The sequence below is a fragment of the Coregonus lavaretus genome (assembly GCF_964263955.1).
Source record: "Coregonus lavaretus genome assembly, chromosome: 18".
Lineage (NCBI taxonomy): Eukaryota > Metazoa > Chordata > Actinopteri > Salmoniformes > Salmonidae > Coregonus > Coregonus lavaretus.
In genome coordinates, this window is record NC_140005.1 from 11,140,044 (window position 1) to 11,205,656 (window position 65,613).

Below are 65,613 nucleotides of genomic sequence, written 5' to 3' on the forward strand. Positions count from 1 at the left end.
AGGGGTATTCAACTCTTACACTACCAGGGCCGGAGCCTGCTGGTTTTCTGTTTTACCTGATAATGAATTTCACCCACCTGTTGTCCCAGGTCTAAATCAGTCCCTGATTAGTGGGGTACAATGAAAAAAACCCAGTGGAACTGGTTTCGAGGTCCAGAGTTGAATTTGATGGTGGTAGAGCATACTTATAGGATATGTTTCTTCATTTGTAACATTGTGTGATTTCAGAGCTGGCACCACAGGTCCAAGATGTGGTGGGGTGGGGGAGGGGAGGCGGTATTTCAATAAACAGTCAGGATACATCATCTCACATTTCATAGTTCCCTGCAATATGTGTTGTGCAGACAGGGGGGTTCCTGGGGCCCAGAGTTTTTCCTGATCTGGTAGGCTAACCCAGTGGTTCTCAAACCTCTCCAGTCAATACTTTTGGATTGATAAGGTCTAGGTAGCCTAGCCACCCTAAGTTTGAATATAAACCAAATTTGATCACATTCACATTTTCTCTTAACACAAATAAATAGGCCGATTTTAGGCTATAAATACATCGTTTGGGCTATGAATACATGACGTTCCCGCTTTGTTTACCCTGGCCAGAGGCAATCAGAGCGCACCTGCAGCTTTGGTTGTTCTCAGTAGGCTACAGTTGATCAGACTGAAGCACAGATTAATTGTGCACGAGTTGACAAATCATTAGGCAAATCAGTCTAAACAACAGTACTTTGTCCCTATATTCAACGCTTGTCAATATTCTTTATTAAACCGAATCAAAAGTGTTGGGGCAAATGCCAGCTTGTTTGCTGGCAGCCTTGCTGTGCTGACCTCTGCAACATGGATAGATGGTAATCGCCACATAATGCTACTTATTTAAAAAACTATCTCTAAATGTTAAGTTAGTATCTCGACATTTTGGCTTAGTATATCGAAATGTTTAGATAGTAGCTATCGACGTAAAAATAAATCGTGGCGGGAAAGGCCTTCCATACAAAACCTTGATCATCTGCCACTACTGTAAAGGCAAGCCCGTGCATGGGTGTCTAAGAAACCCCATCGATGAGACAAAACTCGCGGCGTGAACGGGTCGTCACTAGTTACCACTGCCACAAAGTCATAAACCCCGCCTATTTCTACAATTTATCTTCTTAAAATGTTATTTTAAACCTAAAAGTAACCACACTACTAATCGGATGCCTAACCCTAACTTTAAATTAAGACCAAAAAGCAAAAATATGTTTTCATTAATGTTCACGATAGGCAATTTTGTGACTTTGTAGCTGTGGTAACTAATGGAAACCGCATGAACGTGGCAGCCATTTTACATCCTCAAGAGTGAATGAGTGGAGCCGGACCAGTGCCGGGAGTTTTACACTTTTTCCTCTTTTAATTCTCACATTTTCCTTCCGAAATAATCAACACCATACAAGTTGGTGATCCATCGGCAGGTATGATGAATACTACTAACTGGTCACGTGATCATAGTACAATGTATAGCTAAAGTGTGTGAGCTTGTGGTGTTTCAAACAATGTGGAAACTGGTGGTTGGGACGGGTTCTCCAGACCGGCTTTTTGAAAATGGACTCTCCCTATGTGGCGGCACGTTGACAAACCACGAAGCTAGCTAGTTAGCATACTACAAGAAGGCCTGTGTTCAACCAAAGATACTGGTAACATCAACCTATGAAATTCGAGCCAAATTATGTCAACCAGCAAGCTACATATGAGCTATCATTGTTTTAATGATGATGTCGCTAGTTAGCGAATTTAGCCAAGTGAGCTAATTCTGACAGATCAGGAATGACACATGTTCATTGTCACGGGCTAGCTAGCTAACCCAGCCAGCTAAGGAGCGATCAGCAGCGCGTGAACGTGTAAACTTCAAGAGTATTGCCTTTTGCCAGAGTTTTGACGCAACTCGTGAACTAACGTAGTTATTTAGCTAACCAACGCTTGTTAATAAAACATGTATCATTCCGTTAACGTAGCACACTGGCATGCACAGCTAGTAAGGTTTGTTATTGCGACTTGACAGTGGGATGACTATAATTACCTAACGAGTAACGCATGCTATTATTTGGCTAACGTTGAGTAGTTGGGCTATATATATGGATAACGCAGCTAGCTAGATGACGTTGGCTAACGTTAGGCCACAACACTAACTATGAGTATGTGGTTGATATAGGTAAGTAGTTAGCAACTCAGCTTTCATATCTAACTAATCAATTAAGCTAACTTGCTATGTTGGTTTTCAAGTTTTGCTTGAATTGGCTATTTTCGGTAGTTAGCAAACGTTCACGTTAGTTGGCTGCAATGAAGACTTGACGAAATGAAATAATGGGAGTTCAATTTGACTGCTACATTTACGCTCGCTAAGTTGGCTTACTAGTTAATACAGTATCACTGTCTTGAGACAACGTATCAAACGTTTGTTATAACCATTGTTAGATGTAGGAGTTAGTCGACCACGTAGTTTGCTCCTGTACACATGCTTACTGACCGGCTTGCTAGCTACCGGAAACTGGTGGTAGTTACTCTCTGCCGAAGGAACACGTGTATCAACTATCTAGTTAGTTGGTGCTGAAGTCAGCAATCAGTAGGCTAATTTATAATTTAGCAGTCAGGCCAAGCCCTTTGTACATGTTAGCTAGCGTGTTGTGCAAAGGTGTTCTTCCAACCCAGACAAAGGCGGGAAATGTGTAATCGCGTGTACACATTTTACCATGTAGCCTAGCTAACTGTCCTCACAAGTTGCACATGTATACGAAATGTTAAGGTATGCAGTTATCATTAAAACGCATTGGTATTTATAAGTGTCAGCATTATCAAAATTGATACAGACATGCAAATTCAAATATTGTAATTAAAATGTGACATGATTAAACTGTAAGGGACCACATGGACCCACGTGTGTGCCTGTTGCACATGACACCCCCCAAAAGCTCTCAACAGCCTTGCACTTGATCCAGCATTAATTTGGCTCATTGCATTTGCACAGATTTCTGGAGACATGGCCACAGAACATATTAATGGAAATGGTCCAGAAGAACCAATGGATACCACTGCTGCAGTTACCCATTCTGAAAACTTCCAGACTTTATTAGAAGCTGGTTTACCACAGAAAGTTGCTGAAAAACTAGATGAAATTTACATAGCAGGTAAGGCACATTGAATATCCAGCATATTTGTACACACAATTTTAATTTTTGCTATTGCATGTGCTGTCATGTATTACATTACCTTTGAATGTGGGAATTGGGATCATCAAGCAACTTTTTGTGGTTTCCTACCAAAATGGGTACTGCAGTGTTATGGGGGGGGAAATAGAGAATTCAGACACCACCAATATTGGTGTGAAATAAATGTAATGTCTACATTTCCATTGTCTTAGAGGTACATCTGGGCTGAGACCACTGGCGACAGGGCCAGTGTTGTGTTCTTAAGAATTCAAGTGTAGCAGCACAGATGAGCGGAGAGTTAGGCCGCAGTTCAGCGGAGGTCTCTCTGTACAGTCTCAGGCAGAGAATGCAGCCAGATGGGCACATGCAGGAACAATGGCAGCAGCTGTCGGTGGCTGGGACAGGTGATGGGTCTTCCAAGAGCAGAATGTGGACAAGCTCATTAGGAGCACACCGTGCAGAGGACTGCCATATCAAGTTACATCACATCTGTTGTGATTAGTTCTGCAAAGGTTGAAGAAGGTGCTGTTACTCAATGCACTTTGTCAATTTTAAAATATTGGTCTCAGAGACGTTTTCTCTTATCTGAAGTATGATTGCAGTATTCCAATTTCAGAGATCCCCCAATGAAGTTATCGCCACAAAAATAAGAGAACTTTGATACCTCAACATGCGTTGTGGCTTGATCCGTTTGAGAAGATATCATCCTGTAGTTCTGTTCCTGCTAATAACAGATGTTTTCTCGTGTCCCTCCTAGTAACGGATGTTTTCTGGTGACCCTCCTCAGGTTTAGTATCTCACAGTGACTTAGATGATAGAGCGATCGAGGCTCTGAAAGAGTTCAACGAAGAAGGTGCTCTGCAAGTTCTGTTGCAGTTCAAGGACAGCGACCTCTCACATGTCCAGGTATGTATGGAGGGGGCGGTGTAGTAGAAGTTGGGTCAACGGCATGATTAGTATGACTAAAATGTAAATGATTAGACCGCATTGTGTGATGTGTCTTTAAATGAAATGCTACCATTTCACCCTCTAAAGCAGTGTTTCCCAACCCTGGTTCTTGAGTATCCCCAACGGTACACATTATTATTGTAACCCTGAAGTAGCACACCTCATTCAACTTGTCAGCTAATCATCAAGCCCTCAATGAGTTGAATGAGATGTTTGTACAGGGCTACAACAAAAATGTGTATTGTTGGGGGTACTGGAGGACCAGGGTTGGGAAGCACTGCTCTAAAGTATATGTATTGATTTCATTTTTTTCTTACTCAACAGAACAAAAGTGCCTTTCTTTGTGGAGTTATGAAGACATACAGACAGAGGGAGAAACAGGGGACCAAAGTCTCAGACTCCAACAAAGGACCAGATGAGGCCAAAATCAAAGTACGGCTTTAACAAACATTCTTGATATAAGTGATCGTAGAGATTTATAAAAGTATCATGCTTTTATAATGTGCAGTTGTTCTCTGGAAGGTGTTTGACCTGAATTGTTATTTAAATGAACAGGCCCTACTGGAGAGAACTGGCTACACGCTTGACGTGACAACAGGTCAGCGGAAGTATGGAGGCCCCCCTCCGGAGTCGGCTCACTCAGGGGCGCAGCCCACGATCGGTACAGAGGTATGTCTCTACAATAATTCAATGGTGTGTTTGATTAGTGTGTAATAGTTTTCCTCAGTGCGTGATGGTGTTTCTGCATTCTGTGTCCAAATGATGAAATCATGTACTTTTTCCTAGAGTGACTTCGGTTACACTGATGGTTTACCGCTAAGATCTGACTGGACACGCGTTAATTCTGTATTTTGGAGATTTATTTTGTAACAATGTTCCTTTCACACCAAGATAACCTCCATTTTGCTTTCATCTTAGATTTTTGTTGGCAAGATCCCCAGAGATCTATTTGAGGATGAGCTGGTCCCTCTGTTTGAGAAAGCTGGGCCCATTTGGGACCTGCGTCTGATGATGGACCCCCTCAGTGGCCTCAACAGAGGTTACGCCTTTGTCACTTTCTGCACTAAAGAGGCGGCGCAGGAGGCTGTCAAGCTGGTATGTACCACTTGTGGTAAACTTCTCTCCTGACAGAACAATAGGAATGGATAATTTAGCCTGCCTAACCATGACATGTCATGAACTCTGTTACCCGCTCCCCTCTCTCCACAGTGTAACAACAATGAAATTAGACCCGGCAAACACATTGGCGTGTGCATCTCCGTGGCCAATAATAGACTGTTCGTTGGTTCCATCCCCAAGAGTAAAACAAAAGATCAGATTGTGGAAGAGTTTGCTAAAGTCACAGGTAAGGTTGAACGATCCTCTGGGACAAATTGACATTTTGATGGGCCAGTCATATTCTGTCTTGACAGAGATTTATGTTCTGTCTTTGCAAAAGTGATCGTTTCCTTGGCTTGGCAGTAATTTTGACAACAGTGTGTAAACGTTGCTGTACTATTACTGAATGCAATAGTGCAGGGCTGCCCAATCCTGGTGCTGGAGGGCTGAAACACTTCTGTTTTTCGTCTCTACCTGGTAGTTAATTGCACTCACCTGGTGTCCCAGGTCTGAATCTGTCCCTGATTAGAAGGACAGGATGAAAAACAGTGTTTCGGCCCTCCCAGACCAGGATTGGCAACCCTGCACTACTAGTGTTCGATTGCATTTAGTCTGAGTTAAGGCTTATGTAAGGTATGCTTTTGTCATTTAATAGTTAATTCCCAATGTGAGGGTTCAGTGTCCAAATGATGAAATACATAAATTCTATCCTGGAGTAACTCTGGTTACGCTGATAGTTTACCGCTAAGATCTGACTGGACACTTAACTGGGCACAAATCAATGGTCTCTGGAGACTGATGTCCAAAGAGAAACAGCTGTGTCAAATAAAGGAGACACTAAATGTTTTGAGTAAACCGAAGGGAACATTCCTTGATTGCATAAAATCTTGAATGTGAAATATTCTGTTCTGGTGCCAACTATGTTATCTGCATTTCAGTAAGGTACTCAAGAGTTCCATTCTTTTTAACTTCACGTTGCATATGGATCTAGAGCGAGCTGTCTAGTGCACTGCTCACTGTTCAGCCAGGATACCCTTTATGCCGTTCTCCTTCTGCCCCTCTTTCAACAGAGGGTCTTAACGATGTCATACTGTACCATCAGCCAGATGACAAGAAAAAGAACAGAGGCTTTTGCTTCTTGGAATACGAAGACCACAAAACTGCGGCTCAGGCCCGCCGCAGGCTGATGAGTGGCAAGGTCAAGGTGTGGGGGAACGTGGTGACGGTGGAGTGGGCCGACCCCATAGAAGATCCTGATCCTGAAGTCATGGCCAAGGTATGGGGAGCAAAGTTAACGGGACTCATTTTGCATGTGAATAAATTGTGATTTGGTCTTTGTTCTGTCTATCCATAAACTTGTAGAATAACACTGATTTGTTCACCAGGGAGTAAGAATAGAGGTAATCACCAGTGTCTGAGGGAGCCAGAAACAGAGATTTGTGGGATTGATAACCCGCCACTACTTTTCCCCTCCCAGGTGAAAGTGCTGTTTGTCCGGAACCTTGCAAGTACTGTAACGGAGGAAATACTTGAAAAGGCCTTCAGTCAGTTTGGCAAGTTGGAGCGGGTGAAGAAGCTGAAAGACTATGCCTTTATCCACTTTGAGGAGAGAGACGGAGCAGTCAAGGTACAGGCTGGAATCTTTATATTTCTCTAACGAGAGTATCACAAAATTGTGGTAACAATGGTCAATTTTTGTGTAGTTATTAAACTTGCCTCTTTTGACAGGCCTTGGCCGACCTGAATGGGAAAGACCTGGAGGGAGAGCACATTGAAATAGTCTTTGCCAAGCCACCTGATCAGAAGAGGAAAGAACGCAAAGCACAGAGGCAAGCGGCTAAAACACAAATGTAAGCAGACAATTGATATGCAGTTATTTGAGACCTTCATTATAGTTGCATTGTTGGGTGGCCTTTCATCATTGAGTTCTCTTGAATGATTGAACAGAGAAGTTAAAAACATGATATAACTAGAGCAAATTATCACGTGTCCTGTATGGTTACTAAACAAGTGCATATCCTCTGGCCTACCCATTATCCCCAGGTATGATGATTACTATTACTACGGCCCACCCCAGATGCCACCTCCAACAAGAGGCAGAGGACGAGGCGGTGGCCGTGGAGGCTATTCCTACCCCCCTGACTACTACGGCTATGAGGATTACTACGATTACTATGGCTACGACTACCACAACTACCGGGGCGGCTATGAGGATCCCTACTACGGCTATGAGGACTTCCAATCTCCCGGCCGAGGACGAGCCAGAGGCGGAGCCCGTGGTGGTGCCCTATCCTCCCGGGGCCGTGGAGCGGTCACGCCCAGGGGCAGACTAGGGGGTTTCTCCCAGCGAGGAGGAAGTGGCCCTGGATCAAGCAGAGGTGTGTAGGGGACCAAAGGGGCACTGGGTGAATAGGAACTAGCTGTGTAAGCAATGGTCAAAGCAAATGTCAGCTATACATTAAATGCAAACATATACTATTTGGACAGGTCTTTTCCCCCTTACTTGAATAACCTTTTTAAACAAATATTATTATTTTTAACCTGCATTTATGGCTACCTTATTTGACATAAATTGACCCAAGTCCTGCATCCACCTTTTTAATAATATAAAGGCCCTAGAAAGTAAGGAATCGGTCATACAGATGGCCCCATTTTATTTTTACTTTTGAAAGCTGGGCTGATGTCCCTCATACATTGAACTGGTAATTTTTTTATGTAAGCAAATGTATTTAGCTTTGTGTCCAAATGATGAAATACATATATTCTATCCTGGAGTAACCCTGGTTACGCTGATAGTTTACCGCTAAGATCTGACTGGACATTTTAGGTTATTATATACATGACTTTATACTTCCATAAATATGTGTCCAGTGATGGGAAAGTATGCTTATTCTCAACATTTGAAATGACAACTGCCTTTTAGCCTCAAGTCCTTGACCGGTGTCACCTTTCAGAGCACCAACTCTGAAAGGTCTGCTCCTCTGCAGATTTAGATTAGCATATATGTAGATTTAGATCTGCATATATGATATTAGGATCACCCTAAACTAGTTTTGTATCATGTTACATGATTGAATGTCATTAGTGATGTTTATATTCTGTCTCTGTTGCTGTTTTTGTTTTTGAATTCCATTCTAATTCTGTCTCTGTTGCTTGGCCAACAGGGAAAAGGGCTCGAGGCCGGTCCTGACCTGTCACTATGAAGACTGACCTACTGTGTTGGGTTACACCGGAAGCGGCAACGGATACAGATGGAAAAGTCAGCGAAATGGTCCAATATTCCAGCCTTACAGAAGCATCTCCCCCAAACTGCCACCTAAACAATCACCAGATTATTTAGATAAACTCGTCACCCCTGTATGCCCCCCCCCCTCCCCCTTACACCCAGTGTATTCCCCCCCCCCCAATGCCATTTTAGATAATTATTGAAGAATTTGCACTTTTTAAGTTTGTTAGTTTGAAGTGGCTCAAAGGAGCTTGATGCTATTGTATATTTTTGTGCTAATCGCAATTTTTATTGTCGGAATATCCATGTTAATCTTAATCGTTTGATTTGGATGTTTGAAGAGAACATCTGCAGGTTTTGGGTGTAACCACCAGGCATGGATAAGTCAGGCATTCCAGGAAAGTGGTTCTTTTCAGAACTTGTCTTTAAAGGGTTGGTTAACTACCTCAGTACAGAGGATTAAACTACCCTGCCTGTACTGTAAATAGGGAAACTATATTGATGAAAGCAGGGCTTGTTTCCTACAAAATATGCACAAGAGCAGCAGAACAACCGAAAGTACTTAATGTAATATAGTAATTTTGTTGCATTTCTGACACTGCAAACAGTCAAACTGGCCATGCAAAATAATCGCATATGATGAGTCTGAACAAGCCCTGCTTTTATCCTATTTTCAACTGAATTAGCCACCTTGCTTCTTCAGATTATTGTAGTGACTGGTTGTATAGTTTGGAAAATGTTACTTTTGTAAAGGCTTGAACATCAACAAAGGCATCAACTGCCTTTGAAAAAGCCCTGCAGTGTCCCTTTGCCACATCAATGGATTTTTTAAAAGAATGGAACATAATTATGTTCAGTACCACCCCTCCCCCCCTTAGTGTAAAAGAAATGTCCCAATCATGTGAAATCTTGAATGGTCCCTCTAACTCTAAGCCAGCTACTATTTAGTCAAGCCTCTTGATTGAAATGAGTTGCCATAATGCCCAGCCAGCGAGCATGTGTGCCTGTAGCTGTTTCGAGGGGGGGGAGGGATCGTGGTCTTAGTGGTTAAAGGGATACTAAAGCTATGATTTGTATTCCATGTATAGCAAAAAGGATACCGAACTATTCATCCGGTTTTGTACACAGTTTACTCCCTCTCAATAAAATCATTACAACCACCTTTTGAAAAGATGTTAGCCGTTTTAAACCATTGTTGGTGGCCAACAACGTTTTTTGCATTCCTGCAAATAAATTGTTTTATACTGTAAAATGGAGGTGAGTGTAACTTATTTTTGTAATAAAGTTTTTGATTTCTATCTGTCTTACTCTCTGTATGACTTCCTGTTGAACCATCTCACAAAGTTATGCACTGATTATAGCATTGAATTGTAACATGATATCCTTTCTGATTCACACCACACACAGTAAGCACTACTTTCTCAATCCCAGGGAGTCTTCAACCAGAGGTGCATGTGTACTGTCCTGTGATTTCAATTGAATCATAACGTTCATCAGTACTTGGCATTGACTCACATTGCTTTTGTCGTCAGCCTGCTACAACATGAAATGAGCATTGTAGAGATATGATTTTCTTTTGGAATACTGTGTCTTCATCGTTATGATGGCAGGGCAGGTGATATCTACATATAGGCTATAAAAAATAAAATAACAGGCAACAATGTTGCATGATCCCATAATGAACCGGATGTGACAAGCCTGACGAAGACAGACCGTCCCGTTATGTCAATGATGAAAACATGCAGGTTGGGTGTATGATTGATATTCATAAATATAAAGACAGTGAATGCATGGGAAGCCATTGTCGATGCAACCAAGTCTTCATTAAGACATTTAAGCATGTTAACCCCCGCGAGGCTGCCGGCCCAGACGGCATCCCTAGCTGCGTCCTCAGAGCATGTGCAGACCAGCTGGCTAGTGTGTTTACGGGACATATTCAATCTCCCTTTCCCAGTCTGCTGTTCCCACATGCTTCAGGATGACCACCATTGTTCCACACTGCCCTATCCCATCTGGACAAGAGGAATACCTATGTAAGAATGCTGTTAATTGACTATAGCTCAGCATTCAACACCATAGTACCCTCCAAGCTCATCATTAAGCTCGAGGCCCTGGGTCTGAACCCCGCCCTGTGCAACTGGGTCCTGGACTTCCTGACGGGCCGCCCCCAGGTGGTGAAGGTAGGAAACAACATCTCCACTTCGGTGATCCTCAACACTGGGGCCCCACAAGGGTGCGTGCTCAGCCCCCTCCTGTACTCCCTGTTCACCCATGACTGCGTTGCCAAGCACGCCTCCAACTCAATCATCAAGTTTGCAGACGACACAACAGTAGTAGGCTTGATTACCAACAATGACGAGATCGCCTACAGGGAGGAGGTGAGGGCTCTGTGAGTGTGGTGCCAGGAAAATAACCTCTCACTTAACGTCAACAAAACAAAGGAGATGATCGTGGACTTCAGGAAACAGCAGAGGGTGCACCCCCCTATCCACATCGACAGGACCGCAGTGGAGAAGGTGGAAAGCTACAAGTTCCTTGGCGTACACATCACTGACAAACTGAAATGGTATATATTCTTAAATTCCATTCCTTACTAGATTTGTGTGTATTGGGTATATGTTGTGAAATTGTTAGATATTACTTATTAGATATTACTGCACTGTCGGAGCTAGAAGCACAAGCATTTCGCTACACACGCAATAACATCTGCTAAACACCTGTATGTGACAAATATTTTGATTTGATTTATTTCTGCTAAGGGACAGATTTAAATGTAATATAGGGGGAGGGGTGTCTTTTTTTGGGGTGGCAAAGGGGAGGGTTGTCTTTTTTTTGGGTGGCAGGGGGGAGGGTCGTGCGTTTTCCCCCTGGTTTAAATTTCACTCCTCTGCTCATATTTTCCCTTTAAACAATGGCTTCACTTACTTTTGATATTACCCTAATAAAGTTTAGAAACGTTTGTGAAGGTTTGGTGTGGTGTGGCTGTTTTTAAGCTCTCCAACTGACTCCGACAGTTGAACTTGAGGTGAGGAAGACTGTTGCAGGCCTGACAGAGTTAGTCCTATAATCTAACAATATATAATGCTTATCTTTATACAAAATATTCGGATCAAAAGTTAACGAATTACCCTCCTTCTGTATGTCTATATCTGACAAGAAATGCATGTCGGTGTTGTAGCATGCCACTGGCGTATCTATATCTCTCTGGGGTTAGGCCTAAGCTTCTCTTCCTTATATATATATATATATTAAAATATTAATATCATACAGTGGACACCTAAGCCTGATACATTTAGTGCTTAAATCTCTGACCGCTGAACTGTGAGGTGGACAATTATTGTTTTAGGAAAATAGCCTAAACCCCCCCCCTCCCCCCCCCAAAAAAATAGGCTATAAAGTTTTGCATATGCTACACATTGAAACACAAGAAAAAGCGTTTTTGTAATTTGTTATAGGCTGTTTTTAAGGACACGTAAATGTGGCTCATTTGGCCAACATCCCGCGTTTATTGATGGTGCTGGCTGTGCCAGGTTGGATCTGTATGCATATGGATGTCCGTAGAATTTCTCAAATGTCCGGTAAATTAAAATCTTCCCTGTCATGTTGTCTGGTGCCAAATTTTCCTAAAGGAAACTCTGAAATGGCATATCGTTTTAGAATATTCACATGAAAATCTGTCGCCATTTGGATGGAAACCTAGACACCCTAAAGACTGGCAAGTGCGCTAGTCCAGTGTCACTTTGATTATGCCTGCACATCATGGTTCACCAGCAGCCCCAAACATCTAAAGAATAAGCTACCAGCCAAACAAGGTTGGAAGAATTGTACTTAAACTCCCCCCTCGTACTCATCTGGAGGTTGAGCATTTTTTCCTCTATCTCTGTAATGTGTCTGTATCTATGTAATTGTATACTGAACAAAAATATAAATGCAACATGTAAAGTGTTGGTCCTATGTTTCATGAGCTGAAATAAAAGATCCCAGAAATGTTCCATATGCACAAAAAACGTATTTGTAAAAAATTGTTGTGCACAAATTTGTTTACATCCTTGTTAGTGAGCATTTTCTCCTTTGCCAAGATAATCCATCCACCTGCAACAGGTGTGGCATATCGAGAAGTTGATTAAACAGGACGATCATTACATCGATGCACCTTGTGCAGTTTTGTCACACAACACAATGCCACAGATGTCTCAAGTTTTGAGGGAGCATGCAATTGGCATGCTGACTAGAGGAATGTCCACCAGAGCTGTTGCCAGATAATTGAATGTTCATTTCTCTACCATAAGCTGCCTCCAAAGTCGTTTTAGAGAATTTGGTAGTACGTCCAACCGGCCTCACAACCGCAGACCACGTGTAACCACGCCAGCCCAGGACCTCCACATCATCCGGCTTCTTCACCTGTGGAATCGTCTGAGACCAGCCACCCGGACAGCTGATGAAACTGAGGAGTTTTCTGTCTGTAATAAAGCCCTTTTGTGGGGGAAAAAACTCATTCTGATTGGCTGGGCCTGCCTCCCCAGTGGGTGGGCCTATGCCCTCCCAGTCCCACCCATGGCTGCGCCCCTGCCCAGTCATGTGAAATCCATAGATTAGGACCTAATGAATTAATTTCAATTGACTGATTTCCTTATGTGAACTGTAATTCAGTAAAATTGTTGAAATTGTTGCATGTTGCGTTTATATTTTTGTTCAGTATATATGTTTTAAAAAATAGGGACCACAATGGAAATAAGTCCCCAACTTTATTGTGCAATCTCAGTCACAGATTTCTTTTTTTTGTGTATATATTTTTTTAAACTGACAAATAATCAATCAATCCATGCTGTGCAGCGGCCAATTGATGAATGGAAAGAGACATCTGTTACAAAACACCAAAAAGTTGAATGACATTCAGAGATTGTCAAGCCAAGCCTTCGATACTGGGTAAACCTATAACGTAGGGAGGGATGTATTTTCTGTTTGTCGAGATTGACATAGTCTATTTATTGTGGTGTTGAAAACGCAAACCATAATATTGAAGTGCCCAAAGTTGGTATGCTTTGTTTATTGGTTGTGTAGTGCACTGGCACAGAAACCTGTTAGTGGAAAACTTCTTGCATATATTTTATATAATTATAGATATCGTATCAAAATATTGAAAATCTGATTTCCCTCTAGCTGATCATTGTCTGCAGCCGGCTCTGATCATAGTGTAATACAACAGGCAGGGAGAGTGAGCTTGTGGCATCAACTGTGCCACAAAAGCAAAGTGGCAAAGTCGATGTCCACGTTTATAAACACAGGGTCGCTAGACGTATTGTTATTTGTGGTCATAAACATTATGTTTAGTTAATTCTATGAGGGGAAGGGTGTTCAATTTATTTTACATTACAAGGGGAGGGTCATGTGAAAATATTTTGTACGTTGGAGAGGGGCGGTGCATTTTTTAAAATGACACCTTGAGTTGGATCAGCCCCTCTCCAAGTGAATTTTGATCTGTCCCTAATATTAATCAGACAGGCATGAGCCCTGCAGACGTCAAAGAGCGTGCGCATATTCCATGATCGTGCTGCGTTTGTCTCCCTGTGTAAACAGGGGACAGACACACTCTTTCCACGCCACTTCGATACAAAGTGATTTTCGTAGCAGGTTGGGAGAGCATTTTTGCTAACTCTTTCCCTAACCTTAACCTCCAAACCTGCTAAGTTAAGTCTCCTAACCTGCAACGAAAAAGTCACTTCGGTATCGAAGCGGTGTGAAAATAAATCAAATCAAAGCAAATGTTATTGGTCACATACACATATTTAGCAGATGTTATTGCTGGTGTAGCGAAATGCTTGTGTTCCTAGCTCCAACAGTGCAGTACTATCGAACAATTCACAACAATACACAAATCTAAAAGAATGGAATTAAGAAATATATAAATATTAGGACGAGCAATATCGGAGTGGCATTGACTAAAATACAGTAGAATAGAATACAGTATATACATATGAGATGAGTAAAGCAGTATGTAAATATTATTAAAGTGACTAGTGTTCCATTATTAAAGTGGCCAGTGATTCCATGTCTATGTACAGTTGAAGTCGGAAGTTTACATACACTTAGGTTGGAGTCATTAAAACTCGATTTTCAACCACTCCACAAATGTATTGTTAACAACCTATAGTTTTGGCAAGTCGGTTAGGACATCTACTTTGTGCATGACACAAGTAATTTTTCTAACAATTGTTTACAGACAGATTATTTCACTTATTATTCACTGTATCACAATTCCAGTGGGTCAGAAGTTGACATACACTAAGTTGACTGTGCCTTTAAACAGCTTGGAAAATTCCAGAAAATGATGTCATGAATTTAGAAGCTTCTGGTAGGCTAATTGACATCATTTGAGTCAATTGGAGGTGTAACTGTGGATGTATTTCAAGGCCTACCTTTAAACTCAGTGTCTCTTTGCTTGAAATCATGGGAAAATCAAAATAAATCAGCCAAGACCTCAGAAAAAACAATTGTAGACCTCCACATGTCTGGTTCACCCTTGGGAGCAATTTCCAAACGCCTGAAGGTCCCACGTTCATCTGTACAAACAATAGTACGCAAGTACACTGCTCAAAAAAATAAAGGGAACACTTAAACAACATAATGTAACTCCAAGTCAATCACACTTCTGTGAAATCAAACTGTCCACTTAGGAAGCAACACTGATTGACAATACATTTCACATGCTGTTGTGCAAATGGAATAGACAACAGGTGGAAATTATAGGCAATTAGCAAGACACCCCCAATAAAGGACTGGTTTTGCAGGTGGTGACCACAGACCACTTCTCAGTTCCTATGCTTCCTGGCTGATGTTTTGGTCACTTTTGAATGCTGGCAGTGCTTTCACTCTAGTGGTAGCATGAGACGGAGTCTACAACCCACACAAGTGGCTCAGGTAGTGCAGCTCATCCAGGATGGCACATCAATGCGAGCTGTGGCAAGAAGGTTTGCTGTGTCTGTCAGCGTAGTGTCCAGAGCATGGAGGCGCTACCAGGAGACAGGCCAGTACATCAGGAGACGTGGAGGAGGCCGTAGGAGGGCAACAACCCAGCAGCAGGACTGCTACCTCCGCCTTTGTGCAAGGAGGAGCAGGAGGAGCACTGCCAGAGCCCTGCAAAATGACCTCCAGCAGGCCACAAATGTGCATGTGTCTGCTCAAACGGTCAGAAACAGACTCCATGAGGGTGGTATGAGGGCCCGACGTCCACAGGTGGGGGTTGTGCTTACAGCCCAACACAGTGCAGGACGTTTGGCATTTGCCAGAGAACACCAAGATTGGCAAATTCGCCACTGGTGCCCTGTGCTCTTCACAGATGAAAGCAGGTTCACACTGAGCACATGTGACAGACGTGACAGAGTCTGGAGACGCCGTGGAGAACATTCTGCTGCCTGCAACATCCTCCAGCATGACCGGTTTGGCGGTGGGTCAGTCATGGTGTGGGGTGGCATTTCTTTGGGGGGCCGCACAGCCCTCCATGTGCTCGCCAGAGGTAACCTGACTGCCATTAGGTACCGAGATGAGATCCTCAGACCCCTTGTGAGACCATATGCTGGTGCGGTTGGCCCTGGGTTCCTCCTAATGCAAGACAATGCTAGACCTCATGTGGCTGGAGTGTGTCAGCAGTTCCTGCAAGAGGAAGGCATTGATGCTATGGACTGGCCCGCCCGTTCCCCAGACCTGAATCCAATTGAGCACATCTGGGACATCATGTCTCGCTCCATCCACCAACGCCACGTTGCACCACAGACTGTCCAGGAGTTGACAGATGCTTTAGTCCAGGTCTGGGTGGAGATTCCTCAGGAGACCATCCGCCACCTCATCAGGAGCATGCCCAGGCGTTGTAGGGAGGTCATACAGGCACGTGGAGGCCACACACACTACTGAGCCTCATTTTGACTTGTTTTAAGGTCATTACATCAAAGTTGGATCAGCCTGTAGTGTGGTTTTCCACTTTAATTTTGAGGGTGACTCCAAATCCAGACCTCCATGGGTTGATACATTTGATTTCCATTGATAATTTTTGTGTGATTTTGTTGTCAGCACATTCAACTATGTAAAGAAAAAAGTATTTAATAAGATTATTTCATTCATTCCGATCTAGGATGTGTTATTTTAGTGTTCCCTTAATTTTTTTGAGCAGTGTATAAACACTATGGGACCATGCAGCCGTCATACCGCTCAGGAAGGAGACGCGTTCTGTCTCTGAGAGATGAACGTACTTTGGTTGCGAAAAGTGCAAATCAATCCCAGAACAACAGCAAAGGACCTTGTGAAGATGCTGGAGGAAACAGGTACAACATTATCTACAGTGGGGGAAAAAAAGTATTTAGTCAGCCACCAATTGTGCAAGTTCTCCCACTTAAAAAGATGAGAGAGGCCTGTAATTTTCATCATAGGTACATATCAACTATGACAGACAAAATGAGAAAAAAAAATCCAGAAAATCACATTGTAGGATTTTTTATGAATTTATTTGCAAATGATGGTGGAAAATAAGTATTTGGTCACCTACAAACAAGCAAGATTTCTGGCTCTCACAGACCTGTAACTTCTTCTTTAAGAGGCTCCTCTGTCCTCCACTCGTTACCTGTATTAATGGCACCTGTTTGAACTTGTTATCAGTATAAAAGACACCTGTCCACAACCTCAAACAGTCACACTCCAAACTCCACTATAGCCAAGACCAAAGAGCTGTCAAAGGACACCAGAAACAAAATTGTAGACCTGCACCAGGCTGGGAAGACTGAATCTGCAATAGGTAAGCAGCTTGGTTTGAAGAAATCAACTGTGGGAGCAATTATTAGGAAATGGAAGACATACAAGACCACTGATAATCTCCCTCGATCTGGGGCTCCACGCAAGATCTCACCCCGTGGGGTCAAAATGATCACAAGAACGGTGAGCAAAAATCCCAGAACCACATGGGGGGACCTAGTGAATGACCTGCAGAGAGCTGGGACCAAAGTAACAAAGCCTACCATCAGTAACACACTACGCCGCCAGGGACTAAAATCCTGCAGTGCCAGACGTGTCCCCCTGCTTAAGCCAGTACATGTCCAGGCCCGTCTGAAGTTTGCTAGAGTGCATTTGGATAATCCAGAAGAGGATTGGGAGAATGTCATATGGTCAGATGAAACCAAAATAGAACTTTTTGGTAAAAACTCAACTCGTCGTGTTTGGAGGACAAAGAATGCTGAGTTGCATCCAAAGAACACCATACATACTGTGAAGAATGGTGGCGGAAACATCATGCTTTGGGGCTGTTTTTCTGCAAAGGGACCAGGACGACTGATCCGTGTAAAGGAAAGAATGAATGGGGCCATGTATCGTGAGATTTTGAGTGAAAACCTCCTTCCATCAGCAAGGGCATTGAAGATGAAACGTGGCTGGGTCTTTCAGCATGACAATGATCCCAAACACACCGCCCGGGCAACGAAGGAGTGGCTTCGTAAGAAGCATTTCAAGGTCCTGGAGTGGCCTAGCCAGTCTCCAGATCACAACCCCATAGAAAATCTTTGGAGGGAGTTGAAAGTCCGTGTTGCCCAGCGACAGCCCCAAAACATCACTGCTCTAGAGGAGATCTGCATGGAGGAATGGGCCAAAATACCAGCAACAGTGTGTGAAAACCTTGTGAAGACTTACAGAAAACGTTTGACCTGTGTCATTGCCAACAAAGGGTATATAACAAAGTATTGAGAAACTTTTGTTATTGACCAAATACTTATTTTCCACCATAATTTGCAAATAAATTCATTAAAATTCCTACAATGTGATTTTCTGGATTTTTTTTCCTCATTTTGTCTGTCATAGTTGACGTGTACCTATGATGAAAATTACAGGCCTCTCTCATCTTTTTAAGTGGGAGAACTTGCACAATTGGTGGCTGACTAAATACTTTTTCCCCCCACTGTATATCCACAGTAGAACGAGTCCTATATCGACATAACCTGAAAGGCCGCTCAGCAAGGAAGAAGCCACTGCTCCAAAACCGCCATAAAAAGACAGATTACGGTTCGCAACTGCACATGGGGACAAAGATCATACTTTTTGGAGAAATGTCCTCTGGTCTGATGAAACAAAAATAGAACTGTTTGGCCATAATGACCATTGTTATGTTTGGAGGAAAAAGGGGGTTGTTTGCAAGCCGAAGAACACCATCCCAACCGTGAAGCACAGGGGTGGCAGCATCATGATGTGGGGGTGCTTTGCTGCAGGAGGGACTGGTGCACTTCACAAAATAGATGGCATCATGAGGAAGGAAAATTATTTGGATATATTGAAGCAACATCTCAAGACATCAGTCACGAAGTTAAAGCTTGATGGCAAATGGGTCTTCCAAATGGACAATGACCCCAAGCATACTTCCAAAATTGTGGCAAAATGGCTTAAGGACAACAAAGTCAAGGTATTGGAGTGGCCATCACAAAGCCCTGACCTCAATCCTATAGAACATTTGTGGGCAGAACTGAAAAAGCGTGTGCGAGCAAGGAGGCCTACAACCTGACTCAGTTACACCAGATCTGTCAGGAGGAATGGGCCAAAATTCACCCAACTTATTGTGGGAAGCTTGTGGAAGGCTACCCAAAATACAATTATTCTGACATTTCACATTCTTAAAATAAAGTGGTGATCCTAACTGACCTAAGACAGGGAATATTTACAAGGATTAAATGTCAGGAATTGTGAAAAATTGAATTTAAATGTATTTGGCTAAGGTGTATGTAAACTTCCGACTTCAACTGTATATAGGGCAGCAGCCTCTAAGGTGCAGGGTTGAGTAGCCGGGTGGTAGCCAGCTAGTGATGGCTATTTAACAGTCTGCTGGCCTTGAGATAGAAGCTATTTTTCAGTCTCTCGGTCCCAGCTTTGATGCACCTGTACTGACCTTGCCTTCTGGATGATAGCGGGGTGAACAGGCAGTGGCTCGGGTGGTTGATGTCCTTGATGATCTTTTGGCCTTCCTGTGACATCGGGTGGTGTAGGTGTCCTGGAGGGCAGGCAGTGTGCCCCCAGTGATGCGTTGGGCAGACTGCACCACCCTCTGGAGAGCCCTGCTGTGATACAGCCCGACAGGATGCTCTCAATTGTGCATCTATAAAAGTTTGTGAGGGTCTCAGGGGCCAAGCCAAATTTCTTCAGCCTCCTGAGGTTGAAGAGGCGCCGTTACGCCTTCACCACACTGTCTATGTGGGTGGACCATTTCAGATTGTCAGTGATGTGTACGCCGAGGAACTTGAAGCTTTCCACCCTCTCCACTGCGGTCCAGTCGATGTGGATAGGGGTGTGCTCCTTCTGCTGTTTCCTGAAGTCCACGATCAGCTATAGTGTTTCCCTGAGGGGATGTTGACATTTGGCTATCATGATAAGTAGGTATTCCTCCATCAACTAGCTTGACTCATCCTGCAGCTTTAATTGTGGTAAGTATAGACAACAAATTATCAATTTGCACCTTTATCCTGCTTAACCTTGGGCTGCAACCTGATCTCAGAGCATTTCTTATTATTCTGTATGTAAATCCGAGACACTCCATTTAGTATGATATGTTATGTTTCGTATGGTATGCATTAATTTGTGGATGTCCGTCAACCATTTCGTATCATATGTTATTACAATTCATATTATATGTTACTAATTTGCAAAACATATTATATGTTATGAATTCTAGCTAGGTGGCTAAAGTTAGCTAGCTGGCTAACGTTAGCTAGGCTAAGGGGTTAGGGGTTAAGGGTTAAGGTTATGTTTAGGAGTTAGGTTAAAAATGAAGGTTAGGGTTAGGGGAAGGGTTAACTAACATGCTAAGTAGTTGCAAAGTAGATAAAATGTAGTAAGTAGAAGTGTGAGTGTGGTTTTCTATTTGTCTTTACAGCAGAACCAGCAGTAGTTTCCCTTGGGTCATAGCTGTGCAGTCTGCGGGAAAATATAGTGTAAAAGGCACAGGTGAGACCACTGCTACAAAAGTACTGTGTGAATGAATGTTTATTAGGATGTTGGTCATATTATATTTCTGTGAGTTTGAGAATGAAGAATGTACTGTTCCTACTCTTAGGCCTCTGTGAGTTTACGGTTCATTTGAATAGATTCTCACAATACAGTAATACATAAATAAAGATTCCCCAGTCTTATGTTTTACTGCCTCCCAATGGCCAAATAGTATACTGGCGCACTTCATGTCCCACATGAGCACTTTTAGTAATTTGGCTATATGTGACAACAGGGTGGACTAATGGTTTTATCAATATTTAACAGACTAATTAAAAAAACAGAAAGTAGAGTTAATTGGCATTATTTATCTAAATTATTATCTATTGACAGAACAACGTGACTATTGGAGAACTATCAACCATGGCTGGACTTGAGAAAGTTCCCTCAAGTGGATGCCTCTCTTTCAGAGGTATGGGACATTGAAAAAAATCTCCTTTCTTTTGTGCATTCTTAAAAGTGCTTCTATCATTCTAAGATGTAATATGTTTTTGCTCTGTTTCAATGTTCTGGAACTGGTTCTTGAAAACGTTGCGTATCCCTGGTACAGAGGCGAGTTAAACAAGGCTTCTGTTTGCAGCGAATGAACATATTGCCAGAGTAACAGTTTCAGTTGAACGATTTGAATGAACATTCCAACATGTTAAGGTGAAACGTCAAACAGCTACTTTTTGTAAGGATTACTGTGGCTTTTTAGCGACAATATTCAAACTGAAAAACGACTTTAGCTATTCCTACAAAATATAGTAGAAAGTCTACATGGCCACTTTATTATTTTTTAGCGGCAGTTTAGACCTGAAACAGACACTTAGGGTGTGTTCGTAAATTCACTCTGGCTATCTATTCCGATATCAGATGACTCAAGTCTGAGTGTGCAAGAGTGCAGAATAACTGATGAATTTACGAACATCAACACCCGTTGAATATGACCGGTGTCAGTAAACTTCGGCAAAAAAAAGTAATGAAATTGTTGCCAGCAGCACAGTTACAGTCACCAATGCATTAGATAACATGAAAACAGCCTAACCAGCTCTGCTAGGGAGAGAAAATGGTCAGAGTGAGGTGTTCTCATTTAACATGGTCAGAGTGAGGTGTTCTCTCATTTATGTCTGGAAGTAGCTAGCAAGCTAGCTAACTTTAGCCAGTTAACTTGGTTGCCGTTGTGAGGTCAGAACGCTCGGATCAACCCTACTCCTCCGCTAGAGGGTCCAGTGTGCATTCTGAACGCTCAGCGAACGAAACGCTCTGAATTTACGAACGGACAATCTGACAACGCTGTGAATTTCCGACCCCTCTGAATGTTATGTGACACTCCATAGTGAATTTACGAACACACCGTTATTTTGGCGCAGACTATCTTCTTCTCTGCACTTGAGACAGTTCGCTAACGTTAGCGACTAACACAAAACAAATGGAATATGTTAGCTAACGTTAGCGAACTATTTACCTTGTTGAACACCTCAGGTGTGTTACTGTATTCCTCGCAAATAGTGCTTCATGTTGCATTAAATACCTGTTGTGACATATGTATGTGCAGACATATGACCTGGTTGTTTTCTGCTGTGAAGGGATATTACAGATGAGGCGTTTGTGGATGAGCTGAGTGACACTGCGTTTCGGTTGCCGCTGTGCTTGTATGCCGAACTCAAAAGATAAAATAGGCTTTAGACTATTCTAGTCATCAGATCTTTGAAACCTTCATATTATTTAATATGTAAAATGTTTCATTGACACATCAGAGATCATTTATATTATGATTCATATAGAAAAATGTTGTTTTCAGTCTTGATTCGATTTGCTGTTTCTCCCAGGACATAAACAAGCCAAAATTGACATAGATGTTCAATTGTAAATCAATGCTCATTCCCATTTTAGGACACCGTGAACCGTTTGCTTCTCATATTCAACTCTCCTCCAGAGGCCGCTATGGAACCAAGCTCAACCTTGGTTCCCTTCCTGCACAAGTACTGTGACGTTTGCAACAAGAAGCCCTCTGTAAGTAGCCTAGTAACTTTCCCTCTTCTCCCTTATACTGCCCTTCCCTACAACTCATTTCCTCCTAGGTCTGATAACCCTCTCTCTCTCCCACTCAAGTGCTGAAGCTAGAGCTGAAGAAGATCAGGGAGCAGCAGGACATGCTCTTCTGCTTCATGAACTTCCTCACGCAGGAGGGGGCGGTGCATGTGCTTCAGTTCTGCCTCACTATGGGTAAGCAGGCTTTGGCCATTCACCATTATCCCAGATAAAGATACAATACAGACCGACAACTATGTCCTGTCCCAGAAACAACCCCCCTAGCCTCTATTCTTCCGTGTTTGGAAATCTGGAGGAAATGGATAAGTGTAAGTAATATGGCAGAAGCTCTCCAAAGTCAAATTGGAAGGCTTAAGATCTGCAATCACAGAAAGGGAAGGGGTTGTTTCTGGACCAGGTCCAGGTCTTGATTCCACTCCCCTCTGCCCTTCATTACACAGGAAATAAGGCAATGAGTCCACCTAGCCCTCTAATAGGCTAATTAAAGATGTATTTATTTCACACTGTATACACATTCCTTAATTAGCTATTACACTGGTTGTAGTTCCTCCCTCTCATTCACTACTCTTGTCTTCCTCTGTCTGTGGTGACTTACTTATCACCAAGTGACACTTATGGAAATGTAAATTGGTGTCAAGTGGCACTGCGAGCACGTCTGCGAAGTTGAATGGTTTACATGGTGCAAGAAGTCTGCTAGAGCAGCCTGTCTGCTGCTGGTGAAACCATGTTTATTTAAACTGTTATGCAACTGCTAGCAAAAAACAAGGGGTTTTGAAGTCCAGGTACTCATATGAACAGTTTTTTCTAAGCAGAATGTTCATTATTACAAATGGCAGCTTGGTTAAGTCATGCTGATATGATGTGTTTCTCTCCCCAGTTGCTGAGGGCCTCATGCCGGGGTGGTGAAGCTGCAGACCATGCGCTGCCTGTTCTTGTTCGAGGCCTTCGAGCACTTCCTGTTCCTGCTGGACAACGTCTTCACCCCCATGTTCTGCCACAGCGATGAGGTCAGGACACACACACCCTAGCACACAGCTGATTAAAATAATAAAAGTTTGATGATGAGTTGGTTAGTGCTAGGGCAAAAACCAAAACGTGCAGCCAGGGGTGGCCTCCGGGCCGAGTTTGGGAAACCCTGTTCTAGACCACCACCATGGAGGGAGAGGACGACATGGTGGGGTGTACAGTGTGTGGCCCTGGGTGGCAGTGTGGAGCCAAGATTAGTTAGGAAGGCACACTGTTGATGTACTGGCCTATACATTTGCTTATTCAATACCATGATTTGTTTCTTTCTTTGTACAAAGATTAATGGGGAAAATATTAAGAAATATCCATTCAAAGAGCCCTGAGCCTAACTCCTTTCAAGATCATTAGTGAACGTACAAAGTTGTCAAAGTTACTGGGTTTGCTGTTATTCATCTCAAGTAGGAATATCATTTAAGGGTATCTGCTAAGAAAATATGTAATGTTGAACTAGTGTAAAAATGGTTCATGATCATGTGTGATTCACTTGGAGAGACCACTGCCCTGCTTCCTCTGACTATGTATCATCATCATCATCATTCCCACAGCATTGCACAGCAGACTTGAATCTCAGTATGTTCCTCTTCTTCTTCTTCTTCTTCTCCCAGAGTCTTCCGTAGCTGACCCACTAGATACTTCCCACTCTGTATTTTACCCCTACTAGAGCTGCTGTCAGTGAATACATATCCTATGTTTGATCCTGTACTAGATTTCCTTTGTTTATTACAGTACTTCCTGTATATGTCACTCAATCACAGTGGACCTTTGCAGTGTGTTTCCCCTTTTACCTTCCTGCAGTTCTGTGCCGTTCCACACAAGCCTGGGCCTGTATTCACAAGAGTGTCGGAGTAGGCATGCTGATATAGGATCAGATTGTAATGATTAAGATTAAATGGAGAGGGTGAACCTGATCCTAGATCAGCACTCCTACTCTCGAGATCCTTTGTGAATACGGGCCCAGATTTCATTCTCTGTCAGATGGAAGAGGCCATGATAGTTCTGAAAGATTACTCCCCCATGGAGGCCGTCAGTAATCACCCCCCCCCCCCCCCAACCTCTCAGCCTGGACCCCTACATAGACTTGTACGACGACGACATCAACAGGGAGAGGATCCCGTGTTCTGTATCGACTATGTGGTCTACAGGTGAAACCAGGCCCAGGGGCTTTACGAAGATGCTTTTAATGTCTTAACCAAATGTTGTTTTGTTTTTATGATGTGAAGCACATTGTTACTTGTATAGTTATACAAATAAAGTTATTATTATTAAGTATTACCTATAGGCTGCTCTGGGATCAGTGTGATTTACAGGTGAAACCAGGCCCAGGGGCTTAAGTATTACCTATAGCAGGGATGGGCAACTGGCGGCCGCGTCCCCCCTTTTGTAGGCCCAATCAAAGTTGCCCATCCCTGACCTACAGTATACAGTGGGGAAAAAAAGTATTTAGCCAGCCACCAATTGTGCAAGTTCTCCCACTTAAAAAGATGAGAGAGGCCTGTAATTTTCATCATAGGTACACGTCAACTATGACAGACAAATTGAGAAAAAAAATCCAGAAAATCACATTGTAGGATTTTTTATTAATTTATTTGCAAATTATGGTGGAAAATAAGTATTTGGTCACCTACAAACAAGCAAGATTTCTGGCTCTCACAGACCTGTAACTTTTTCTTTAAGAGGCTCCTCTGTCCTCCACTCGTTACCTGTATTAATGGCACCTGTTTGAACTTGTTATCAGTATAAAAGACACCTGTCCACAACCTCAAACAGTCACACTCCAAACTCCACTATGGCCAAGACCAAAGAGCTGTCAAAGGACACCAGAAACAAAATTGTAGGTAAGCAGCAATAGGTAAGCAGCTTGGTTTGAAGAAATCAACTGTGGGAGCAATTATTAGGAAATGGAAGACATACAAGACCACTGATAATCTCCCTCGATCTGGGGCTCCACGCAAGATCTCACCCCGTGGGGTCAAAATGATCACAAGAATGGTGAGCAAAAATCCCAGAACCACACGGGGGGACCTAGTGAATGACCTGCAGAGAGCTGGGACCAAAGTAACAAAGCCTACCATCAGTAACACACTACGCCGCCAGGGACTCAAATCCTGCAGTGACAGACGTGTCTCCCTGCTTAAGCCAGTACATGTCCAGGCCCATCTGAAGTTTGCTAAAATGCATTTGGATGATCCAGAAGAGGATTGGGAGAATGTCAGATGAAACCAAAATATAACTTTTTGGTAAAAACTCAACTCGTCGTGTTTGGAGGACAAAGAATGCTGAGTTGCATCCAAAGAACACCATACCTACTGTGAAGCATGGGGGTGGAAACATCATGCTTTGGAGCTGTTTTTCTGCAAAGGGACCAGGATGACTGATCCGTGTAAAGGAAAAAATGAATGGGGCCATGTATCGTGAGATTTTGAGTGAAAACCTCCTTCCATCAGCAAGGGCATTGAAGATGAAACGTGGCTGGGTCTTTCAGCATGACAATGATCCCAAACACACCGCCCGGGCAACGAAGGAGTGGCTTCGTAAGAAGCATTTCAAGGTCCTGGAGTGGCCTAGCCAGTCTCCAGATCTCAACCCCATAGAAAATCTTTGGAGGGAGTTGAAAGTCTGTGTTGCCCAGCGACAGCCCCAAAACATCACTGCTCTAGAGGAGATCTGCATGGAGGAATGGGCCAAAATACCAGCAACAGTGTGTGAAAACCTTGTGAAGACTTACAGAAAACGTTTGACCTGTGTCATTGCCAACAAAGGGTATATAACAAAGTATTGAGAAACTTTTGTTATTGACCAAATACTTATTTTCCACCATAAATTGCAAATAAATTCATTAAAAATCCTACAATGTGATTTTTCTGGATTTTTTTTTCTCATTTTGTCTGTCATAGTTGACGTGTACCTATGATGAAAATTACAGGCCTCTCTCATCTTTTTAAGTGGGAGAACTTGCACAATTGGTGGCTGACTAAATACTTTTTTTCCCCACTGTAGGCTGCTCTGGGATCAGTGTGGTCTGCAGGTGAAACCAATACTACTAATACTGTATATGATGGTCTAAAATGCTTTTTTGAATAGGTTCAAATCTACAATAGGTAAACAAAGCTGTTCTTCACTCCATTAGTGCTGGATGAAATTCGTCTTCGTGATCTATTATCATGCTGCCAGTCGCTGACTGAGCTAAACGTCACATAATGACAATGCTTTGCTTCTCTTATCAGTGTTCTGTCAGGCTTTATTTCCATCAAATGGTTCAGATACCATATGCAGTGCCTTCAGAAAGCATTCACACTCATTTACTTTTTCCACATTTTGTTGTGTTACAGCCTGAATTTAAAATGGTTTACATTGAGATGTTTTGTCACTGGCCTACACACAATACCCCATAACGTCAAAGTGGAATTATGTAAAAAAAATGTTTTACTAATTCATTAAAAAGGAAAAACCGAAATGTCTTGTGTCAATAAGTATTCAATAAGTATTTAACCCCTTTGTTATGGCAAGCCTAAATAAGTTCAGGAGTAAAAATGTGCTTAAAAAGTCACATTAAGTTGCATGGACTGTGCAACTTAATGTTTAACAGGATTTTTTAATTACTGTCTCATCTCTGTACCTCAAACATACAGTTATCTCCAATTCAGATTCAACCACAAAGACCAGGCAGGTTTTCCAATGGCTCGCAAAGAAGTGCAGCTATTGGTAGATAAAACATTATACATTTGTTTTTTATGGCACTGAATATCCCTTTGAGCATGGTGAAGTTATTAATTACACTTTGGATGGTGTATCAATACACCCAGTCACTACAAAGATACAGGCGTCCTTCCTACCTTAGTTGCCGGAGAGGAAGAAACCGCTCAGGGATTTAACTGAGGCTAATGGTGACTTTAAAACAGTTACAGAGTTTAACCTCATGGTCATACCATGGATCATTTAGCTATTTGATTTTGAATTTTAGGACACCTTTACAGACGTTTTCGTGAGAAGACCGATTTTCGGGATGTCTCATGGTCTGAGAAGCACCGCTCTCACCATAGTTAACAGAACTGCGGGAAAACAGTGGCGACAGGCAGGGTCGAAGGACACTACGGGTGTGTACTAGCTATAACTAGCTACCGTTGTCGCCCCCGGCCTCTTCTTCTTCTGTGTGGTTTATCGGTGGTTGGCATCCAATATTATGGTGCATTACCGCCACCTACTGTACTGGAGCACCCCTGCCTCCCGCCTATGTTCTGGAGTCATAGTAAAAAAAAAAATGTACCAATAGAAGTATAAGGTACAGCAGATGCAGGAATGCCCACATGCAGTAACACCCCGAGTTGCGGGCTGCAGTTGCTTCTACTTCTCGCCAAGACAGGCCTTTCGCAATATTTCAAATACAATTGCGGGAAAACAAAGGTTGGAAAGCAAATGGCTCCTGCTGAAAAGGGAAGACTCTAATCTGTCTGTAGAGGCTACCAAAATATTCGATCAACTTTCAAATAGGTCTATTGAGCGAACAGCATTGTTTTATAAAGTAAAACAAGAGAGAGATAGGCTTTTGGCACCAGTGCACTGGGAATCGCCGGTGAGTGAGCTGCACATCATTGGGTGAGTCAGTGAAACTGGAAAGCTTTTCTAGGATTAATTTCCTCCTCATATTGTACAATATGTGTGTTTGCACACACCAAGACCTAGGCAATTGATGGATTCAAAACAAGGTCGTTTTTATTGATCTCAGTTTGTCAGCATCAAAGTAGCCAGTCATTTCGATCATTTGTGCGGTATAAAAAAATATTATGCTAAAGTCTCCAGTGATTTAAAATGACGTAGCATTGCATGAAGTACGTTTATAAAAGGCAACATTTTTCCCAGACCCTAGGCTACAAAAAGATTTCCCCATGTGTGCAACTTCTACAAGCACCTCTACTCTACTGCTGTATGCCACTACGCAAATGCGATGATATGCATGCAATACTTTATTATAGCGTTTTTTCTTTTTATGCGTTCTGGTACCTCAGAGCCCCCCAGCTCTTAGAGATTTACCCAGAAAGACTCACAGCTGTAATCGCTGCCTAATATGTTTCTACAAAGTATTTACTCAGGAGTGTGAATACTTATGTAAATTAGATATTTCTGTATTATATTTTCAATAAATTAGCAAAATGTTCTAAAAACATGTTTTCACTTTGTCATTAAGGGGTATTGTGTGTCAATGGGGGGAAAATATATATTTAATCCATTTTGAATTCAGGCTGTAACAAAGCAAAATGTGGAAAAAGTCATTTGGTATTAATACTTTCTGAAAGCACTGTATGCTTCCCACTTATATCAACACAGATACACGAGGGATGATTTTGCAGAGATATTCAGAGTATATACTGTATGTCCACTTTTAAATGTAATAGTGATGTATTTTTCCCCTTCCTATTTGGCAGTTGGTCATGAGACCGAGCACTGGTCTGTGTACAGAAGATATCAGGAATTTTTCCATGGTAAGTATTATGCTTTTGTGATTTCTTCATGTTTCAGTTCCTGTAACCACTCACCATCCATTGTATTTTGATAGCCAGAACATAAGAGAACATTAATCTCGTACATTGGCCAAATGGTTCTTCTCACAAATAGTAACAATTAATAATTCCACCCATGAGAGTTGGTGTTGTGTTCATTTCTAAGAATAGCTATAACCATATTTTCACATTGTTTGATTAATTGTCTGAGATCCTCCTCATCTAGGAAATGTTGTTTATTTGCTCCTCTGTCACAACAGGCCAGAAGCCCAGCTCCCTTACAAAATAATCCTCAACCCCAAGAACTATGTAGCTACACCCTAAGCCCTGTGTAGCTCAGTTGGTAGAGCATGGCGTTTGCAACACCAGGGTTGTGGGTTCGTTTCCCACGGGTGGCCAGTATGAAAAAATGTATGCACTCACTAACCGTAAGTCGCTCTGGATAAGAGCGTCTGATAAATGACTAAAATGTAAAATGTAAAAAATTTAACTATGAGCTCCTGACCTCCAAGCGGGAGGAGTTCCAGGAGTACCTCCAGGTAGTCATTATGGAGTAAACAAGCTCTGGGGTGAAGTTTCCCTTAGGTACAGATCTAGGATCAGCTTCCCTCCCCCAATCATAACCTTAACCATTAGTAAGGAAAATGCTAAACTGACCCAAGATCAGCTTCTAGGGGCAACTTCACCCTACACAAGTAAAACAACAGAGGTCTTACTTCAGAAATAGCTTTGTGGTCTGTCACCATATGAATACGTGGCTGCAGTAAGTGTAGAGGTTAGAGAGGCGGATTAGTAACCAAAGGGTTGATGGTTCAAATCCTAGGGCTGGTGGGGTCAGAATCTACCACTGAACCCCAAATATAGGGTTACTGTGGTTTACCCTGCATTGCTTCCAGTCTCTCAAGTGTGTGTGCTGTCTCAAGGGGGTTGGGAGCCAAAGACACATTTCCATTGTTCTAAATAAATAACAAAAAGCTGTTCTGTCAGCCCTCTATGAATCTGTAAACAAAGTAAATATTGTTGGCTATCAGTCTATCTTCCAGAAACTGCTCCAGCACCCTGAGCTGAGCAACAGTCAGCTGCTGGCAGACTTCCCATCTCCTCGGGGTCTGGCCTCTCAGTTCGTGGACAAGATGCTGCCTGATGTCAATCTAGGTATGCAACACTGGCCAAGTAGCCTGGTCCCAGATCTGTTTGTGCTGTTCTATGTTAATAACATCTCACACAACCTGCTCTCCTGTTGAAGTCATTTGCGTTTTACATTGTTTATTTTCCCACATGGAAAATCATCAACTGAGTGCCCAGCAAACTGAGAAAATAAGTATGTCATGCTTTTTTGACTTGGGTGGGGAAAGAATGTTGTGGGGGCATCATGGTAAAATAATTCCTGCCACAGGCGGCCGGTGGCACCTTAATTGGGGAGGACGGGCTCATAGTAATGGCTGGAACAGAATTAATGGAATGGTATCGAACACATCAAACACATGGTTTCCATACGTTTGATACCATTCCATTTACTCCATTCCAGCCAATATTATGATCTGTCTGATCTCAGCAGCCTCCTGTGAATTCCGGGATAGTCCTTTAGGAATGTAAGCCCAACATGCCTGTGGAATCCACATATAACTCATGTCAGCTATGTTATTATTGTATGCCAGTTGAAATAAATGGGATCAGCAGGGATCCATTGTCTCCAATGTAACATAACTAATGTAACTGTTTCAGTTCAAACTATCTCAGTTTGAGAGTGCAGTTTATGTGGTACACCACCCCGTTCACGAAAATGGATTGCTCCTACAGACACGCACGACAGTGTCTAGGGTTTACCAAGAATGGTGCGACAAACTAAAATCATCCAGTCAGCGACAGTCCTGTTGGTGAAAACAGCTCGTTGATGAGAGAAATCGAAGGAAAATGGCAAGAATTGTGCAAGCTAACAGGTGGGCCACAAACAGACAAATAACGGCGAATTACAACAGTGGTGCGCAGAACGACATCTCGGAACACACAACTCATCGATCCTTGTCACTGATGGGCTATTGCAGCAGACGACCACACCGGGTTCCATTTCTATCAGCTAAAAACAAGAAGAAGCGGCTCCAGTGGGCACACGATCACCCACACTGGACAATTGAGGAGTGGAAAAAAATCGCCTGGAACATGACAGCGAGTTCAGTTTGAGTGGCCTGTGCAGTCCCCAGACCTCAACAAAATAGAGCATCTTTGGGATGAAATGGAACGGGCTGTTCGCAGCATCAATGTACCGCCGTCCAATCTGCAGCAACTGTGTGATGCCACCGCTTCAGCATGGACCAACATCCCTGTGGAACATTTCCGAATAAACTGGCAGGTGATGTATAAGGAATCTCCTCTATGTTTTTGCCATCTCAGAAAGTGCAGCATTTGGAGCCATTCCTCCAGTCCTTTGTGAATCGCCCAAGCCCCAAACCCAGCCAGCCAGAGCTGACCATCCTCAGTCCCACGTCAGAGAATGACAAGAAGGTGGTCACAGACACACACCACACCTGGATCTAAATGTATTTGTTTACTTTCAAATATTTTAGGTGCACTTGATTTGGCTTACCTAGCCTGCTAGGTTGGGGTGGGGGGCTGGGAGTTTTGACTTTGCACTATTCCATTGGTTCCATTAGACTGGGGAAGCTAAATCAAATGCACATTAAATATTGGAAAGAGAAACTAATACTTTTCCGACCTGTGTCTGGCACACACAGACTGCCACACTCTCACAGGCTTACCTCAGCTGACAAGTGTTTTTAGTTAGGAGAGCCTAGAAATATAACACCACTGCTGGAAGTGTTCTTTCATGTTGTTATGTTCTCTGCTGCATTTTAAAGTGATGTTGATATTTGTTTTGAACTCCCTAGCTCTTCAATGACCTGTTCAAGAACAACGCCAACCGACTGGAGAGCACAGAGAAGAAACACAACCAGAACTACTTCATGGAGATGATCACTGTGGAAGGGGTCTACATCCATGTACAGTTTGTGAAAAGTTAAAGACGCACAAATATCATACCCCCCCCAAAAATGCTAACCTCCCCTGTTATTGTAATGGTGAGAGGTTAGCATGTCTTGGGGGTATGATATTTGTGCGTCTGTAACTTTCTCACTCATCATTATTCACGGTTACTTCAGGATTATCTGTAATCATAGTAGCATCCAAATTAATATAGAAGTGTTTAGAAACATATTCTATTCTTATTTACAATAATAATGACTCCAGAAATGACACAATACATTATTTACCATTAATTTCTATTTGGCACAAAATAATCCGAAACACAACCAAAACAAACAGCAAATGCATCCAACAAATTTGTAGTGTCACCCGCTTGATGTAGTCATTGCGTGCTATGAATATGTGACCAAATACTTAACCTTTTACTACTTTAGTACACATACAAGTGAATTTGTTCCAATACTTTTGGTCCCTTAAAATGGGGGGACTATGTACAAAAGTGCTGTAATTTCTCAACGGTTCACCCGATATGGATGAAAATGCCCTAAAATTAAAGCTGACAATCTGCACTTTACCCTCACCAGTCATTGTATCATTTCAAATCCAAAGTGCTGGAATACAGAGCCAAAACAACAAAATATGTGTCACTGTCCCAATACTTTTGGAGCTCACTGTATTTTGTTATCATAGCTCAAGTTTTGAAATATAATATGGTCTGAGAAGAACAATATTGACAGGCCAAGCATATAGCCAATATGCTGTGATAATGTATTAGGCCTACTGCACAAACCTCATTCCAGAACTGTTTTTATTAGGTTCATGTTGCATAAGCTTACATTTTTTAAATCATGTATTTTGTACAAGTTTTTTGGGTAGATCTCAGCTTGGCTTTTGACTCCAAAAGTGATCTTGACTCAGAAAAGGTTGGTGACCACTGCTCTAAGATGACATGAGTGTTTTCCCATCAGAATTCCTGGGCAAGTGTGTTGGAAAAGAGGTCAGGTTCGAGGGGGTCCGCCTGCTCTTCGATGGACTAAAAACAGTCTCTTTTAGACTCTCACAGGTGTCAGCATTTTAGTGGCTAAGAGAATCTCATTTAGACTCTCACTGGTGTCAGCATTTTAGTGTCTAAGAGAATCTCTTTTAGACTCTCACAAGAGAATCTCATTTAGACTCTCACAGGTGTCAGCATTTTAGTGGCTAAGAGAATCTCTTTCAGACTCTCACTGGTGTCAGCATTTTAGTGGCTAAGATAATCTCTTTCAGACTCTCACTGGTGTCAGCATTTTAGTGTCTAAGAGAATCTCTTTTAGACTCTCACAAGAGAATCTCTTTTAGACTCTCACAAGTGTCAGCATTTTAGTGGCTAAGAGAATCTCTTTCAGATATCGTTTTTACAGCTGTTTGATGCTGGTGGACCAAAACCGAAAGTAAAAGGCTCAATTCGCTCTTGGGGCTTTTACTTTCGGTTTTGGTCCACCAGCTTCAAACAGCTGTAAAAACGATATTTGTTGTTATTGAAAATATATTTCAGAGCGATTTAGATGGTACAATGATTCCCTACACTATTCAGTGCTCGTTTTCTCACATAAATTGAAATTGAGCGAACAGTGTAGAATTTTAGCAACCACGAAATTACAGAGCAATTTCCACTAGATAACACAGCCACAATGTCAGAAGCGCTTTCCCATTTTGACAACAAATAATACAATATATAATAAAACATTTTGACAAGGGAATAAAAAAATGTTTTATTTCACCTTTATTTAACCAGGTAAGCCAGTTGAGAACAAGTTCTCATTTAAAACTGCGACCTGGCCAAGATAAAGCAAAGCAGTGCGATTAGAACAACAACACAGAGTTACATATGGGGTAAACAAAACATAAAGTCAAAAATACAACAGAAAATATATATACAGTGTGTGCGAATGTAGTAAGTTATGGAGGTAAGGCAATAAATAAATAGGCCATAGTGCAAAAATAGTTACAATTTCGTAATTAACACTGGAATGATAGATGTGCAAAAGATGATGTGCAAATAGAGATACTGGGGTGCAAATTAGCAAAATAAATAACAATATGGGGATGAGGTAGTTGGGTGGGCTAATTTCAGAATGGCTGTGTACAGGTGCAGTGATCGGTAAGCTGCTCTGACAACTGACGCTTAAAGTTAATGAGGGAGATAAGAGACTCCAGCTTCAGAGATTTTTGTAGTTCGTTCCAGTCATTGGCAGCAGAGAACTGGAAGGAATGGCGGCCAAAGGAGGTGTTGGCTTTGGGGATGACCAGTGAGATATACCTGCTGGAGCGCATACTACGGGTGGGTGTTGCTATGGTGACCAGTGAGCTAAGATAAGACGGGGATTTGCCTAGCAGTGATTCATAGATGACCTGGAGCCAGTGGGTTTGGCGACGAATATGTAGTGAGGGCCAGCCAACAAGAGCGTACAGGTCACAATGATGGGTAGAATATGGGGCTTTGGTGACAAAACGGATGGCACTGTGATAGACTACATCCAATTTGCTGAGTAGAGGGTTGGAGGCTATTTTGTAAATGACATCGCCGAAGTCAAGGATCGGTAGGATAGTCAGTTTTACGAGTGCATGTTTGGCAGCATGAGTGAAGGAGGATTTGTTGCAAAATAGGAAGCCGATTCTAGATCTAACTTTTGATTGGAGATGCTTAATGTGAGTCTGGAAGGAGAGTTTACAGTCTAACCAGACACCTAGGTATTTGTAGTTGTCCACATACTCTAGGTCAGACCCGCCAAGAGTAGTGATTCTAGTCGGGTGGGCGGGTGCAAGCAGCGTTCGGTTGAAGAGCATTCATTTAGTTTTACTAGTGTTTAAGAGCAGTTGGAGGCTACGGAAGGAGTGTTGTATGGCGTTGAAGCTCGTTTGGAGGTTTGTTAACACAGTGTCCAATGAAGGGCCAGATGTATACAAAATGGTGTCATCCGCATAGAGGTGGATCCGAGCGTCACCAGCAGCAAGAGCGACATCATTGATATACACAGAGAATAGAGTCGGCCCGAGAATTGAACCCTGTGGCACCCCCATAGAGACGGCCAGAGGTCCAGACAACAGGCCCTCCGATTTGACACATTGAACTCTATCTGAGAAGTAGTTGGTGAACCAGGTGAGGCAGTCATTAGAGAAACCAAGGCTATTTAGTCTGCCAATAAGAATGCGGTGGTTGACAAAGTCGAAAGCTTTGGCCAGGTCGATGAAGATGGCTGCGCAGTACTGTCTTTTATCGATCGCAGTTATAATATCGTTTAGGACCTTGAGCGTGGCTGAGGTGCACCCATGACCAGCTCGGAAACCGGATTGCATAGCGGAAAAGGTACGGTGGGATTCGAAATGGTCGGTGATCTGTTTGTTAACTTGGCTATCAAATACTTTCGAAAGGCAGGGCAGGATGGATATAGGTCTGTAACAGTTTGGATCTAGAGTGTCAAGTTGCAGCGGAGGGTGCAGAGCTGGTGGCCGGAGTAGTGGTAGCCAGGTGGAAAGCATGGCCAGCCGTAGCAAAATGCTTGTTGAAATTCTCGATTATTGTAGATTTATCGGTGGTGACAGTGTTTCCTAGCCTCAGTGCAGTGGGCAGTTGGGAGGAGGTGCTCTTATTTTCCATGGACTTTACAGTGTCACAAAACGTTTTGGAGTTAGTGCTACAGGATGCGAATAGGCGAATATCACAGCCAATCACAACACTGGCGGGTAAGTAATACTGTGAAACACGTCCATTCCGTCCACAGATATAGTATGGACATTTTCTGAAATTACAATGCAAAAAGTTAAAAAAAATCCTTTGTGTAGTACATTTAAGGGGAATCATAGAAAGGTTATGGAGGCACCTGTACTGGAAACTAAAATCATATCTGCCATTAGAGTCCTCTCCGCTGGAAAAACCCCAGGTGATGGGTACAGTATAGAATTTTACAAATGTTTCCAGAACACATTGTCTCCACTCCTTGTTTTACTATACAATTACATAAATGATAATCAGTCAATGCCGGTGAGCATACGTTCTGCTACCAAAGCCAGGCAAGGATCATATACAAATTAGCAAAAGTGAAAGTCACCCAGTAAAATACTACTTCAATAAAATTCTAAAAGTATTTGTTTTTAAATATAGTTAAGCATCAAAAGTAAATGTAATTGCTAAAATATACTTAAGTATCAAAGTAAAAGTATAAATCATGTCAAATTCCTTATATTAAGCAAACCAGACGACATAAAAGGTTATCTATCAATGGAACATCCTTCATGTCCAATATGGAATAACCCCTTGTTTACTGCAGGTGGTAAGACACTGGCTAATGGTACCTGGCAACGTCAAAACATCAGTCAGGTGGGGACGAAGATATCATTCCATTTAAAGAGTTGATAGCAGAGTTTGGCCTGAATTATATGGCATTTCTACTGTATTTGCAGCTCAAATCAATTTTTAAAAGTATTTTCTCAAAGCGTATTGATGAGGAATCTAAAAGTGTGATGGACAACAAACTGAGGGGTGCTGCTAATGGGAAAGGAACAGTTTACACCTTATACAAGCTGGTTGGCCTCTCCTCCCCAAACAGCAACATTTCTACAGGATTGGGTGTGTCTCACCGCAGCACAGTGGGATGCAATATGGAAAAACACAACATCAATAGCCAACTGTGTAAGGTATCAAATTACACAGGGCTTGTATCACACCTCACAGGTTGAAAAAGACGGATCAAAGCCTTTCAGATTTGTGCTGGCATGGCTGCGGTGAGGTTGGCACACTAATGCATTTGTTCTGGAAATGTCCAGCCGTCAAAAGATTTTGGACTGAGGTAGATTATATTTTGTCTGGTATTTTGTATGTATGTATCCCACTTTGTCCTGTAGTGTGCCTGTTAGGAAGTAGGGTGGACAATATCCAACCTAGAACCACACAATGCATCATTGCATTGGCCTTCCTATCAGTCAAATGGACAATACTTATAAATTGGAAAGTGCGTAACCACAGTGCTTCAGCATGGACATTTGGTTAAGGGAATTCATGGACTTATTGACTATGGAACGAGCGGCATCGGCCCTCTAGGGCTATGCCAATGGACTAGAGCAGGGGTAGGCAACCCTGTTCCTGGAGTGCCGCAGGTACTGCAGGATTTTGTTCCAACTAGGCACCACATCTGAGCAGCTGAGCTAATTGATCAGTTCAGGGATTGCCTACATTCAACACACCTGGTCTTCCAGGTCAGTTAAACCAAACCCCTGGACTAGAGGGTATTTGGGACTGTACCCCCCCCCCCCCCCCCCCCACCCCACAGGCTTGACTCCTGCCAGGCTACAAAGGATGCCGGGCTTGAGTTTTGACTTTGCACTATTCCATTGGTTCCATTAGACTGGGGAAGCTAAATCAAATGCACATTAAATATTTGAAAGAGAAACTAATACTTTTCCGACCTGTGTCTGGCACACACAGACTTACCTCAGCTGACAAGTGTTTTTAGTTAGGAGAGCCATTTGATCGCTCAGCCAAATGGCAACAGATCCTAGAAATATAACACCACTGCTGGAAGTGTTCTTTCATGTTGTTATGTTCTCTGCTGCATTTTAAAGTGATGTTGATATTTGTTTTGAACTCCCTAGCTCTTCAATGACCTGTTCAAGAACAACGCCAACCGACTGGAGAGCACAGAGAAGAAACACAACCAGAACTACTTCATGGAGATGATCACTGTGGAAGGGGTCTACATCCATGTACAGTTTGTGAAAAGTTAAAGACGCACAAATATCATACCCCCCCAAAAATGCTAACCTCCCCTGTTATTGTAATGGTGAGAGGTTAGCATGTCTTGGGGGTATGATATTTGTGCGTCTGTAACTTTCTCACTCATCATTATTCACAGTTACTTCAGGATTATCTGTAATCATAGTAGCATCCAAATTAATATAGAAGTGTTTAGAAACATATTCTATTCTTATTTACAATAATAATGACTCCAGAAATGACACAATACATTATTTACCATTAATTTCTATTTGGCACAAAATAATCCGAAACACAACCAAAACAAACAGCAAATGCATCCAACAAATTTGTAGTGTCACCCGCTTGATGTAGTCATTGCGTGCTATGAATATGTGACCAAATACTTAACCTTTTACTACTTTAGTACACATACAAGTGAATTTGTTCCAATACTTTTGGTCCCTTAAAATGGGGGGACTATGTACAAAAGTGCTGTAATTTCTCAACGGTTCACCCGATATGGATGAAAATACCCTAAAATTAAAGCTGACAATCTGCACTTTACTCTCACCAGTCATTGTATCATTTCAAATCCAAAGTGCTGGAATACAGAGCCAAAACAACAAAATATGTGTCACTGTCCCAATACTTTTGGAGCTCACTGTATTTTGTTTTCATAGCTCAAGTTTTGAAATATAATATGGTCTGAGAAGAACAATATTGACAGGCCAAGCATATAGCCAATATGCTGTGATAATGTATTAGGCCTACTGCACAAACCTAATTCCAGAACTGTTTTTATTAGGTTAATGTTGCATAAGCTTACATTTTTTAAATCATGTATTTTGTACAAGTTTTTTGGGTAGATCTCAGCTTGGCTTTTGACTCCAAAAGTGATCTTGACTCAGAAAAGGTTGGTGACCACTGCTCTAAGATGACATGAGTGTTTTCCCATCAGAATTCCTGGGCAAGTGTGTTGGAAAAGAGGTCAGGTTCGAGGGGGTCCGCCTGCTCTTCGATGGACTAAAAACAGTCTCTTTTAGACTCTCACTAGTGTCAGCATTTTAGTGTCTAAGAGAATCTCATTTAGACTCTCACTGGTGTCAGCATTTTAGTGTCTAAGAGAATCTCTTTTAGACTCTCACAAGAGAATCTCATTTAGACTCTCACAGGTGTCAGCATTTTAGTGGCTAAGAGAATCTCTTTCAGACTCTCACTGGTGTCAGCATTTTAGTGGCTAAAATAATCTCTTTCAGACTCTCACTGGTGTCAGCATTTTAGTGGCTAAAATAATCTCTTTCAGACTCTCACTGGTGTCAGCATTTTAGTGTCTAAGAGAATCTCTTTTAGACTCTCACAAGAGAATCTCGTTTAGACTCTCACAAGTGTCAGCATTTTAGTGGCTAAGAGAATCTCTTTCAGATATCGTTTTTACAGCTGTTTGATGCTGGTGGACCAAAACCGAAAGTAAAAGGCTCAATTCGCTCTTGGGGCTTTTACTTTCGGTTTTGGTCCACCAGCTTCAAACAGCTGTAAAAACGATATTTGTTGTTATTGAAAATATATTTCAGAGCGATTTAGATGGTACAATGATTCCCTACACTATTCAGTGCTCGTTTTCTCACATAAATTGAAATTGAGCGAACAGTGTAGAATTTTAGCAACCACGAAATTACAGAGCAATTTCCACTAGATAACACAGCCACAATGTCAGAAGCGCTTTCCCATTTTGACAACAAATAATACAATATATAATAAAACATTTTGACAAGGGAATAAAAAAATGTTTTATTTCACCTTTATTTAACCAGGTAAGCCAGTTGAGAACAAGTTCTCATTTAAAACTGCGACCTGGCCAAGATAAAGCAAAGCAGTGCGATTAGAACAACAACACAGAGTTACATATGGGGTAAACAAAACATAAAGTCAAAAATACAACAGAAAATATATATACAGTGTGTGCGAATGTAGTAAGTTATGGAGGTAAGGCAATAAATAAATAGGCCATAGTGCAAAAATAGTTACAATTTCGTAATTAACACTGGAATGATAGATGTGCAAAAGATGATGTGCAAATAGAGATACTGGGGTGCAAATTAGCAAAATAAATAACAATATGGGGATGAGGTAGTTGGGTGGGCTAATTTCAGAATGGCTGTGTACAGGTGCAGTGATCGGTAAGCTGCTCTGACAACTGACGCTTAAAGTTAATGAGGGAGATAAGAGACTCCAGCTTCAGAGATTTTTGTAGTTCGTTCCAGTCATTGGCAGCAGAGAACTGGAAGGAATGGCGGCCAAAGGAGGTGTTGGCTTTGGGGATGACCAGTGAGATATACCTGCTGGAGCGCATACTACGGGTGGGTGTTGCTATGGTGACCAGTGAGCTAAGATAAGACGGGGATTTGCCTAGCAGTGATTCATAGATGACCTGGAGCCAGTGGGTTTGGCGACGAATATGTAGTGAGGGCCAGCCAACAAGAGCGTACAGGTCACAATGATGGGTAGAATATGGGGCTTTGGTGACAAAACGGATGGCACTGTGATAGACTACATCCAATTTGCTGAGTAGAGGGTTGGAGGCTATTTTGTAAATGACATCGCCGAAGTCAAGGATCGGTAGGATAGTCAGTTTTACGAGGGCATGTTTGGCAGCATGAGTGAAGGAGGATTTGTTGCAAAATAGGAAGCCGATTCTAGATCTAACTTTTGATTGGAGATGCTTAATGTGAGTCTGGAAGGAGAGTTTACAGTCTAACCAGACACCTAGGTATTTGTAGTTGTCCACATACTCTAGGTCAGACCCGCCAAGAGTAGTGATTCTAGTCGGGTGGGCGGGTGCAAGCAGCGTTCGGTTGAAGAGCATGCATTTAGTTTTACTAGTGTTTAAGAGCAGTTGGAGGCTACGGAAGGAGTGTTGTATGGCGTTGAAGCTCGTTTGGAGGTTTGTTAACACAGTGTCCAATGAAGGGCCAGATGTATACAAAATGGTGTCATCCGCATAGAGGTGGATCCGAGCGTCACCAGCAGCAAGAGCGACATCATTGATATACACAGAGAATAGAGTCGGCCCGAGAATTGAACCCTGTGGCACCCCCATAGAGACGGCCAGAGGTCCAGACAACAGGCCCTCCGATTTGACACATTGAACTCTATCTGAGAAGTAGTTGGTGAACCAGGTGAGGCAGTCATTAGAGAAACCAAGGCTATTTAGTCTGCCAATAAGAATGCGGTGGTTGACAAAGTCGAAAGCTTTGGCCAGGTCGATGAAGATGGCTGCGCAGTACTGTCTTTTATCGATCGCAATTATAATATCGTTTAGGACCTTGAGCGTGGCTGAGGTGCACCCATGACCAGCTCGGAAACCGGATTGCATAGCGGAAAAGGTACGGTGGGATTCGAAATGGTCGGTGATCTGTTTGTTAACTTGGCTTTCAAATACTTTCGAAAGGCAGGGCAGGATGGATATAGGTCTGTAACAGTTTGGATCTAGAGTGTCACCCCCTTTGAAGAGGGGGATGACCGCGGCAGCTTTCCAATCTCTGGGGATCTCAGACGTTACAAAAGAGAGGTTGAACAGGCTAGCAGTAGGGGTTGCGACAATTTCGATGGCTAATTTTAGAAAGAAAGGGTCCAGATTGTCTACCCCAGCTGATTTGTAGGGGTCCAGATTTTTCAGCTCTTTCAGAACATCAGCTGTCTGAATTTGTGTGAAGGAGAAGCGGGGGGGGGGGGGGGGGGGGGCATGGGCAAGTTGTAGCAGAGGGTGCAGAGCTGGTGGCCGGAGTAGTGGTAGCCAGGTGGAAAGCATGGCCAGCCGTAGCAAAATGCTTGTTGAAATTCTCGATTATTGTAGATTTATCGGTGGTGACAGTGTTTCCTAGCCTCAGTGCAGTGGGCAGTTGGGAGGAGGTGCTCTTATTTTCCATGGACTTTACAGTGTCCCAAAACGTTTTGGAGTTAGTGCTACAGGATGCGAATAGGCGAATATCACAGCCAATCACAACACTGGCGGGTAAGTAATACTGTGAAACACGTCCATTCCGTCCACAGATATAGTATGGACATTTTCTGAAATTACAATGCAAAAAGTTTTAAAAAATCCTTTGTGTAGTACATTTAAGGGGAATCATAGAAAGGTTATGGAGGCACCTGTACTGGAAACTAAAATCATATCTGCCATTAGAGTCCTCTCCGCTGGAAAAACCCCAGGTGATGGGTACAGTATAGAATTTTACAAATGTTTCCAGAACACATTGTCTCCACTCCTTGTTTTACTATACAATTACATAAATGATAATCAGTCAATGCCGGTGAGCATACGTTCTGCTACCAAAGCCAGGCAAGGATCATATACAAATTAGCAAAAGTGAAAGTCACCCAGTAAAATACTACTTCAATAAAATTCTAAAAGTATTTGTTTTTAAATATAGTTAAGCATCAAAAGTAAATGTAATTGCTAAAATATACTTAAGTATCAAAGTAAAAGTATAAATCATGTCAAATTCCTTATATTAAGCAAACCAGACGACATAAAAGGTTATCTATCAATGGAACATCCTTCATGTCCAATATGGAATAACCCCTTGTTTACTGCAGGTGGTAAGACACTGGCTAATGGTACCTGGCAACGTCAAAACATCAGTCAGGTGGGGACGAAGATATCATTCCATTTAAAGAGTTGATAGCAGAGTTTGGCCTGAATTATATGGCATTTCTACTGTATTTGCAGCTCAAATCAATTTTTAAAAGTATTTTCTCAAAGCGTATTGATGAGGAATCTAAAAGTGTGATGGACAACAAACTGAGGGGTGCTGCTAATGGGAAAGGAACAGTTTACACCTTATACAAGCTGGTTGGCCTCTCCTCCCCAAACAGCAACATTTCTACAGGATTGGGTGTGTCTCACCGCAGCACAGTGGGATGCAATATGGAAAAACACAACATCAATAGCCAACTGTGTAAGGTATCAAATTACACAGGGCTTGTATCACACCTCACAGGTTGAAAAAGACGGATCAAAGCCTTTCAGATTTGTGCTGGCATGGCTGCGGTGAGGTTGGCACACTAATGCATTTGTTCTGGAAATGTCCAGCCGTCAAAAGATTTTGGACTGAGGTAGATTATATTTTGTCTGGTATTTTGTATGTATGTATCCCACTTTGTCCTGTAGTGTGCCTGTTAGGAAGTAGGGTGGACAATATCCAACCTAGAACCACACAATGCATCATTGCATTGGCCTTCCTATCAGTCAAATGGACAATACTTATAAATTGGAAAGTGCGTAACCACAGTGCTTCAGCATGGACATTTGTGGCAGGGCTCGCTGGCTACCCTATCCCCTTCTATTGTTTATTGTCATTTTTGATGTTTGTTGTCACTGTGCTGTTGTTGTTGTCTTTGTGAAAAATAGAAAAGTAGAAATAGAAAAACAAAATGCCATTGGTTTGTGGAGAAAAAGTTTAAGATCTTTGATAGGCTGATGAGGAATTTGTTAAAGGAAATAATCACTGCCACCTGGTGAGGTTAGCATAGGGCTAACGTGTGCCAGGTTATCTGATGGGACAAGCCACAATGCACGTCAACGATTTTAATTGGCTGATGCTTAAACTTAACCTTGAACTTAAACTTCTTCTAATGTTCGAAAGTATGGCACCCATGGTATTCAGTGCAGTACACTACACAGCATAGTTTACCACAATTTATCACAACTTTTAAGGGCTGTTAGACTGTATAGCTGTACTGTATGATTTAAACAGAAGTAAACACATTTTAGATCAGTGATTAAAAGGCCAGGATGTGTCACAGAGTTTGTATTCATTTGCGTCTATTTTTCTCAGTTGACTGGACCTGGTTCTTCTAGAACTGTTTCCTGAACTGAACAAGGTAAATTGATGAGTAATGTTATGTTTATTTCAATGTAACATTTCCGGGCAATACTTGAAATGTTTAATTCACTTTATTGAAATGCTAATGTTTTGGTCTACCGACTGACAAAGCCGAACATTCATCCTATAATTGTTAATACAAACATAAAGGTGTAATGGGTCCGCAATCAAAAAGATGTTGCATAAAGCTTACTTCCTTATTCAATGTTTTTAATTATTTTCACTGCATCAGGGATAGCATACACAGACATTTCGGCTTCATAGCCTTCTTCAGTGTTTATACATACATTGAACACGTGGATTTGATGTATTTTTTCACCAGCAGTAGGGACAGCAGGAGACTGCTACTAACGTGGCTCCATGGACATAGCAAGCGGGTGGACTAGCTTTAGTCTCTGCTTCATCTGCTGCATGTTGTTGCAATAGACTGTACATACTGCACTTAATCCACTCATACCGCCGAACTTGTGATAATTTTTACTGATTCATAAAATAATTATACTGAAAAAAGAGGATGTGACTGAATATACCCATGATTGTGATAATAAAATATTTGATAAAAGAAAAACGTCCTAATTTTTTATAATCAAGAAGACTTACTTTATTAATCCGACGACACTTGTCAAACTTGGTCACTGCTTTTGTAAACCTCCCCACATCGTTTTTCATTTCTTGTCTGGCCTATAATTATCATGAACTAAACATGTACATTTTCAGAACCATGACTCATTTTAGTCTGCACTCTGCCGCTGTCATTGGCAGCTTGCAGTCCTCCCTTCTCGGAAAAACTTGTAAATAATGAAGTTTCCAAATCTGATGCGGCTTGCCTTAAAGTTCAATGGTGAGGATTCTTTAGAGTCCTTCATCGGTCTGTCAACATTTCAGTGGAAACACAAAAGCTCCCCCGAACACACATACAGTGCCTTCAGAAAGTATTCATACCCCTTGACTTATTCCACATTTTGTTGTGTTACAACCTGAATTCAAAATGAATTAAATTGATTTTTTCTCTCTCACACATCTACACACAATACCCCATAATGACAGTCAAAACATGTTTTTAGAAATTTTAGCAAATCTTTTGAAAATAAAATACAGAAATATCTCATTTACATAAGTATTCACACCACTGAGTCAATACATGTTAGAATCACCTTTGTCAGCAATTACAGCTGTGAGTCTTTCTGGGTACGTTTCTAAGAGCTTTGCACACTTGGATTGTACAATATTTGCACATTATTATTTTTTAAATTCCTCAAGCTCTTTCAAGTTGGTTGTTGATCATTGCTAGACAGCCATTTTCAAGTCTTGCCATAGATTTTCAAGCCGATTTAAGTCAAAACTGTAACTAGGCCCTCCGGGGTGCGTGTATGTACCCACCAGTGTCCGTGACCGCCTGCTGATCTGGGCGCACACCACCCTTACGTCTTCAAGACATCAGAAGCCAAGGTGGGCCACCAGTATTTTTGGGCTAGAGAGTGCAGGGTGCGTGTAATAACAGAGTGCCCTGCTGTAAGGGTGGTGTGCGCCCAGATCAGCAGGCGGTCACGGACACTGGTGGGTACATACACGCACCCCGGAGGGGCGTTGTCAGGCACTGGGTCCTCCTGAGCCACCAGGCGGATGTCTTCGTCCACATCCCAAACGACAGGAGCAACGATGAGAGACGAGGGCAGGATAGGACCCCTCAGATCCTTCCTTTCTCCGGTATGGTGCATCCTGGAGAGTGCGTCGGCCTTCACATTCTGGGATCCTGGGCGGTAGGACAGAATGAATTGGAAGCGAGTGAGAAATTGGGCCCACCTGGCTTGACGAGAGTTCATCCCTTTCGCTGCCCGTATGTGCTCCAAATTCCGGTGGTCAGTAAGAATCCCTAAAGGATGACTGCACCCTCCAGCCAGTGTCTCCATTCCTCCCGAGCGAGGACCACCGCCAACAGCTCCCTGTCTCCAACTCTATAGTTCCTCTCTGCGGGGGTAAGCTTTTTAGAGACAACGGCACAGGGAAAGATTTTCTCTGGCTTACTGTGCCGCTGGGAGAGGACCGCACCCACACCCTCCTCCGATGCGTCCACTTTCAGGATGAAAGGACGAGATGGATCTGGATGTTTTAGGATGGATGCTGTGGTGAACCTCTCCTTCATTTGAAGGCAGCGTCAGCCTCAGGGTTCCAGGCCAGCTTCTGAGGCCCATCCTTAAGGAGAGAGGTGAGCGGGGCGGCTATGGAGCTGAAGGACCTGATGAAACGCCGGTAGAAATTAGCAAAGCCCAGGAAGCTCTGTAGGCCCTTGATGGTGGTGGGAACTGGCCATGACCTGATGGCGTCCGTCTTCAATCCTTCCATGAACACCCCCTGAGGACTGATCCGGTATCCCAGGAAGGAGATGGCCTGTTGGTGGAATTCGCATTTCTCCCCCTTCACCAACAGGCTGTGTTCCCGGAAGCGGAGTAGGACAGCTCGGACATCTCTGACGTGCTCCTCGAACTTAGCTGAGTAGATCAGGATATCGTCGATGTACACCACCACCTGTCTACTCAGCATGTCCCGGAACACGTCATTGACGAAGGACTGGAACACAGATGGTGCATTGGCGAGGCCGTAGGGCATGACGCAGTATTCATAGTGGCCTGAGGTAGTGCTGAATGCCGTCTTCCACTCGTCTCCTTCCCGGATTCGGATCAGGTTGTAGGCACTCCTCAGATCCAACTTGGTAAAGTACCAGGCCCCTCGTAGCTGCTCGATGGCCGACGGAACCAGAGGGAGGGGGTACCGGTACTTGGTGGTGACTGCGTTCAGCCCCCTGTAGTCAATGCATGGTCTCAGTCCTCCGTCTTTTTTGGCTATGAAGTAGAAGCTGGCAGAGGCAGGAGAGGTAGAGCGTCTGATGAACCCCTGTTTCAGGGTCTCCGCCACATACTTCTCCATGGCCTCAGTCTCCGCCATGGAAAGGGGGTAAATGCAACTCTTCGGTCCCTCCAGCAGGTCAATGGCACAGTCCCAGGGCCTGTGAGGAGGGAGACACGTAGCCTTTAATGAAGAGAAGACATCGGAGAGATCTGCGTACTCACGTGGAATGTTGGGCTGGAGGGCGGACTCCGGACTCTCCACTGACGTGGAACAACAAACCACCGGCAGGCAGGTCTTCCGGCATGAGGTGGACCAGGCTGTGATCCTCTTGGTGCTCCAATGGTGGGGTTGTGTAGTCTGAGCCAGGGCAATCCCAAGACGATCCGGTGAAGGGGTGACGTGACGATGTGGAATGACAGCTCCTCGTGGTGCTCCGGTAGTGGGGGAATGGTGATGGTGAGAGTGACATGCGTAATGGTGCCTGATCCAAGGGGTTTATTGTCCAGTGAGGTGATGTGTAGCGGAGATGGCAGTGGCACGGTGGACAACCCCCATTCAGAGACCAGCTCCCTATCTATAAGGTTCCCCGCTGATCCGGAATCTATCATTGCGGTAGAAATGGAAGAGAAGGAATAACCAGTCACCGTTATGGGAACTAAAAACAATGGTTTTGTGATAGGAGCTGACGTAACAAACACGGAGCGGCGACGGGAGTCATACCGCCTAGATAGGGAGCCGCCAGAAGATCTGTGGTCCGTGGTGGTGTAGGGGGTGCTGCCCACCTCCATGGGTGAGGACTCGGAAACAAGGCGGCTTCCATAGCTCAGATGGGGTGAGCGTCGAAGCTCCGGGAGGTGTTGGGAACACCCTCTCTCTCTCAACATGTCGTCAAGACGGATGGACGGGGTGATGAAGGTATCAAGGTCCATCTCGTCGTCCCGAAATGCGAGTTCCTTCTTGATATCCTCCCGTATGCCTCTCCTGAAGGCCGTGCGCAGAGCACGCTCATTCCAGCCGGAAGACATCGCCAGCGTGCGAAAGCTCAGAGCGTACTCGGACACGGGCCTTTCTCTCTGTTGTAGATGGAGGAGACGCTCACCCCCATCCTTTCCCTCCGTGGGGTAGGGAAGTGCCACTGCCTCCTCTCCTTCCCAGACTGCCGTGGCCCAATCCAGCGCCTTTCCTTTAAGAAGCGAAATCACCAGCGCTATCCTGGCTTGGTCAGATCGATATGCCCCAGGCTGACGCGCCAGATAAAGGGAAACCTGTAGCAGGAAGCCGCTACATTTAGTAGTTTTACCGTCATAGCGCCCCGGTAGGGCGAGGGTTCCCGCAGGAGTGGGTGATAGCACGGGAACAGGTGGATTGGGGGCACTCGCCGCTCCCTGAGGTGGAACCGGAGCGCTAGGCAGATTATGCAGAGTTTGGAGCACTTCCTGCATGGCGGTGTTCAACTGGGCAAGCTGCTGCTGGTGCTGGTTGAGGCACTGGGAAACTCCTGCTGCATCCATTTTCGTTTGGTGTGTGATTCTGTGACGCGTACGGAGTATACGAAGAGGCAGGACGCAGACGCAGGAATTAACAAGGTCAAGGTTTACTTAATAATAAACAAGAGAAATAACAAAGATAGAGTAAACGACACGAAGCTTAACAATCCCACACAGCATCATCCAGAACAGTCCAGGGCTAAATAGGGGTGGTGATGAGATGATGAGGTGCAGGTGCGCTGGAGGTGATTAGGGTGCGTTGGGTTTCCATTCCGGTGTTGCCGAGGTGGTGTGCTCAGACCGGTGGCTCAGTAGACCGGCGAATCAGAGCGCCGGAGGGGAGCAACGGGAGGAGACGTGACATTGTGACTTTTTAAGCACATTTTTACTCCTGAACTTATTTAGGCTTGCCATAACAAAGGGGTTGTAAACTGATTGACTCAAGACATTTCAGCTTTACATTTTTTTTATTTTTTTTGTCAACATTTCTAAAAACATAGTTCCCCTTTGACATTATGGGGTACTGTGTGTGGTCTAGTGACACAAAATCTCAATTTAATCCATTTTAAATTCAGGCTGTAACGCAACAAAATGTGGAAAAAGTCAAGGGGTGTGATTGCTTTCTGAAGGCACTGTGATGTATGCATGCAAAAGACACATTTGACATGTACCAGTTCTTTATCTACTAAATCTTTGAATGTTCTGAGCGTATCAAAAGGTTTTAACCAGAAATATTTCACTTTCATGAACTTTCACAAACATGTCAATCAATATGACTAGATTGCAACAACAATAAAATACTAATATACATGGCTCTATAAAAGTGACATAACAAAGTAATTGGCACTTTTCGTGCCACTTACCTGCATATAGTAAAATATATAGTAATGCAAATATAAATACATTATTTCTTGATATAGTATACTTCTCTTTCTCATAAACAGCAGCCGTTTTAGAGAAATATGACACATCACCACAGAAAGCTGCAATATTGTGATCTTCTGGAAAGCGTCTCTCATAGGCTTGTGGACAGGGCCCATAGCAGGCCTAGCAGTAACAAAGTCAGACAGTTGGCCCCAGCCGCCACGGCTGAGTTAATGAACTTGATGCGGCCCTCCACGGTTGGGTACACCCGCTTCATCTCCTTGATGTAGTTGGAGAAAACCGAGATGTCCAGATTACCTATAGGCGAGAGTATAGAAAATATTACTTTAATCCTCTTTTGCTATAGCAGGGTTATAGCATTATTTTATTTTTTTACTTACAGTACAGTATTCACTCACTGTATGGCTTGGGGTAAGGCATCAAGGTTGCCACAACCAATATTAGCTAAAACCATGTTCATTAACAAGATCATTTGAACCTGCTGTGAATATGTTTACTGCGTTGTAATGGCATATTTTCTAAGCCTGTATGACATGCCATCTTTCGGTGCAATATGCCGCCATAAGCAAAGTCAACAAGTATTTTAAGCCTGTACTCGTGAAGCAATAACGGGTCTCTTCAAGTGCTTAAGCGTTTCTATAACTAGGAGACTTTATTTACAAGTCCCTTCACAGATATTTACTGTAAATTGAAGGCCATTCATTTTGATCTTCTCTGTAATGTCATGTCATATATAGTACTGAAGTCTTACAACAGCAGAGCCAATGCCTTCATCTGTGCAGTGTTGTAGCCTTTAGAGGACCAATACAGAAGTATTTTTTCATGTGTGAAAAATGTTTAAGGAAAGGTTGTTTAGATTGTACGTACAGTAATATGTTTCTGTCAAAGACTTGCTTTGGGACTGGGAAACAACTCTGAAGTGTTTGACAGACCCAGAGTACCCACAATGCATTGTAACACCATCTGTTACTCTTGAGTGACACTCACTGGTCCGACATACACCAGACCCTGTAAGTGAACGTTTTCTAAATGTAACACTGAATGGCGACCAATTCTAATGTAACGCTGAATGTAACTTTAAAGGTTGTTTGTTGCTCATAAAGAAAATTAGTATTTTGCTCATAGGGATTTTGCTAGTCAAATCGAGGAGGATGACACCATGGTCTCATAAACTAGTGTGTTGTCATAACCTTGACACAGATGCTCACAAGATGAGACAGCCACGTCCAACGGCCCATTAAATTGAGGTTACTACACCTCAAAGGCATTTTCTGAAAACAGAGAGAATTGTATTCTCATTTGGGACTTTTCATTTGGATGTTTGTCTTCCAAAATAGTTACTACATGAACCTATTTGTCATTTGTAATGAGGCACAGGGGTTATTTCTTATTTTTTCCATTCAATTTCACTACCAACAGGGCCTCAGTACATACATACAGTGCATTCGGAAAGTATTCAGATACCTTGACCTTTTCCATATTTTGTTACGTTACAGCCATATTCTAAAATGGATTAACTTGTTTTTTTCCCCCTCATCAATCTACATGCAATACACCATAATGACAAAGCAAAAACAGGTTTTTAGGAATTGTTGCACATTTATTAAAAATAGAAAAACGGAAATATCACATTTACATAAGTATTTACGTATTTACTCAGTCTTTGTTGAAGCACCTTTGGCAGCGATTACAGCCTTGAGTCTTCTTGGGTATGATGCTACAAGCTTGGCACACCTGTATTTGGGGAGTTTCTCCTATTCTTCTCTGCAGATCCTCTTAAGTTCTGTCAGGTTGGATGGGGAGCATCGCTGCACAGCTATTTTCAGGTCTCTCCAGAGATGTTCGATTGGGTTCAAGTCCGGGCTCTGGCTGGGCCACTCAAGGACATTCAGAGACTTGTCCTGAAGCCACTCCTGCGTTGTCTTGGCTGTGTGCTTAGGGTCGTTGTCTTGTTGGAAGGTGAACCTTCGCCCCAGACTGAGGTCCTGAGCGCTCTGGAGCAGGTTTTCATGAAGGATCTCTCTGTACTTTGCTCCGTTAATCTTTCCCTCAATCCTGACTAGTCTCCCAGTCCCTGCTGCTGAAAAACATCCCCACAGCATGATGCTGCCACCACCATGCTTCACCATAGGGATGGTGCCAGGTTTCCTCCAGACGTGACGCTTAGCATTCAGCCCAAAGAGTTCAATCTTGGTTTCATCAGACCAGAGAATCTTGTTTCTCATGGTCTGAAAGTCCTTTAGGTACCTCCCTGACCAAGGCCCTTCTCCCCCGATTGCTCAGTTTGGCCGGGCGGCCCGCTCTAGGAAGAGTATTGGTGGTTCCAAACTTCTTCTATTTAAGATTGATGGAGACCTTCAATGCTGCAGACATTTTTTTGTACCCTTCCCCAGATCTGTGCCTCGACACAATCTTGTCTCGGAGCTCTACGGACAATTCCTTCGACCTCATGGCTTGGTTTTTGCTCTGACATGCACTGTCAACTCTGGGACCTTATATAGACAGGTGTGTGCCTTTCCAAATCATGTCCAATCAGTTGAATTGACCACAGGTAGACTCCAATCAAGTTGTAGAAACATCTCAAGGATGATCAATGGAAACAGGATGCACCGGAGCTCAATTTCGAGTCTCATAGCAAATGGTCTGAATACTTACGTAAATAAGGTATTTCCTTTAAAAAAAAAAAAAAATTAGCAAACATTTCTAAGAACCAGTTTTTGCTTTGTCATTATGGGGTATTGTGTCTAGATTGATAAAACAATTCATTTTAGAATAAGGCTGTAACGTAACAAAATGTGGAAATAGTCAGGGGGTCTGAATACTTTCCGAATGCACTGTATACAATTTTGTTTCTCAAGTATATTCAGTGAGGTGTAATGTAATGATTAGAGCTCACATAATTAAGCAATAAGGCACACCAGGCAGTGCTGTATCATGAATGCAGTCACAGGTAAATGGCATTGTTAGGGTTCCACCAGAAGATATAGTCTGGACAAAAATCTGATTGTTAGTTCTTTTGGTCATGTTGCTACAGACACGACCCAGTCGTTAATTATTTTTGCATAGTTGATATGCAAATGACTGGTCGTCCGTTCTAAACAAAATGGTTTCTTATCTTGACTTTTTTTGTATATAAAGTTCATATTATTATCACATATAACCGTCATGTCACGATCGTCTGACGAATGAGACCAAAGCGCAGCGCGTTGAGTGAACATGACTTTATTAAATTAAAGTACTCAATGCCAAAACAACAAACAATGACGATACGTGAAGTCCACAGTGACAAAGACTGAATACGGAACAAAAACCCACAACCCCAAGGTGAACAATGACAGTTTAAATATGGCTCCCAATCAGAGATAACGAGCCGACAGCTGACACTCGTTACCTCTGATTGGGAGTCACTCGATCAACCAAGAAAACACAACCAAAGAAAACCAACCAACACACAACAAAACGAACACACCCTGGCTCAAAATACAAAGTCCCGGAGCCAGAGCGTGACAGTACCCCCCCCTAAAGGCGCGGACTGCGACCGCGCCTCAAAACCCCAAATAGGGGAGGGCTGGGTGGGTGTTGCTCCTCGGAGGCGGCTCCGGCTCCGGGCTTGACCACCACCCTTCTTCAATCCCCCCGTAGCGCCCCCGGTCCGATCTGACCCAGCTGGTAGGATCTGGACTGACGACGCGCACCCCTGGCTTGGCGCGTGAGGCGGGAACGGACCGGACCTGGCCGACGATACGCACCCTAGGCTGGATGCGTGGATTCGGAACGGGCCTCACCAGGCTGACGACTCGCCTCCCTGGCTTGGTGCGAGTAGCAGGAATGGGCTGGATCAGGCTGACGGCTCGCACCCTTGGCTTGGTGCGAGTAGCAGGGACGAGCTGAACCAGGCTGACGACTCGCACCCTTGGCTTGGTGCGAGTAGCAGGAACGGGCTGAACCAGGCTGACGACTCGCACCCTTGGCTTGGTGCGAGTAGCAGGAACGGGCTGGACCAGGCCGACGACTCGTACCCCTGGCTTGGTGCGAGTAGCAGGAACGGGCTGAACCAGGCTGACGACTCGCATCCTTGGCTTGGTGCGAGTAGCAGGAACAGGCTGGATCCGGCTGACGACTCGCACCCTTGGCTTGGTGCGAGTAGCAGGAACAGGCCGGGCTGGGCTGGCGACGCACACCGTAGGCTCTGTGCGTGGAGCAGGAACAGGCCGGGCTGGGCTGACGACGCACACCGTAGGTTTTGTGCGTGGAGCAGGAACAGGCCGGGCTGGGCTGGCGACGCACCCCGTAGGCTTTGTGCGTAGAGCAGGAACAGGCCGGGCTGGGCTGGCGACGCACACCGTAGGTTTTGTGCGTGGAGCAGGAACAGGCCGGGCTGGGCTGGCGACGCACACCGTAGGCTTTGTGCGTAGAGCAGGGACAGGCCGGGCTGGGCTGGCGACGCACACCGTAGGTTTTGTGCGTGGAGCAGGAACAGGCCGGGCTGGGCTGGCGACACACCCCGTAGGCTTTGTGCGTAGAGCAGGAACAGGCCGGGCTGGGCTGGCGACGCACACCGTAGGCTTGATGCGAGAAGCAGGAACAGGCCGGGCTGGGCTGGCGACGTACACCGTAGGCTTAGTACGTGGAGCAGGAACCGGCCGGGCTGGACTGGCGACGCACACCGTGGCCTTGGTGCGTGGAGTAGGAACAGGCCGGTCCGTACTGGGAACACACACCACTGGCCTTAACCGGGGATCAGGAACGGGCCGGACCGGACTGGTAACACACCTCAGTCTCTCACGCCGTGCCTCAACTACTTCCCTCCCTCTACTCGCCAATGGCTCCCGTAATCCGGTAGCCTTCTCTCCACGTCTCCCTGTGGCAGCCTCCTGCTGCCCAGCCGCCCAAGCCAAGTGCCCCCCCCAAAAAACTTTTTGGGGTTGCCTCTCGTCCCTCCGACGATGGCCCTGCTGACGCCGTTGCTCCTCTCTCAGTTGCCTCTCCACTGTTTTACTCCATGGCCGGCGATCCATCCCATCCAGGATTTCCTCCCAAGTCCAAGACCCTTTTCCATCCAAAATCTCCTCCCATGTCCAGACCCTTGGCTCCTGGACACGCTGCTTGGTCCTGGTACGGTGGGTTTTCCTGTCACGATCGTCTGACGAATGAGACCAAAGCGCAGCGCGTTGAGTGAACATGACTTTATTAAATTAAAGTACTCAATGCCAAAACAACAAACAATGACGATACGTGAAGTCCACAGTGACAAAGACTGAATACGGAACAAAAACCCACAACCCCAAGGTGAACAATGACAGTTTAAATATGGCTCCCAATCAGAGATAACGAGCCGACAGCTGACACTCGTTACCTCTGATTGGGAGTCACTCGATCAACCAAGAAAACACAACCAAAGAAAACCAACCAACACACAACAAAACGAACACACCCTGGCTCAAAATACAAAGTCCCGGAGCCAGAGCGTGACACGTCAAGCACTTCTAGACATCAGGTTGACAGTTACCAACCTTGATTTCGACTTCAAATCAAATCACATTTTATTGGTCACATACACATATTTATTAGATGTTATTGCGGGTGTAGCAAAATGCTTCTGTAGCGAAATACTACTTAAACTTAGACTCAGCTGTTCCACTGTTCATACCGGACCCTATTCCTTTGTTACATGGGCTACCCAAATCCCGCAGGCGTAAAAGCGGGAGACGTGGTGGAGTCCTAGTGAATTTTAGCGAAGAGAAAACCGAACGGCGCTCCCCTTCTTTCTATTGGCAAATGTCCAGTCACTCGAGAATAAGATGGATGAGCTTCGTTCGAGAGTCTCCTATCATAGAGACTTGAAAAGCTGCAATATATGAAAAATGTATGAAAAATGTATGCACTCACTAATTGTAAGTCGCTCTGGATAAGAGCGTCTGCTAAATGACAAAAAAATTACTACTAATAATAATAATATTATGTCTTACTGAAACGTGGCTGGAAGATAACACTATGCACGTAGTACTCGGTGGATTCCCCATGCAGCGGCAGGATCGGACGGCGGCTTCAGGGAAAATGAAAGGAGGCGGTGTGTTTTTTCATAAATAACAACTGGTGTGCTGCTTCAAGTGTGAAGGCGGCTTCAGGGAAAATGAAAGGAGGCGGTGTGTTTTTTCATAAATAACAACTGGTGTGCTGCTTCAAGTGTGAAGGAAATCTGGACCTAATATAGAATACCTCAGAGAGTTCTCATCCGTAATTATCACGGCTGTTTACATTCCTCCACAACACTAATTTAATGTGGGGAGACTTAAAACCGTTCTACCTCACTTCTACCAACAAGTCTCCTACACCACTAGCGCGCTAAAACTCTAGACCACTTTTATTCTACCCACAGAAACACATACAAGGCCCTCCCTCATCCTTTAATCAGCAAATCTGACCATGACTCCATTATCCTGACTTCTGTTTACAAAGAAAAGCTCAGACAGGAAGCACCAGTGATGCACTCAATACAGAAGTGGTCGGACGAAACAGACACAAGGCTACAAGACTGTTTTGCTAGCACAGACTGGGATATGTTCCGGGATTCAGCAGATACATTTGAGGAGTTTACCACAACAGCCACAGGCTGTTGTGGTGACGATGTGCACTGACGATGTTCTCCCCACAGTGACTATAAGAACGTATCCCAACCAATCCACATCGACGGGGTTATTGTCAAGTGGGTTGAGAGCTTTAAGTTCCTTCGCATCCACATCACTAAGGACTTAACATGGTCCACACACACCCGCACAGTCGTGAAGAGGGCACAGCAGTGCCTCTTCCCCCTCAGGAGGCAGAAAATATTTGGCATGGGCCCTCAGATTCTCAAAAAGTTCTACAGCTACATCATCGAGAGCATCTTCACTGGCTGCATCACCGCTTGATATGGCAATTGCACCGCCCTTGACCGCAAAGCGCTACAGAGTGGTGTGGACAGCCCAGTACATCACTGGGGCCAAGCTCCCCTTCATCCAGGAACTCTATACCAGGTGGTGTCAGAGGAAGGCCCGAAACATTGCCAAAGACTCCAGCCACCCAAGCCATAGACTGTTCACTCTGCTAACATCCAGCAAACGGTACCAGAGCATCGGCTCTCGGACCAACAGGCTCCGTGATGGCTTCTACCCCCAAGCCATAAGATTGCTAAATAGCCAGACTGCTAAATAGTAAATTAAGGGTACCCAAACTATCTGCACTGACTCTATCTTGCACTGACCCTACGCACACTTAGTAGACTTTATATACACACCATATACACACTCACTCACACACACTCTACACTGTCACTCCCACACAAATCCCTCACACATTCAAGCACTATGGACGCACACACACACAACACACACGCTTACCGACACAACACAAACAAACATACATACATAGACACACTCACACACTTTTACAATCATCATTTGCTGCTGCTACTCTGTTCTTTATTTTACTCTTATTATTATCTGTCCTGATGCCTAGTCACTTTACCCTGCCTTCATGTACATATCTACCTCAAGTACCTCGTACCGCTGCACATTGATCTGGTACTGGTACTCCCTGTATAGAGCTCCATTCTTGTGTATTTTATTTGATTCCTCTTGTGTTAGTTACCAAAAAAATGTAAACTCTGCATCGTTGGGAAAGGTTCATAAGCAAGCATTTCACTGTAAAGTCTACACCAGTTGTATTCGGCGCATGTAATAAATACAATTTGATTTGATTTGCTATGCATGCTGGATAGCCAACTTCAGCTAACTCAGTCATGTCAAACATTGAACCTGGAATAACAGTACACTAGCTGCATGTTTGTTTGTTAGAGATTTTTTTCTATTGGCATTTACTTGGATATGTCCATGATAATGACGTTGATGCGTAATTTCGACTGGCTCAGAAAAAGTTGTCTCGTTTGGGCACTGTTCACTCTCCATGATGTATAGTACAGAGATCGAAATTCAAAAGTGAAATATTGTTTTTGAGGTCGGACAGGCAGACAGTGAGGCTTATATTAACCCCCGCTGTACCAAACTAAATGCTAGGCTGGAAGCAAAGGGAAATAATGTGCGAGTTGAGATAAATACAAGAGATCTTTCGACAGCAACATGAACATGATATTCTTATGAGGCACAGTGATCATTTTCAGATGGAACTGTTAGCAAGCATAGTGTGCCTGTGAAAACCAATACAGCAGGGCTTGGATCGCTGCTTGTCCAATCAGCATCTAGGATCCAAACAACCAGTTTTATAATTCCCTATCCTCCATGACAGACAGTCATTTCTATGTGAAAGTTCCGTATCTTTGCACCTACCTGAACAGGCCCCTGTTCTGTTCAAACCTCACTTCAACCATCCCAACCTGCCCAATGGCTCACCAGTGTCATGTTTCAGTTTCTCCTCCTTGATCATGGTAAAACCATCTCCTCCGTCTGCGATGTAGGATGGTAGGACCAGCTTGTACAGCCTGTCTGGATCCAGGGATTCGTATCTGGGCACACGGCACTGAGAGCAGCGGAGGCTCAAGGACGTCACACGCTCCCCCACCGGCCGTGACAGGTCGTATTCAACATGGATTCCTGGGAAGTTGAAGCAGCCACAAAGGGATTCAGTATCAATCTTTTGGTGGCAGCAGTGGGATCCAAAAATACAATTTGTTGGTCAATACACTGCATACAAAAAGTACAGGAAGGAAATAAGTAAAATCTATAAAGACCATAGTGAATGTATTACAGGAGTGGCGTTTCTGTCAAAGGGATGTAAAAGAGAAATATAATGTACAGTATATCCTCCAATTAGATTTTCAACTACATTGCCCAAAATAATCACTTGGTACCTGAAACTTGAAGAAATTCTCCTCTGCTGCTCCCGTATCTTCGGACAGAGTTTTCAAAGGCCTTTTTCAACGTTGATCCCTTCAACTGCACCAGATCAAAAGTGCCCCCAAATGGTAAGACTGATAGAACTTCCTCCATGGTGATGGTGCCTTGAGAAAACAATGTAGAATAAATGTATGGTGTCCATATTAGGACAGCCTCACACTGTAGAAGTGAGACCCTTCATTTCCGAAGTCATGAATGGCATCGCTGTAAAGTGGCTGCTTTTTTCCACTTTAAAGTAACTGTTTAGTTAGTAGTATAAGGAGTTCTTAAATGAGTCGGCAGTACTTTCAAACACTTTATGAACCCATTATGAGTTAACATACCATTGTTGTGACGTTCATCTATCCCTGTCCTTATGCCTCCACTATTCAGGATGCATAAACTGACGTGATTCCACTGGATCTCATCTGCATACTTGATATTGTGATGAATCTAGAAGAGTCAGTGGAAACACAATGGTCACACACTTTTCAGCATAGGGGAAAGCCCTCAATCTGGGATAAGTCCACCTGTACTGGACAGCCCCTCATGAAGACTGAGATACTTCCACCTGGGCTGAGAATGATATTCACCATGATGAAAGCATCTGCCACTTACTCACCATTGCGTCACAGATGAGGTTCCCCAGGTTGCACTCTCGGAACCGACACTCCTTAAAGGTTCCATTGAGATACACCAGGGTTTTCCCCACGTACTGAGACGAGTACTTGGCCAAGTTCTTCTTCCAGTCCTCAACGTCAGCAAGGATACCTGGGTCTGAGAGAAAGAGATAGGAGTCATGTTGTTTTGTGTGAAAACATGGCTTTGAATGAATGTTCAACAAAAGAAAAAGGAAAGCAATGACTGCAGTTAGGCCTCGATGCAAACAGTGGATGTTTTGGCGGTGTTGGAGATGTAACTGCGGTATGAGCTGACAAATCGGTGAGCGGCTGCTCTTGTATGTCAAAAAACACTCTCTTCCTATTATCCCTTCTGTGTTAGAAGTTCAGACCGGCGATAGAAAGTGTAGGCTCAAGCGATGATATAAATTAGGTCAAATCGATGTGTTGACAATAGTACATCACGCATTCGAGTGTTTGAACTTGTAACGCGGCTGCATGGGATTTGTCGGATATAAAGTCGCATGTGGTTTTGTTGCATCCAATGGCAGTGTCCGCGATAAGGTAACGCAATGAGCTGCTTCTGGTTTGACAGCTCTAACGCAGTTCCACTTCAGACACCGCCAAAACAACCGCTGTGTTGGCTAGCGCATATTGATGTCTATTGTTATCAGTCAGATCCAGATAGTCAAGACTCTTCCAGTAGTTTACCCTGGGCTACGCTGCTGTCCAGCAGGATGGGGTTTCCAGTCGCCTTCACCACGTTCCCAGCTTTATCGAAGACCACCTTCAGGTATCCCAGGTACTTCCCAAAGGCAAAGGCTTGTACCACAGGGACATCTCTCCCGTCCTCAGACCTCACCATGAAGGGATAGGGACCCGTCGGCACCTCTGAAGATGGGACACTCCCTACAACAACAAACAGGGCTCTTATCTTCTTCCCACTTCACTATTTCCCATTTGAACTCTATCATTGTGTCTTAACATTGACAAACTACTTTGACACTTGACAGTGTGTGCTTCATTCAAATTATGCCAATAACATATTTTCTTGCTGAACAAGAAACTCACAAAAATGTCACTGATATGATAAAACCCAAGAGGGTACTTATGAAAGGCTGACATGGGAACATTGACCCTGTTTACACATCCAAATAGTTCAACTTTCTTTATGATCTAGAGCTGTAAATCACAGAGCTATGACAATGTAACAGCTGAATAATTGGGCACCCGTGTAGAGGAACGTATTGGTGTGTCCTCCAATGACCAGGTCCACCCCTCTCACTCGCTTGGCGATGTCTATATCCACATCAAATCCAGAGTGACCAAGGGCGATGATCTTATTGTAACCAAGAGTGATCAGTTTATCCACCTGGACCTGCAAGGCTTTGATCTCATCCTCAAAGATCAAGTGTGGACCTGGGGTGTACACAATAGAAAAGTTTAATGTCAGTCACACAACTGAGTGACTTGATCTGAAATTCCTTGAATAAGCTAGTTAGTAAGCGAGCAACCCATCAAATGATCCATCAATCAAACAATCTATTTTACCTGGTAAGGATAAGACTGGAGTTTCCGCTGAGGTGTAACCTACCACAGCCACTATTTCAGGGCCCATCGTGAATGTTGTGTAGGGTTGATAGTAGCCACTGATAGTTGGGGCGAGTGTTGCATCTGCCTTGATGTTGGCACTGAGAACAGTGAAGTTCACCTTCTGCAGAAAAGGGCGGAGCAGGCCCTCCACTCCATTGTCAAACTCATGGTTTCCAAATGCCTGAAAGCCATGGAAAGATAACTATGATCTGTCTCACTACATGATTATGTGAATTATTATATCAGATCATGCTCTTTGTCTGTGTGTGTGTGCGTGTGCTTGTACGCGCGTGCATGTGCTTGTACGCGCGTGCATGAGCGTGTGTGTGCGTGCGCGTGTATGTGTGTGTGCGTGTGCGTGTGTGTGAGAGATACTGAGAGAGATAAAGTGTGATAAAATGTACAATACCTAATTCACTATGTCATCAAGGTTGATGGAAATGTCTTACCATCGCATCATATCCAAGCTTGTTCATGAAATACGCAGCTTCTTCCCCTTTGTAGTAGTTGAACCAGACAGTACCCTGAAACTGATCGCCAGCATCAAGCAATAACACATTCCGTTCCTTGCTCCGGATGTCTGCTATTGTAGTGAACCTCCTGGCCACTCCGCCAAAACAAGGACTACCTGGGCTACATTTCCCCGACTCTCTACTAATCTCCTCTATCCGAGCGTGAGCATCGTTGGTGTGTAGCAATGTAAGCTCGAACGTTGACACACTTTCAAAATGCATGAAGAAAAAGAGCGAAGCCAAACGCATGCTCGGAGGCAGAGTCCTCCACACACCCATTTCACTCACCTAAAAGCGCGTACTGTGCAATAGGCTCTGTGCCTAGACTCTAGTTCCAAATGAAACTAATTTAGTAGGCGTGTACTTGGGTAGTTAATTGTTAGCACATGTTTAATTACATGGCTTCTCAGATGTTGTTGCTGTTGTCGTCTGTCCCTGTAATGTTCTCCACAAAGAACAATTGCAGGTTTAGTTGAAGAGTTAAGAGCACATGAATACCCATTCATGTTTTCCACGCAGTGCCTCACTATAATACCATCTGGCTACCCTGGCTTTATATGCCAAATATATGCAGACCTTTAATCAGTTTCATTAGCAACATCTTCAATGCATTCTGTTATCAGTGTCAATTTGACCTATCTCTGCCATGCCCAGATGTACGATATACATTTACACCCTCTTCAATGAATAGACTACATATCTGTCAATGTAACTTAATGTTAATGTGGCTCTGATTCAGAGGGGTTGGGTTAAATGTGGAAGACACCTTTCAGTTGAATGCATTCAGTTGTACAACTGACTAGGTATCCCCTTTCCTTTCCCTATACTTTCATGATGATGCTATGATTCTATACATTATATAAATACACTCATAATGAGTTACAATGCAGTCATTATGTAGTACGTAATAGCAGTTATAAACACACATAACAATACTATAAGTATCATAATACTGTCTCTGACACTTATTTGTGGCAAGGGTAGTGTATTATTAAACCCATGGGTATAATGCAACGTCAATGTTTTAGATAATGAGCTGCACAACATTTATAATGCATTATAATCACTGTGATTATGTCACCATCACATGGACCTGATCAAATTAAGGGCAGGATTCAATCCGTATCGCAGGAGTATCGCAGAAGGTCCTTTTAAAGGCATATGTCGACTCAATCGGAAAATTACCTTTAAAATGACCTTAAAAGACACCGCCATGCCACACTTGGAATTCAATGAATGCAAACAAGGCATTGTGGAAATAAATGTAACAGCAGACCAGAGCAAAGCATCCGTAAGAGCAAACAGCCAGTGATGAGTTTTGAGTGGGTGTTAGCTTTTTTGCCATTTTATTGGAGTAGAGGCAGCCATCAAATATGTAGAATGTGTAGATGAATGAATTTCAGGAAAAAGCTTAAAGTGGCAATCTACAGTTGCTACATCTATTTTTGTACGTATAAATGATTGATATATACCCATTGTTTCTTGAAGAATATAATTTATGAATGCATCATTAACATAGTTCAGCTGTCGTAGCCCATCAGAACCACAAATATAAGATGGTTTTAGTCCAATGTTTGTAAACAAAGTAAATATAAACAAACACTGTATATCCTCTAAGCATGGTTAAAACTATAATTTTGATATCATGGATGGTCTGTCCTTAGCTCTGTCTATGAATTTGAGAGTGGTTACATTTCTCCAGGCCCCATCCCTTTACATTTTTTACATTTACATTTTAGTCATTTAGCATATATATATATATATATATATATTTTTAAATCATACTGGTCCCCCGTGGGAATCGAACCCACAACCCTGGCGTTGCAAACGCCATGCTCTATCAACTGAGCTACATCCCTGCCGGCCATTCCCTCCCCTACCCTGGACAACGCTAGGCCAATTGTGCGCCGCCCATGAGTCTCCCAGTCGCGGCCGGCTGCGACAAAGCCTGGATTCGAACCAGGATCTCTAGTGGCACAGCTAGCACTGCGATGCAGTGCCTTAGACCACTGCGCCACTCAGGAGATTGATCCACACTCCAGTAATCCAGTGAACCTGATATTCCTGACTACTACAGGCTTTACTATGAGCTTTACGGATGACTGTCTATGGAGTCTATGGAATTGTGCTTTATGCTTCAGCAGGTCTCTAATTCTGGTTTGTTAACAATAAACTCTGATGAATATGCACATATGCTATGATCCAGCATATCGGTGTCACAGGGTAGACACCAGCATAATGAGAAATGTCCAAAATACATGGACTCTTGGGGGTGTCCTCATTTGTTATGGGAGACCACTACAAAGGCAATGTGTTATTCTATTTGTGAGGTTGTAAAATGGACAGACCACATGAACTTCAGACCAACAGACCAGATAGATATCTCTATTCCACCCTTGCTTGATTTAACCTGCTAGGCTCCCTGACTGAGAACACTATGTAACAGTACCCTCTAGTGAATATTTAAGGTGAATTGAATCCTTCCATGAAGTACAGCTCCCTTTCAAATATGTTTTTCAGTGAAATCCTGATTCACTTCATCAATTTCAATGCAAGTTTCAGTTATCTTTTATCTCTTTAGGGAGGCTGTTGTTATGGACTCTATTTTGGAGAATTTTTGGCTATCATGTTGCCTGCAGCAAAAAAAATTTTGGGGCCTTTGATTTATTTCCTTTGTGTGTGTGATGTGTCACAACAACACTGTGATACTTCAATGGGAAACCTGCACATTTATAATGAAGTAGTTAAATGAACATTTGATTAAAGAGTTAAAAACATCAACATTAAGCTATTGCAAGTTTATCAAGGGGTGGCAAGATCAATGCATAAAAACAAAAGGTAGAAAAATAGCTTTCAAGAAGAGCAAAATATAATATAATTAATAGGACCAAAATAAATTACAAAGTAATAGGAATATCTCACTGGTAGGTTTCAAACAAATGTGATGGGCGCAACATGAATGTTTGCAGAGTTTTTAAAGTCATATCAAAGTCTGTGCCACTTTAATGGCTCACCACAAAATTAACTGGTTGCAATTTTGGCATTTCCAGAGTTCACATCCTGAGAGATAAGGGACATACTTTTCTAATTTTGTCTTTGGGGTTAGGTGGGGATCCCAAAGGAATGGTGGCACACTGCCAGTTTATTAATCAAGTCCAGAGAGACTTCATAGCAGACTTCGAATGGAAGCATCAGTCATATTTTCAAGGCTTTCCTTGTGATCACAACTAATAGATACAGATACTAAAACTTGATCACGTTAGCAATTTTGGCATTTCCAGAGTTCACATCCTGAGAGATAAGGGACATACTTTTCTAATTTTGTCTTTGGGGTTAGGTGGGGATCCCAAAGGAATGGTGGCACACTGCCAGTTTATTAATCAAGTCCAGAGAGACTTCATAGCAGACTTCGAATGGAAGCATCAGTCATATTTTCAAGGCTTTCCTTGTGATCACAGCTAATAGATACAGATACTAAAACTTGATCACGTTAGGAATTTAACCCCCCCCCCATTAATCATCTGAACTGATGCCATTGCTTATATCCCGACAAAGATGGAATGCCTTTAAACACAGTCACATCCTTATCATCAGAGTTTCAGAAATATACCGTATATGACTTCTGTCAACACTGTCAACAGTATAGACGCCGTGCCTCATTAGAAGTGAAGCGGAAATGTGATGTGAAGACTGCACGGCAGGTGGTGACACGTAACACTTCAAACACTCAAAGGTTCCACTGCAATACAACACAGGAGCTGACAGAGATAAACAGAGAACTTCTCTATGATGAGATCACTGGAATCAGTCTCAACTCGGAGGGTTTTCTATAAAATTACTTCCTTTACTTTTTTGTTTGTAGTGCTTAACAAAGCTTATTATTGCCTTACAAGGGTGTGCACAGTCCCAAAGTGGGAAAACTACCCTGAAGCCATAACTGTCAAACTATAATGAAGAACTTGGTGGACTGTAAATTCCTAGGCTTTACTTCATGTGTTCGCTCCCAGGTGCTGGTTAGCCGCCGCACAGCTCCACAAAGTAGCACCATCATCCACACGCAACTGCCTGAAACAATTCACAATAAGATAACCACATAAACTATACAGAAGTTACCTAGCTATGTAATTACAGGAAATATAACAAGGCACTGGAGGACATTGTACTATACAATTCCTAGTCTACATGTCCGAAATGAAAGCAGAATCGCATTAGTGGAAACCAAGAATCTTCTCAGGGCAGGCTTGGTTGAAGCTAGATATGTTTGAGTCGCGTCGGGGACAATTTTAGCATTTTAGCTAACCCTAACCTTTTTCCTAACCTTAACCTAATTCTCCTAACCTGTCACGTTAATACTCCTAACTTGCTGCGTAAGTTCTCCTAACCTGCTACGAAAAGTCACTTATGCTAGTCAAAACCAGCAGACCTGCCCTGAGAGCAGTCTGAGTATCCACCACAGGAGGTTGGTGGAACCTTAATTGGGGAGAACGGGCTCGTGGTAATGACTGGAGAGGAATATGTGGAATGGTATCAAATACACCAAACACATGGTTTCCAGGTGTTTGATGCCATTCCATTTGCTCTGTTAAGGCCATTACAGTGAGGGAAAAAAGTATTTGATTCCCTGCTGATTTTGTACGTTTGCCCACTGACAAAGACATGATCAGTCTATAATTTTAATGGTAGGTTTATTTGAACAGTGAGAGACAGAATAACAACAACAAAATCCAGAAAAACGCATGTCAAAAATTTTATCAATTGATTTGCATTTTAATGAGGGAAATAAGTATTTGACCCCTCTGCAAAACATGATTTAGTACTTGGTGGCAAAACCCTTGTTGGCAATCACAGAGGTCAGACGTTTCTTGTAGTTGGCCACCAGGTTTGCACACATCTCAGGAGGGATTATGTCCCACTCCTCTTTGCAGATCTTCTCCAAGTCATTAAGGTTTCGAGGCTGACGTTTGGCAACTTGAACCTTCAGCTCCCTCCACAGATGTTCTATGGGATTAAGGTCTGGAGACTGGCTAGGCCACTCCAGGACCTTAATGTGCTTCTTCTTGAGCCACTCCTTTGTTGCCTTGGCCGTGTGTTTTGGGTCATTGTCATGCTGGAATACCCATCCACGACCCATTTTCAATGCCCTGGCTGAGGGAAGGAGGTTCTCACCCAGGATTTGACGGTACATGGCGCCGTCCATCGTCCCT

General features: G+C 43.3%; 2 protein-coding genes across 5 annotated transcripts; one reads left to right on the forward strand and one right to left on the reverse strand.

Annotated features, from left to right (window-relative positions):
- Positions 1-1,302: 1,302 nt before the first annotated feature.
- LOC311145763 (heterogeneous nuclear ribonucleoprotein Q-like) lies at positions 1,303-9,745 on the forward strand. Of its 4 annotated transcripts, none has more exons than XR_014614627.1 (13): positions 1,315-1,439; positions 2,990-3,149; positions 3,958-4,076; positions 4,443-4,550; positions 4,674-4,787; positions 5,037-5,213; positions 5,328-5,463; positions 6,287-6,492; positions 6,694-6,843; positions 6,945-7,066; positions 7,260-7,594; positions 8,381-8,922; positions 9,097-9,745. XR_014614627.1 is itself a non-coding variant. In XM_084182056.1 (12 exons), the coding sequence occupies exons 2-12, from the start codon at positions 3,002-3,004 to the stop codon at positions 8,404-8,406; spliced, it is 1,641 nt and encodes a 546-aa protein (XP_084038182.1). In that variant the 5' UTR covers positions 1,303-1,439; positions 2,990-3,001; the 3' UTR covers positions 8,407-9,745. The 4 variants fall into 4 exon arrangements, 2 of the variants coding, with proteins under 2 accessions (XP_084038182.1, XP_084038183.1); XR_014614628.1 differs by having other exon boundaries at positions 1,317-1,439; positions 8,381-8,917; XM_084182056.1 differs by having other exon boundaries at positions 1,303-1,439; positions 8,381-9,745.
- Positions 9,746-48,407: 38,662 nt separating this feature from the next.
- On the reverse strand, positions 48,408-60,714 carry LOC311145396 (snake venom 5'-nucleotidase-like). The gene is made up of 9 exons (XM_084181622.1): positions 60,347-60,714; positions 59,856-60,078; positions 59,535-59,723; positions 59,016-59,213; positions 58,307-58,461; positions 58,029-58,137; positions 57,660-57,809; positions 57,202-57,402; positions 48,408-49,111 (listed from the first exon to the last, which is right to left on the reverse strand). The coding sequence occupies exons 1-9, from the start codon at positions 60,686-60,688 to the stop codon at positions 48,945-48,947; spliced, it is 1,734 nt and encodes a 577-aa protein (XP_084037748.1). The 5' UTR covers positions 60,689-60,714; the 3' UTR covers positions 48,408-48,944.
- Positions 60,715-65,613: the final 4,899 nt, after the last annotated feature.

Coding starts and splice junctions, on each gene's coding strand:
- LOC311145763 (XM_084182056.1), top strand. CDS start 3,002: ATGGCCACAGAACATATTAATGGAAATGGTCCAGAAGAACCAATGGAT. Junction 5,214..5,327: donor CGCAGGAGGCTGTCAAGCTG/GTATGTACCACT, acceptor CTCTCTCCACAG/TGTAACAACAATGAAATTAG. Junction 7,067..7,259: donor CAAGCGGCTAAAACACAAAT/GTAAGCAGACAA, acceptor CATTATCCCCAG/GTATGATGATTACTATTACT.
- LOC311145396 (XM_084181622.1), bottom strand. CDS start 60,688: ATGGGTGTGTGGAGGACTCTGCCTCCGAGCATGCGTTTGGCTTCGCTC. Junction 59,724..59,855: donor TCCAGTCTTATCCTTACCAG/GTAAAATAGATT, acceptor TGTACACCCCAG/GTCCACACTTGATCTTTGAG. Junction 57,403..57,659: donor AGAATTTCTTCAAGTTTCAG/GTACCAAGTGAT, acceptor TCAACTTCCCAG/GAATCCATGTTGAATACGAC.